The sequence below is a fragment of the Phaethon aethereus genome (genome assembly GCF_964289735.1).
Source record: "Phaethon aethereus genome assembly, chromosome: 1".
Lineage (NCBI taxonomy): Eukaryota > Metazoa > Chordata > Aves > Phaethontiformes > Phaethontidae > Phaethon > Phaethon aethereus.
In genome coordinates, this window is record NC_138575.1 from 9,699,533 (window position 1) to 9,771,621 (window position 72,089).

A 72,089-nucleotide genomic window follows, 5' to 3' on the forward strand; every position below is an offset into this window, starting at 1 on the left:
AGATTCGGGAGCACATTTCACAGCCTTACAATGTTTTTTTGTCCTCCTCTCGGAGTCAGTTGTATTCAGTAACAGATGTTGCTGTGTTTCTTTTGTATCAGCCTTGGAAAGTACTCTTGCCTCCTTTGGGATGAAAAGCTCTTTATAAATGTAAGCTTACTGTTATTTCTTTATGAGTATCTTTGACAGTTCACTGCTGTTACCCATGGAACTTTGCCCTGGTAATAAAGCTGTTTGTTAATAATACACAATCAGTCACCCTTAAGAAAGTAATACAGTATTTATTGGGACAGCATCAATGTTTATCATTCTTGGTTCAGTGAGATCCATTACCTGTGTAGTATTTCTGAAGGAGAAGCAGCGCTGCTGGCGAAAAGATGCAACTGATTCTGTGGAGTGCTGGATACTTTGAGTTGGTGTTAGTGGAAATACAGAATTTTCTACATCTTAGATATGATACTCAGTGTGCTGTAGTTTACACCTTGTTGTGTATATATCATTTACAGACAAACTCTTAAGCCTGTGAAAATATGACACCATTCCTTCAGTAAATCGTACTGGGGCAAGGTGTCAAAAAGAGTCCATCTGAACATTTATCGCTACTTGTATGTTAGTGTTGAAGTTTACAGCCCTTAATCCCAAATCTGCGTGTTTTTGTGCAGACCATGGGCTTCCTCTGGAAATTATAGTCCTTTATTTTCAGTGATCTATTCTTAAAAATTGTAATAAAAATTTTACTCATGTTTTGCTGATCAAATAATGAGCGTGTCTGTTTACCCAGACTGCAGCATAGTATCAGAGAATAGGAAAGCAGTATGTAACAGAAACAATTATTGTCAAACTGCATTTTTCTGCCTGCTCAAATCATACAAAATCTTTTAAATGCTTCTATCAATTTTGTTTATGTGTTTTCCATTTTACCTTTATAGTGTTATCATGCCGAATATAACATAGATGGGATACCAGTGTTCTAGATGTTTTAAAACAGATACAAAAGCAGCCATACAAAAGGATGTTGCCTGGCCTAAAGAATGTACAGGCTGAAATAAAAACAGAACATGGGAGGAAAAAGTTTAAAAATGACATGTTTTAATAAGACTGGAAGTGAGAGTTTTAAGAGAGAATTTGAAAAGGGAAAAATTGCATAGCCTTGCCTATCTTTTTAAGTAACATAAGAAGCAGCACAGGGAGGAAGTAAGAAAGTGCTTGTCTGAAAATATAACACAAAGGCAGAAGAATAAAGCACCACAAGCCAGTCAAAGTCTGTTGCCAAATTCTGAATGAGATCATCTTCTGTCCACCTTTCAATTATTTCTCCATAAATCATACACACAAACTCTTGTGCTTTTCCTTCTAAATAGAAAATAATGCAGAAATATTTACATTTTTATCAATGTACAAGTTTTCTTTACCTCCTACACAATTTACTTATGCCACTAGGAAAGCTTTTCCCTACACTAACTACAGTGTAGTCCAGTTGATTTCAGGCTTTTATTCTTGGGCTTTTGGGGAATGGACACCTCAGGGATTCATGAAAAAAAAAGTAAGTATATATTTGCAATGTAAACTGGAAATGGAAAGTGGTATTACAAACTGGAAAATGTTGAAAATTATTGATAGGAATAAATCACAGTTTTCTTTCACATAAGTATAATTAAGAAGAAGCTCCAGCTGTGATGTCTGTAGGCTTTAAAGTTTTTCTGAATTAAAATTCAGTCTGCCATGTTAGTTCAATGAATATCATTGTATCAGAGTTACAGAAAAGCTGTAAACCAGACCAAATATCAAGAATCCTATTCTCCCATTCTTTGCTTTAATATTGTTCCACATAATCTCTGTTGCCAAATTCTTGCTATTATATCTTTTAATTCCTGCAGAAATATCTAACAATAAAAAAGACTCTGTCTGCCTGCGTATGAATCTTCATCATTATTCAGTCATTACTAATGTCAGGATAGAAGACTAAAAAAATGTACTGTGAGTGAAATTGTAAGGAGAAAGTTTAAACCAGTGTGCATTTGTTCTGTTGTCTCTTCTCCATCACATATAATTTACTAATAACTTTGTTATAAACCAATGGAAAGTACCAGTCTTTTTATTTTGTTTTATAAGCCAAGATGGTCTCTTTGGAAATAGGCTTCTTACAGACCTATTCTTTACATCATGTTGAATAAAGTCCATTACAACTGATGTCACTGCCTATAATGTATCCCTTTAAAATTCTTTTTACCTTCATAAACCAAGAGATTTAAAATGTCTTAAGATTGATGTCATGGAGAAAAGTTTAAACAGAAGTGTGTGAAACTCGCAGTTTCATTTCTATAAATCCAAGTCCACTTCAAGCAGTCTGGCTTTACAATTAAAGCAGTTTTAGAATATTAAAGTTTTCTGGTTAAGACAATGTTGACTGGAAAGATTGCCTTAATGGTTGAAAGATGTTTTTGCCAAGTCATTTTAGGCTTGAGAGATGGATTGTCACTCACCATGTAGCACTGTTTAAGAAAAGCCTATATAAAGTATTGCAGCAGGGAACCGTGTATTTGAAACTGCAAATTCAGTCCAAGAGAAACAGGAACAATTCTTTATTAAACTTCATCACTTATTTAGCAGCAGTTTTTTCATTTCTGAAATACAAGAGACTTAAAGAAAAGGAAAAAAGAAACATGTTAAGCTGAACTGAAAAAGATACATTTGTTGTGGATTTGCACTGATATTATCTCAATTCTTTTGCCAGAATGAAAAAAAAGGCTCTTTATTGTTTAATTCTACTAAGAGAACCATATGAAAAAGAACTCTTAATATCTCTTTCTGTCTTAACAATGAAGAGAAGACCACAAATTAATTGTGTTACAAAGAAATGGCAGCTGATACAGCTAAAAAAAAAAATCACCCTTAGCATTGAAAGATGATTCTGCTAAGAGACTTGCTTGTTCATTTGTTCTGAGATCAGGTACAATGAATATATGTAATACATCATGTCTCCCCAGTGCTCTAGAAATTAAAACAAAAGGTATTCTTCATGTCTTATTGGTATTCAGACCTAGACCAGTATGAAATTGTGTCAATTACATAGCAGACTTGAGCTAAAATATCTGCTAACAAATGTAGGTTGTAATGGAATTCATAGTACAGTAACTTTCCATCTCTTGGACAAATAGCTATAGTACAGGGAAGGAAAGAAATGCTAACAATCATGCTTCATACTGACTGCATTGTAATAGAAACAAGGCACATGGATGCCATGGAAGCATGGGTGCTTTCAGGGTATAACTAGCTATATAAGTATATAGTTTAATTTTCATTTTTTTTAACCTTCCTTCGGTTCTCCTATTTCTGTTTTCCTCTTCCATTACATCAGGGAAATTTGTTATTGTCACCTGCAACCCGGTAGACTACACAGCATGATAGTTATTGGTAGCTGAAAACGGATGGGTGAAGTTAAGTTGGAGGGGTGTAATCCATCAGCAAGTAAGGCAGCTAACATCATCGGTAAGAGACAAGGTTATTGATACTTCCTTATCCTGGGAAATAGTCCCCATTTGTACAGTGAGTTAATTAGTAGACCCTAGAGAAATGAAATTGCATAACAAAATCAAGTAATGAATATACATCTCACTAGAAGGTTTTCTTATTTAAGAAATCACTGTATCTTGGAGGTACTTTCAGAATAAATGTATATAGCTAGGATAGGAACGGTGGAAGAAGAGAAGGAAGAAAAATGGAAGAACATAAAAAAAATTGAGATAATCAATAGTAAAGCTAATTACAAATATAATTTTTATAACTGTGGGTATAGGAAGAAAAGAGTCAAATTACTTGGTGGGAAACCCTTTTAGAAAGACAGGTAATTAGCAGTATATCTTTTTCCCATTTAGCCATGTCATTCAAATGAGAAATACCTGCAGATGTAAACGTGTATTTTAGAAACAGATAAAATTTTCTTGTGAGCTGATTTTACAGATCAATTTCCAGCTGTTTTTGGCTTATTTCTGTTATGAGACTTATGTGTCTTGGTTCATGTCCATGAACAAAGTGTCACCTGCAGTATGACTAACATTTAACTAAATTTTGAGATGGTAACCTAATATCCTCATTTGTATGTGTCATAACAAGACGCACAAACACAGCACTGATCGTGGAAGTGAGAGCATAGCAGGATGTGCCTAGCTGGGAGTGCCACAGACAGGAGATTCGTATTGTCCTTAAAGTTCTGCCAGGGTATTGTTGATCTTGCCAGAGACACAGAGAATGGCAGCGGGGTCAAATTCTGCCCAACTGAGCAGTGATTTTGTTGTGGGAATGAAATGTGGCCTGTATTATTTCCAGCAATGAGACTCATTTTTATTGTATTGCAAGGTAAATAACATAGTCTTCCATTTCTAGGGATCGTAGTGGCCTGTGCTGTGCTGATATGCCCCATGCCCTACCTCATGGTAGCTGAGGAATATCAATGAGATCTTTTAATGACAAATTAATTATAATATTTAAAATGCTACTCTACAGTTCATGACCAGAAGTTAAATGCAAGACACAATCTTATGCAGCAGAAAATGTTTCCCAAGCAGGAATCTGGCAAAATCAATGGAAAGAAATAATCATGATACATCTCTGTTTGGGTTAAAGAATCACCATCACAAGGAACACAAACAAGACACAAATCAACAACCCCCTGACCGTAACTTCTGATGTTAAACAGTAATAAATTATTAAAAAGACAACATATTTTGGTGTACATTGTTGAAAGATTATCCTGGAGCCAGCCTGCTCATACTTACATCGCCTTTGAGGAAAAAGTGCAAGGCAATGCATTTTATTATATGTTGATTCTGTCAGATCTCTGTGTTGTTTAAAGACACCATGATTTCTGGATAAAGCAGAATTACATGAGAAATTGCATAGAAGCAAGAGACCTATCAGGACAAAACTGTAAATACAGTAGTGGCAATCAGAAGGATATTACATATTTTCATCATCAGATTTTATGAACAATATTTCAGTATCTGAGTATCTAACCTCCATATGTAATAAACAGAGAGATGTATGTTTCTAGCTAAGGTATTTACAATTAGTCGTTGAAACACCGATGGAGCCTGGGTATTAAACCAGGACCCCCTTCACTAAACTGTGCCCTTGAAGTTAGAAGGCACCAAATGTAGCAGTCATTTGAGAACATATACTTTAATTTAGTAGATAGTAAAAGTACAGCTTTATGAAAAAGTTTTCTAATTGCCTGGTTTGCAGGTTATAATAGGTTGGAGGATAGAATAAAATAAAAAATTAAGATATGCAAATACCCCACATAAAAAGGTTTACAGATTTTATCCTAGTACTTCTCTCCCTTTCCTTTGTCTGGATGCATTTGAATAGCATATGTTTGACAACAGCACATCACAAAAAATTCCTTCTGAGTCTCCAGTGCAATAGTCTGTTTATCTTTCTGTCTGTTCTGAGAAGTAGAATGAATTTGAAATAGCAAACTTGCCACCAGGTAAAAAAGCTGTATTAATGATTTAACTTTTCTCTTGTGTCTGCCTTTACAAACAGAAACACAGTAGAATAGGTGGATCAAGTGGAAGGATGCATAAACAGTCTAAGAACATCAAAATGAAAGGATGGACATACCTTCTCTGTAAGGGCAAATAAAATACATAAGTAAGTTGAACTTTAATGATTTTAGCAGTACTTTTAAAAAAAATAAGCCAAACTGTCAACAGGTCTGAATGTCTCAGTTCGTCCCTTACATTTTATAGCTTCTTAACCATATATTCCTTGGTCACATTTTTTGCTTCCTAGTGTAGTGAACATACCTTTACACCAACAATGTGAAGTATGTTTTCAGTTTATCAGTGGAAATATAAGCTATCAAAAAACTTGTTGGACTGAAATTCAAGAAATAGACTGATAATTTCTCCATCATGATGTTTTTCAAAATTCTTTAAAAGATAAGATCCTTGAAGAGATTTGATTTGTGATCAAGGAATTTTTTTTTCTACCTAGAATAAGTTGTTTTGGCAGAATCATCTATGAGTACTACTGAACTACTTAACAACTACTTTCTTTCCTTATGACAGGTTGGATGAGAGACTGAAACTGAAATCCATTTTTCTCATTAAAGACTGTATTAGTGTCTAAAAAGCAGTTAACCACAACATTTGATGTTTATTACCACTTGTCTCTATACAGCCTAGCAAAAGCAAATTCACTCCTCAAGCAGAAATCAAATTTTACATATCAGATTAAATCCCATGACATTTAGTGAGGTGTCCTGTGAACTTTAGAAGAAATTTCACTAAAATAATTTAAGCAAATTGCAAATGAGTTCCCACATCTGGCTTGAACTCATCTATCATTCATTGTAACATGAATAAATGAAGACATTCATCACAAAGCACGCAACAGAAATTGTGTTCTCCTATTGATATAATTAAATACTCATAGAGGGCTAAATGCATAATAGCTTCCAGACCTTTTATTTCATGCCAGAATTCAATGGCTCCATCCTCATATGTTCCTAGTCAGAATCATTGTGAACCCTCTCCAGTTTCTAAACATTTATTGCTAGTGTAGTAATAATAAACATCTTGCATTTATAAAATGTAATGTTGCCTAGAATTTTTCATTTTTCAAGAATGTAGATCACACTGTCTAATGGCTCTCATATGTCCAGCATGCCCATGAACAATTTGTCTTCTGAGTGGGGTGTTAATCTGACACCTCAAGGACAGAGCTGTTTTCAAGAAGACTCTGAGAAAAGCTGGAATATTTCACATGTTGCAATAACTACTGAAAGTCCAAGTATACTTATTTTGGGATGACTCAAAGCTCTGGATTATATTACTTTTGCTTTTTAGTGTTTTTTTTAAAATGGGAATTATTAAAGATTCCAGGGGATTAATTTTTTTTCTTTGGTTTTAGGTGTATGCCAAAAATAATTAAGATAATTTTGTACCTAATGACATTTACTGTACAATCCTGAACTGGATTTAGGGAAGGGTATGCAATAAGTTTACTACATTTCTAATATGCTTGGAGAGACAAAAAGTGATTCAAACCCATGAAGCAAGCTGTCTCCTGCGTAAAGCAGAAAATCAAGACATATTCTATCATCAGTCTTCCTTTTCTAAAAGAGTGAGGCCTGGTAAAAGATGACAGTGATGTTCTCATCTAGCTTCTCACTTCTCTTGTCCTTCATGAAAAGTATTCCACTCATTTCTGCAAGAATTATATCAACCTGATCAAAGACCTGTTTAGTTCTGTAAAGAGTTTTCTTCTGGCATTATTGACCTTTGAATCAAGTATTCCTGTTTTTTTAAGGCTACTATTTTATCCATAATGACACTAAGCTGAAAAATTAAAGGTGCTTTATTTTCTATATAGAAAATAACAGAAATTAAATTGAGATGTAATGAAAATTAAACTCAATTAAATAGAAAAAAATACTCTTCCTTCCAATGTGACAGAATTGCACTGAATGAAGAACGATTTCTCTAAATTTGTTTACATATGGTCCAATCATATATATGATTGCTTGCTTAGAATAGGGCCAAAAAGTTTAGCCAGCAAATAAGTTAGCTCATTGGTCAAGGAACTGAATCACTTGGTTTACAGTTTTCTGCCAACAATGGAGTATTTTGTATCAGAAGATTGGTGACCAAACCCTAAAAGTATTTGTATCACAGTTACATTGGCCACTGGCTATGATACTGTCTCATTCAGCCTTAGATGTCCACATAACTCATTTAAAGTGTGGATCATATAGCTTATTGTTGGATATCTTGTTTGGGATGAGAAGAATCATTGTCTCAAAACGCCTGTTTGTACGCATTGTCTGTGAAGTGAGCGTGAAACAACCAGCTAAGGTGTAGATATTTACATGGAGCTATATGACTCTTGCTTTGTTTTTCTCAGGGACAGTAGCAGTAAGTGCATGACAGACGTTGACTATATTGAGTGGTCCAACAGAGCTAAGCGTTATCCTTAGGGATATAGTAATACTATATGGCTGTTTTCTAGATTGAAGGAAAGGAGAAATCCAAACAGTGCTCCATTGGTAAGTCATGCAGAGCTTTCTTTTGCTTTGAATACAGAAAATTCATCTTTTGGCCTGGGGAAATTTCTATCCTGGTGGGGAAATCTGGATGTTAGCTATGATCATATAGCCTTTGAAGCTCCAGCCACTCCTCCCCAAGGCTGTAGCGTTGCATGGGGCTGTTGTGACCCAAGTGCAGGACCCGGCACTTGGCCTTATTAAACCTCATACAGTTGACCTCAGTCCATTGACCCAGTCTGTCCAGATCCCTCTGCAGAACCCTCCTACCCTCCAGCAGGTCAACACTCCCACCCAACTTGGTGTCGTCTGCAAACTTACTGAGGGAGCACGCGATCCCCTCATCCAGGTCGTCGATAAAGATATTGAACAAGACCGGCCCCAGAACCGAGCCCTGGGGAACACCGCTTGTGACCGGCCGCCAGCCGGATTTAACGTCGTTCACCACAACTCTCTGGGCTCGGCCATCCAGCCAGTTCCTCACCCAGCGAAGAGTAAACCTGTCTAAGCCACAAGCCGCCAGTTTCTCCAGGAGAATGCTGTGGGAGACACTGTCAAAGGTTTTGCTAAAGTCCAGGTAGACAACGTCCACAGCCTTTCCCTCATCCACTGAGTGGGTCACCAGGTCTTAGAAGGCGATCAGGTTAGTCAAGCAGGACCTGCCTTTCATGAACCCATGCTGGCTGCGCCTGATCCCTTGGCTGTCCTGCACATGCCCTGTGAGTGCCTTCAAGACGAACCACTCCATAATCTTCCCCTGATACCAAGGTCAAGGGCAGTTTGTTTTTATGAACTGTTCAGTTTGTTTTATGAGGAGGTCACAATTAACATTTTAAATGATGGTTTCTGGTTATGCAGAAGGCAAAGAAATTTTCTTCACCTTCTCTAGACCATGCATTACTTTATCAATGGAATTCCAGTGTCAGATTTCTAAAACCTATAGGTCAATGAGACACAGACGTTTAAAAGTTTCAGTCCCTGTTGAAAATGACAGTTGTACTATGAGAGTCAGGTCATTTAGTTGTTGTTTAAAGTGTTAATTAAAATCCGTTCTGCCTAACTGCTCTGTGAAAGAGCTAGAAATTAATTTAGTTCTCAGATCCTGGCTCCAGAACGTCAATGGCAAAACTGTGTTCTCCGATGACTGGCAAATGTGTATTCTTAAATTGTCTCAAAACTGTTTGCATGTTTTCTGTCTTGAATTTGTCATTTCATTTCATCGTCCTTTTCTTGCCAAGAAGTCCATTGTCTGTCTGAGAAAAAAAGTGTTTATTTGAAGCTCATATTTTGCTGTTATGAAAGAGTGAGTTCATTTTAAAATTCCATTTATGTACAGACTTTTCCCCAGACTCTATAGAACGCAGAAATCTGCACTCACTCGGACTTTGAGCTTTTAATTCATATAGCTCTAATTAAAGTAAATAGATTTTAATCTGACTGCTACAATGTAATAATTTCTTTCAATAAAATGACAAGTGTTGCAACTAAATAAATTGTCAAATCATTTTGCAGTGATGTTTTTAATCACATGTTCATTCTGCTTTTAATTTATCTAGTTACAGAAGTATTTATTTAGTCTTCTTTTTATTTTTCCTTTGAAAAACTTTTTTTTTTCTTTTATATCTTTGAATTTAGCAGGTTTTGGTAGGAAAACATACTTGAAAAAAATATAGAGCATGCACAGCTGAAATTGAAACTCTATTAAGGTGTTGCATAAATGTACCCACAGTAACTGCAGCACTTGGAAAGATTTCAAGTACCGCTTCTAAATCACACTCTGATACCATTTATATACCTATGTGATACTTGGAATATCTTCTACGTGCCACGATCCAACACAACTGGCAAGCAATATCTTGGGTGCTCTCAAATCTCAGGAGAGGATTGTATAAAGGATGATTAAGTGCCTAAGGAATAATTATATAATTTTTATATTTTTTTTTTTAAGTAGGGAGAGGCTGAATAATTCTCACTGGCTTAAAACGATTACATCTGAGGTTAGTTGTTCAAGTAGTTTAGGTCGGGGCTGTGGCTGAGGATTGTTCTGTAGTGATCTGTCCCCAGTAAGGACACCTGGTCACAGGGACTGTTTACATCAACCTGGGATCACTGGAGTGTAGATTACCTTGAATGCAAACTTTTTCCCCCCAATTTAACATTTGAGATGTAGCATTTGTGTGAAATCTTCAATAACTTTTGTACCACCAGCGAAAACTCTTTCTGTAAGCCATGACTATCTTCCTATGGCAGCTATAATATAATCGGGACGTTTTTGTTTGTTTTATACACCATTGATTTCTATGTGTTTCGAGAGAAGCCTTGACTAAATGCTGAACAGAAAAATTGGCAGTCAGTGATGTGTAATGTTGAATAGACATATTGCTCCTTATGTTCACTTACTTTCCTGATTTAACATAGAATTTGATAGTATTGCAAGTGATTTACACAGATGTCACTTCAGATTCTCTTTATTGAAGAGGAAAGAGAAGGATTTGCTTAACTTTCCTGTATTTATAGTAAAAAACCACCCCAACTTTCTAAAAATGAAATTTCCAAATCTAATAATCTCTCTGGTAATTCTCCTCTTTCTGATGCATTGCCTTACAGGCCAGGAGTATAAAGCTGTGAAATTTTTAAGTCAGTTGCAATATTATAATCTTTAGTAAAGGTGTGACATGACAGCTTTTAAAATGAAAGCCAGAAATTGCTTTTTGCTGGTGTACTAATTCTGGAGTCAAATAATTTACAAGAAGAGCAAATTTATAAAGTTAATATAAACCTTAAAGAAAAATGCACTAGGCCAACCTATGCTACGATAGTCATATCACTTCATTTCTTTTGAAAGTGCAATTTTAACCATGACCAAATGAATATTAAAATATGCAATTTTTCCTCACAACCTAAAAAAACCCCAGTTTTTTTAGCAGAGAATCAGGAAAAAATTCTTACTGAAAGTTTTTTTTTAATAAAAATCTTAAAATAAAATGAAGATCTTAGTATTTCAAAATTACTTTTACAAGTAATACAGGAGATTAAATTATGCATTTTAAAACTTTACATCTAGTAATACAGACTATCAGGTTTATGTACAATTATTAGATTCTTGAAATAATATCAATCCATCATTAAAAATGTGATAATTAATATAGCATGTAAATGTTCACTACAATTGTAATTTGTGTTTATTATAATTTTAGTCTAAGGACATTCTAATAATACAAATTAATATTTGAAGGGGTTTTTTCTTCTTTTTTTTTTAATTCTAGAAACCTGAGTGCTTTCTTTATGTATCTCTCAACATCAGGAGTTGCATTAATTTAATTTGCTTTTTAACACCTACACTGAAGACATTGACAGTGACATTAGTAACTGTAATTAGTAATTACTATTTATTAAGTCTCAATGACTCTGTAGTCAATGAACGCAAATGGGCATTTTGAGGGGGAAATTGGTGCAACTTACACTACATAGTTATTCTTCAGTGAAATTACTCAAGCCCTTAAAGGATGTATTTCTCTCTGTTGGCTGTATCTGCACAAGTTTACATGCACGTAGCTACACACTACAATCTATTCTAGTCAATGGAATGCTATCTGATTTTCCATTAATAACATTTTGTAGGTAAAGACCTTTCTTTTTTTCTGTAAGTCAACAATATTAGTTTTGCTTTAAAAAACTTTTTCTATTTTCAGTATTTTTTTATTATTAAATAAGAAAATAAAATGTAGTTTCAGTAAGGAAAAAAACTTACTGCCACAATTTCTCCTTTTCTTAAAAGTTTCTAAAAAACTGTCCTCAAGGATTAACAGAAATATTACTTCTTATGTGTTTATTCCATCAGTATTAGTGTACTTTTTTCTTATGAGAATTATTTTTCTATCTCTATATGTTTGACATTACCATTGTAAATATGTTTGAAATTCTACAGTCCAGGAAGTAATGATAGTAAACAAATTGGGAAGGTTAATAATAATAATAATAATGACATTTGAATTTTGTTTGAAGCATCTGCCTGATGAAGCTAAAATTTTTATTATTCAAACCATACACAAAAATAAATTCAGGAATTAATTAAATTGCACATGGCCATCCTGCATTATAGTATACAGAATACTGGCTTAAGATGTTTTGATATGAGACATATTGATAGTTTCTAAAACTGAACACTTATGAAACTTCCTGAGAAACATAGATCATTACCTAAACATTTGAAAAATGAACTGCACTTGCAATTCACATATATGGTTTCATTTAAAGAGCCGTTTGAAATCTTCTAATTTCTGAAACACTAACTCAGGCATTTGCTCTGCACTGAAGAACTTGCAAGCCCCAGGAGTTCCTGGCCCTCTTCACTCTTAAGGCTACTGTATTTCATTTGGCCTCATTATTTTCAATTTCATGGCATAAAAAGGATTTCCAGCATGACACATGGGCAGCAATGGACACAGATACTATAACTTGTGAGTGTATAAAGGGCATATAAGTGCTATTTGCCTGGATGTTACACTACAAAGACTGATGTTGGTGGGATTTCTTATATCTGAATGGTTGGTAAGCTTTAGAATTATCTTTTCCCATCTGTTTCTGTTTAAATTTGCAGATGTATTAGCACAATTCCAAAGTGTGTCTTGTTATTTTGACCCATTGCACTGTAATTTACATGAATGTGGAACAGAAAAGACCTTCAATCAATAACTGGAATCAAAACAGCCATGTGAATCTGGATCCAGATGCTCTCCACTCTATTGCTATAAAATAAACTCTTCCATGTACAATTATTCTCTAGTTTTAAATCTTTGTCTCTTTAGATCCATCTTTTACTCTCCTTCAGCTAAGTCAACCTGTAAAATATCAGGATTTACTCTGAAAATCCACATATAAAGGAGGAGTGCCCAAGGCCTGTATATGCCTCTTTTAATGACTTTGGTGGTAGATTGGACCCAACTTTCTACAGTTATGAGTTTGTAGTAAAAATAAGTTAAGCTTGTTAATAATTCACACCATGTGGACTGAGAGAAAATTCCTTAAAAAAATAAAGTACTCTTGTCTCAGTTTCATAATATGAACGGGGACATAAGCAGTAGCAAAATAAGCAAATATGTTTCTAATTGTGACCTTTAGCAATAAGTAAAAAGCGGATGAGGTAAACCACTAATGAAACCAGTATACTTTGGAACAATGAGTAGCTTTTATATTAGTTTTCCTTATGTGTTGATTCAATTAAGGGTTCATCAAGGTTTTCTTCTGAATTGTCACTTGGGTTTTTCTATGGTCAAGTAATCTCAGGTTGTTCTAGATTTACATCGATATCACAGGTAAAACTGGTTAATGCGTAAGTTTGGAATTAAATCAACCTGTCTGTCGGCTGTCTCTCTCTTTCTGTCTCTTTCTCTTCTATTTCCACAAAGTGTTCCAAAATATCTCACTTAGGAAGTTGGTAAACATTTAGATTTTATCTTCCAAAAGAAAATGCATCAGGCAACCATCTTCAACTTGCTCAGACAGGAGCACTGTGTTCAAGTATGACTATGAGGATTTCCAGATCCCAGCTACTGAGTCAAGATCACAGAATCACAGAATCACAGAATCACTAGGTTGGAAAGGACCTTCAAGATCATCAAGTCCAACCATTAATCCAGCGCCACCATGTCCCCTAAACTATGTCCTGAAGTGCCACATCCACACTTTTTTTGAACACTTCCAGAGACGGTGACTCCACCACTTCCCTGGGCAGCCAGTTCCAATACTTGACAACCCTCTCGGTGAAGAAATTTTTCCTAATATCCAATCTAAACCTCCCCTGGTGCAACTTGAGGCCATTTCCTCTTGTCCTATCTCTAGTTACTTGGGAGAAGAGACCAACACCCACATCGCCACAACCCCCTTTCAGGTAGTTGTAGAGAGCGATAAGGTCTCCCCTCAGCCTCCTCTTCTCCAGACTGAACAACCCCAGTTCCCTCAGCCACTCCTCAGAAGACTTGTGCTCCAGACCCCTCACCAGCTTCGTTGCCCTTCTCTGGACATGATTGAGCACCTCAACGTCTTTCTTGTAGTGAGGAGTACAAAACAGAACACAGGGTTCAAGTTGTGGCCTCACCAGTGCCGAGTACAGGGGCACAATCACTTCCCTACTCCTGCTGGCCACACTATTCCTGATACAGGCCAGGACGCTGTTGGCCTTCTTGGCCACCTGGGCACACTGCTGGCTCATGTTAAGCCGGCTGTCAGCCAGCACCCCCAGGTCCCTTTCCGCCGGGCTGCTCTCCAGCCACTCCTCCCCAAGCCTGTAGCATTGCATGGGGTTGTTGTGGCCAAAGTGCAGGACCCGGCACTTGGCCTTATTAAACCTCATACAGTTGACCTCTGCCCATCGATCCAGCCTGTCCAGATCCCTCTGCAGAGCCCTCCTACCCTCCAGCAGATCAACACTCCCACCCAACTTGGTGTCATCTGCAAACTTACTGAGGGAGCACTTGATCCCCTCATCCAGATCATCAATAAAGATATTGAACAAGACCGGCCCCAGAACCGAGCCCTGGGGAACACCGCTTGTGACCGGCCGCCAGCCAGATTTAACATCGTTCACCACAACTCTCTGGGCTCGGCCATCCAGCCAGTTCCTCACCCAGCGAAGAGTAAACCTAGATTCTGAATGTTTCTGGAAAAGCTAAAACTTATAGACTTCATAACATTTAAGCTACTGAGTATTTTACTACAGTAATACTTGAAAAAGAAAAAAAAACCAAAACACAACCAACCCCTTGTGCTAAGTGTGTGTGTATATATATGTGTAAGTATATGAAGTATATGTGTGTGTATATGTAAATGCACACATACGTACACATATAGATGTGTTTCTATAAATCCTGACACTCTCCAAACAGGAAAATGAACCATATTAGACTTTCTAACCTTGTGGCTTTCTTCTCTGTGGTAGTGGCACTTAGGAGCCCTGAAGCCTGGGCTTCTTCAGTACGTTTATTCATAACACTTTCTTTGCTCTCAAGCAGAAAAGCTACCTGAGCCTTGGTGGAAGAGGATTTGACATTGATCAATTCCTGCCAAACTCTTTTGTTTTAACAAGTTAGAATTTTCTAAAAAAATGTTTTCAGAAGATTTCTAGTTAGAAGGCCAAACTCTGTTACAGGTTATAGGCACAACTCCTACCAATTTGAGCAGCAGTCTGAAGTGTCCATCTATAGCTTAAGGAGAATGAAGAAATAAAAGTGCTGGAATTTTGTAATTTACTTTTGTTGCACATGTAGCCCTCCTGCCAGGTGTCAGTGGTAGTAACCAGGACTGGGTTCAATAACATGTCTAGGGGAGTCCTTCTAAAATAAATATGAATGGTGCCTTGGTCCCCTACCTAAACCTCCAACATTTAGGAATTTAATAATCTAACCTTTTACAGGTGTTCCTTCTCCCCTTGCAAGCATGCAGGAGTTCTGAGAATATGAAACCACAAATATATTTTATTTGGGGAAAATACAATAAGTATATACTTTCAAAAAGTAAGGAAAACCCACACAGTGTGTTGGGGATACGACCAGTTTCACAGTTCCATTTATTAGTCACACAGCTCTTTATGGTGTAGTACTCTTTCTAAAGGCAAAATACCCTAACGTCAGGTGGACCCTTGGGATGACTTTACAACTTTTTTTTATTCTGTAAGTTCTGCACTACTCTTGTCACACTACCACTTTTTTTATTTTTTTCATTGTGAGATGTCAGATATAGCATTTGGGCTATTGCTTTTTGGTCTCAGATGCCGCTGTTACTCTGCTCCTATAAATTCAGCTGCTATAATACTGGTCATTGAAGAACCTGTATACCACTGCCTGGCTTTCCTGATAAAAAAATCTTACATAAAGAAATGGGTAATTATCAACAGTTAAAGCAGAAGAAAACGAAATAGTGAATGATATAGAGATCAGTTATAAGTACTTGTTTCTGTGTAAGAATAGTGAACCTTTTAAACTATAAAATGGTGTCCTATTTTATGGACTACAGGTCAGTAGGACAGTCTTGCACATTCTCCTGGGTTTTTTTTATAATTTCTGTTGTTTTTTTCCAAAATCTTTACTAATATTCTGAAAAATGGGCAAGCACAGGGAAATGATGGGCCTTGAATATGATTACGCTACAGCACAGGGACTATTCAAAAGGATGTAGACAAACTGGAAAGGACTTCACAGATGTGAAGGAAAATATCTGGGGCTGATGTTGATTAATGAGGGTTATGCTTATGTTGGCTCACTTTAAAAATTAAATCCATACACATACAACATGAATGCATAAATACAAGGGACAAAGAATTATTGTTTGCAGAAATACAGGAAAGTACAGTTAAAAGTGCATTAGAAGGGAGTTAAAGATAAGATGAACAGCAGGGAATACCTCTCACAGTAAAATACCTGTGTGAGATGAGAGGAGCATTTTCACCTTGGGTATTTAGAATGTAGTTGCATGGAGGGAAGTCGTCTCACACCCCCATGGTTTCGTGGAGGTGAGAGTTTTGGAATTTTGGACCAAAATTCTACTCTGTGTAAGAATGGCATTATTGGTCATAAGCATTAAGGAACCTGGTATCGTTCTGAAGCAGGCTTGGAATATCTTTTCTACGAGTTGAAATTCTCCCACCCTAGTTTATATCTACTTGTGTGACGTTGAATTAACTGTCAGTGTGAAAAACAGCAGATCCATTAATTATTACAGATTTTTTATTTATACCCATTTTATCAGCTAATGTGAGTGACTGGCTTACCATGTGAACCCTGATGAACCCAGAATGCTGGTACAGAAGTCCACGCTGCTGTCTGTTATCAGTTGTTATCAATAGAGCTGCAGGCAAATGGCTGGGCTGCGGGGCTGGCGTGGTCTGAGGTGATGCTAACTGAACAGAGCATGGAAAACTGCTAGATATGACATGAGAAATTGCTGGACTTAACGATGTAAGAAATTCACAAAAGTAACAGACAGTGCTGTGAGGAATGGCTGAATTTCACAGGTGATTAAAGGGGTATTATGTGAGGAACAACCAAACTTCAGAGATAATTACATTATGTCTGAATTGGGTATTAAGGAGTTTTTGGGGAGTAGTCCTGCACATGATTGCTCCAACCTAATCACTAAAATAAACCAAATCTGTTCTTATGACCATACCACATGAGTTGAATATTTTCCATGGTCAGGAAGCATGGAGTATTAGGGGAGGACTTTCCCAAAGGATGGTGCCCACTTCAGTTCCAACAGTATCAACAAGCCAGAATGATACTTGTCTGCATATGTCATCCTACGCTCAATCCCTAAAATATTAGGAGGCATACTAGCCCTAGATGCCTCTGTACTAGTCCTATTCTTAACCCCTCTCCTTCACAAATCCGAACAATGCACAACAGCCTTCTGCCCACCCTCTCAACTCCTGTTCTGAACCCTAGCCACCCACCTCCTCATTTTAACATGAGTGGGCAGCCAACCAGTGGAACACCTGTTCATCTTTATTGGCCAACTAACCTCCCTTACCTACTTCACTATCCTCCTAATCCTATTCTCCATTACTGGAGCCCTGGAAAACAAAACTGCTAAAAATACTCTAATAGTTTATAAAAGATGTTGGTCTTGTAAACCAAAGAGTGAAGATTACACCTCTTCCTAGAGTTCCCAAAACACCTGAGAAAAAGTGGACTTAAAACTGTATCTCTAACTACCAAAGATGATATCTTACATTAAACTATTATCTGCCCTCCCCACTTAAACTGTTCTAATTACCCCCCAAGATGACTCCACGCATAAAAGCTCCAACACAACAAAGTCAATAATAACCCCCACTCCACCAAAAATATTCCCACCCCACACAAATAGAACATAGCCACACCACTAAAATCCAGCCGAACATAAAACATACCCCCACCATCAATAGTAATCACCCCCATTTCACAACACTCAAGAAAACACCCAACAATTACCCCAACAGCAAGCACCAAAACAAGACCTGCACCATACCCCACAACATGTCAATTGCCCCAGGTCTCTGGAAAAGGATTAGCCTCCAAAGACACAAGACAAACAAAACCCACCAATATTCCACCCAAATAAACCATAAACAGCACCAACGACACAAAAGAGACTCCCAAACTCAACAACCATCCACACCCTGCAACAGATGCCAACACCAAACCAACTACCCCATAATATGGCAAAGGATTAGATGCAACTGCTAGTCCCCCACAGAACAAAGCACAACCCTAAAAAAAGTACAAAATGTCACAGCAGTTCCCACTTGGCTTTTCTCCAAGGTCTACAGCCTGAATAACTATGGTGGACAAACCTCAACCACAGGAATCCCATAAAAATGTACTCTTCCTTCTCCCCTGCCCTCCACCATGTATAATAGTACATTCATTTATTTACCCCATTTCATTACATTAACTTAGGTAATACATTTAATGTATGTACTATGATCATTATATGTAGATGGACATGCCCCTCTCCCACCTGCTTCTACTTTCAGAGGATTCACAAGTGAATCGTCACAGGAACAGATTACGCTACTTGTACTAAAACCATCCCGATGATGTACTGTACGTAGCAATTTTTCCTTAGATACAAATGTGCTCAGATACATACCCTGAATGGTAATGGGTCAAACAGTTCTGTATTTCTAGTCATACCTGTAGTTGACATGTTAGGTTATCTATTAATTGTCCTTCTCATGTGAAATCAGCAACCTGTCGCCTATCAGACCCTACCGTGACTACCTTCAGGACCATTCATTCCTGCTAAACACCTAGCACAACTTCCTCTTTTGTGCCTCTGATTCTAACTGGTTGTGCCACTGCTTTCTAACACCTATCAGCATAGGAGACAACTCCATTAAATCTATGTCTTTTCTGCTAAGGTAAATATGCCCTAAACACGAGTTGGAAACCACAGTTTGCTAGACTGAATCCACCCTTAATTTCAAAACATCTTTAAGGATATAGAACTTGGTCTGATTTGCATCCAACATTTTTAGAAACATTTATAAGTGTATTGTCTACAAAAAAGTGCCAGGAATTGCAATAACAGTCACAAGAGCAAATAGCAATAGCAACAACAATAACAACAGCAATAATAATAACAGTAGGAAGACCAATAGCAATACTAATAAAGTATTAATATCGAAGCATTAACCACCTGTAACCACGTAAATTTAGAGAAGTATGTGCAAGATCACAGTAACCCAGAGGCAAGAATTAAAAATGTTACATCACTGGGACAACAGAGAGCCTCATTTGATCATACTTGTCTTTCATCAATGTCTATCAACAATTTAATCCATAAGGCTAAGCTCCATATACAATTTTGCACCTCACTTAACTATTATTCTACTCTGGGAAGTCTGTTTAAGCAGAGTAAGGCTGTCAAAGAAGTTTATATGACTGACTGACATTTATACCTAGCATGTCCCACGGGATTTATAAGGAATGCTGTTTTGTGCCAGTAACATTACATCTTGGTGGGTGAACATGATACAGCCATCGTGAAAAAGAGAAATAGATTAAACCACAACTTTGGAAACTAAATCCAATTTTTCTGGAAAGAATAATTTTGTCCTGGATTATCCTGGGGAGGATCAGTTGTCCTGGTTTTTATTTCTTTCTTTTTTTTCCCTCAAAAAAAATATGTGCTGAGTTCTTTAACTTCCATCTGAAACCACATCAGAGCTGAGCAGAAGCAACCTTGCTTTTATCAAGACTTGATCTTAAGCAATCAGGGGAGATATCTGGATTACTGATCAGAGCTACTCCATTGCTCAGCATAACACATTTCTCTGTCTTCCATTTTGTAGTTCTTGGCCCTCATCCAGCTTCAACGTAAACCATCATGAAGTGATTCTTTTTCTTTTTAAAACACAAACTGTATTAATTTACAGTAAGAATCGTGGCATTATTTCAGAATTACCTCCACATTCCTGGATCTGCATTCTGAAAGGGATGTCAATAATAAGTCTAATGCAAAACCCCTGGTATCTGTGAGGATCTTTCCACTGAGTACATTAAGCCCTAAATCAATCCCACCGAAGAAAGGTGCGTGCCTTTGCTTTACACATTTATGCCTAGTCATAGTTTCCTAAATGTTGCCTTTGCTTTTGAAAATCTGTCAGAGGGCTGGCTTGGGAGGTGAAGGTTTGTCTGGATGCCATTCTGTTACAGACAAAGCCAGGAAAATCCTGAATGAGCTCCAGGAAGAGAGAAATTTGCCAAGACACTAGCTGAAGCAGGAGGTTCCAATTTGTTTGGACACTATGTAATATGTACATGAGAGCTTCTGAGGGAGCAGAAAAAATGGAAAAAAAGCACGAGATACTCTGGGATGAGTAAATGTAATGTTTACTCTTACCTATTTGAACGATTTGGCTCCCCTAAACTATAAGACAGATCCTTTCAAACAGTATACTGACTGTTGGTGGTGATGCACAGTCATTGGGATGGTGTCACATTTTGGATGTTTTCACAACCTGCTTGCAAGAAAAGGCGGCAGATGCATTTGTACCCCAAAACAGGAAAGCAACCAATCTGGAGCTAACTGAGCTACGTAGCTATGTCTCGATAGTTCAGAGATGAGGAATAACAGCCTAATTTTCAAGATGAATTTTGCCCAAAGTAGGTTTAGAGACCATGGAAGTAACATGGATGCAGTGGTCTGAGTGAGTAGAGTAAGAACAGTGAAGAAAGGACAGGAATATGTTGACTTTTGAGGCTGGCCCGTCTAAAAAGACCTTCCTTCTAGGCCCATGTACAGAAAAAAAAAGGCATTAAGCATCTCAGAGGATTATTAATCCCCCTTAAAATAGGTCTTCTGAATGCATGAGGAGCATCACTTTATAGCCCATCACTTTTCTCTGTAGAGGAATTTTGACTTCTTGCCTAGATTTAGCAGATTAATTTAAAAACAACCAAAGCTACCCTTTGAGACAGGCCCTATTTGAGTGTGAAGAGGTATAATTAGCTAGCTGTTTTCTCCCTGGTATTTTCATATTTCCCTGGAATCATCCTTTGTGGTCTAATATCTGTAGCTATTAGAAATATTTCTATGAAAGATAAGTATAATACAGCTCCCAGAAAGTGCTACTTGATTTGTTCTGGACCCTCTGCAAACTAAGCTCCTTCTGTGAAGAGTTTTCAAAGAAAGAATTATGGTTAAACATGTCTGGTGAGTCCTGATTCTCATGGATGTACTTCTTTGGTGGGGTAATAGGAGAGGAAGGGATGAGGAGGGTGCTTTGACCATGTTGTCTGTACAAAAGGTTGTAGTTTACTGTATGACTGGACATTGATTTCAACTCTGTGTGATCAAATTCGATGTTTAGAAACGTGAAGTAATGAAAATGGAGATATAGCCCTTTCAGCTATACGTCTATTGCCACAAGGGGATCTAACTTAGCTATTATGTCACTCAGGAAAAAAGTGTGAAGGTGTTTAAATTTTGCTTAGAAGTAATTGAGAAGAAGACAGAATATAACAAACTATCAGCAATCAATAGAGAGAAATCTGAGGGGTTGCTAAGTCTGGATGTTCTTGCACCTGGAATACTGCATCTTCCGCTGCAAAGGTGGTGTCAGCTAAATTAAGAAAAGTACAAGAAAAAACAGCAAGCATGAACAAAGACAGTAAAAGGCAAATACAAGTTCTATTTGTGTAGAATAGACACATGCTATTCTGAAATGTTAAACTTGAATTTTGTCAGACTAACACTGGAATGAAGTACTATTCAGTGCAATGGCTTAAGATATAACCTGTGTGAAGAAGCTGTAGAGAGGAATATAAAAATCTGCAGAAAGATGCAATGATTTTAATTTTGTGTGAATTAACCTTATATCTCTCATAAATGTTCTGAATTTTGGCAACAGATTTTTTAATCAGGTTTATATTTATCTTTAATTTTTCATTAAAAAAGAAGAAAGGACAAAGAAAAAAGAAAAAAGAAAAAAGGAAAAGAAAAAAGAAAAGAAAAAAGGAAAAGAAAAAAGAAAAGAAAAAAGAAAAAGACAAAGAAAAAAGAAAAGAAAAAAGAAAAAGGAAAAGAAAAAAGAAAAGAAAAAAGAAAAAGGAAAAGAAAAAAGAAAAGAAAAAAGAAAAAAGGAAAATAAAAAAGAAAAAAGGAAAAGAAAAAAGAAAAGAAAAAAGAAAAAAGGAAAAGAAAAAAGAAAAAAGGAAAAGAAAAAAGAAAAGCACAAAAGAAAAGGGAAAAAAAGAAAAAGGTAAAAAAATGTTGAAGACTTTAAAAAAAATTAACTATCCCTAAATTTCTCACAAAAAAAATTGAACTAAATTAATTGCAACAATTCATTAGCCTGAGAAAAATAAATAAACATAGAAAAAATGTTGAGTGCAGAAAAAAAAATATTATTTTTACAATTACTTCCCTCATTTAGTCATGGTAGTGGCCTCAGAAAAATCTGAGAACTACCATCGTACATTACCTACCCCTTTGATTGAACTTCTACTCTTCAAAATGTGAATTGAAGAATAAATTGTGTAGCATCTACGCAACAGATGCGTAGCTGTGCTGAGCATCAGGGAGTCTGTCATTCCTCAGGCAGGGTGTACTGTGGAGCAGACTGGCTATGACGATCAGATTTTTTTGAATATTGGGGGAAAAAAGGATGGACAGGGAAGGCTGTTAAAAAGAAACTAAACAAAACAAAAAATACATCTAAAAAAACCTAATCATCCTAGCACTGATTTTCAAACCTAGCCTCATTATTTTAATTCTTCCACATGGCATGCTGAAAGCTTCAACTTTGCACGGACCAATAATTAGACACTGGATACCAAAAATTCTTTTTTTTTTTCCATTTTAGGTAATTTGTGTCTGACTCCTTATGTATTTATTGAAAGTAATTCATATTAGGCATTTCAGCTCTTGCCCTGTCTGTGTATATGTTTTTCTTCAAATGGCCACTTAACTTGAATTTAGCCTTGACCTCTCTGTGTGATTTTAGTATTTCATTTATCTAGCTGCAATGAATCTTGCACTAAAAGGGACAGGGCCTGCAGAAATATAAGGTTTTATGAACTCCAGATAGAATAAACACACTCTAGCTTGCAAGAAATTGTCGTTTTCATGACGGTTAGGAGCAGAGCTTGAAGTTAAGAATTTCACGACCTTTGGCAATATCCTTCAGTAATTTTTCTCAATGGAAGTGATATATTGGAGATATTTTGTGTATTGTGTGTTCATTTTTGAAGCTTTTAAGACCACTTGTATGAATATACATATGGAAAGCTATAGCTGCAGAGCAGTAAAATGCTTTTATCTCAAGGTAATCTGGAAAAATTATTTTTACATGACTTTTACTGAACCTTCAAAACTACCTATCAATAGTCTTGACAACTACTGATGTTGAAGTCTTTGGGAAAGGGTTATTTCCAGTGTCTGGTACAATGAAGCCCTGATTCTGCCCAGTGTGTCTCTATGTTACTGTAATAATGTGTTTAACTGTCTCTAAATGTTGTGTATCTATCAGTTTATATAACAATAGATTAAAAGAGCCCTTCAGGATGCTCACTCTTCATCTTAGCAGAAAAAGTGTCATGCACTCTAAGAAGTCACACAACACCTTGTGGCATAACTGAGATATTCCAAAAGATGTAGATTTAAGTAAGAAGTTATGTGATCGTCATTCTAGCCGGGGCCAAGCGCAAAGCCAAAACGCTGACAAATGCCTTGTCTGCACCATGTTGCTTTGCACAGAAGAATCTTGTTTCTTCTTGCTCCTCCTGGTCCACCCATCCAACCATGTTGTTTCTCACCCAGTATATTTTTTTTCTGTGTGAGAGGAGGCCATGGTCTGTCCACTCAAATCAAGCCAGCTAATTGCTTGTCATCAAAAGGAGTTCCTTTAGCTCCAAAAATAGAGGTTTGTAGATTCAGAGAAAATGGTGTGTGGGAAAATAATCCAGAAGCCAGAGGAAGAGAGAGCAAGATATCAGTGAATAAGAGATTAAGACTTAAAAATTTAGTAGGAACAAGGAAAAATGGGAGCATAAAATAGAAACAAAATTATGCCTGGAACTTAAGGAAGGGGAGAAGGGGTAAGTGAATAAATGACTAGGAAATGGAACTTGTATAAAAACCTGAATGATGTCATGTAGTGATAACAATGTAAAATGTCTTAAAAATGAGCATAGTCCAGACATTACTCATTTAGACAAGTAAGCAAAAGGCCAGTGCAGGGATCCAGGTCAGAAAGCTGTCATGAGATCTGAGCAGAGATGAGATGAATCTGAGCCTATTGTCAAACCAGCAATACCTCTTGGAAACTGAGTTGCATTTGGAATAAGGTGCAAACCTCAAGTTTTTCATTTTGGTTCCAAAATAAGATTTGGCAACTCTAAACAGGAAAACATTTATTTTCTTCACTACCTCAACCAGGGAAAAGTCAAAATGTGGAGGCCAGAGTGGGGGGATGTTGAAAGAGAGTTTGTCAGTAAAAAACCAGAATAATTTGGTAGAAACTGCAAGTAGAAAGGGTGAAAATGAGAAACCTCTATGGGAATCCAGGCAGTAACAGGCCACTAAATTATGAATGGAGAGAGAGAGGCAAATGTTATGTTAAAGAAACTGAACTTCCTGTGCTTTTAAGTTGTGGTCATAGCAAAATCTGGACTTACTAAATAGGTTGCATTCGCCTTGTAGGGTTCCACGACATAAATAAAATGACACATGTAACATGCCACTCTGAAATGTGAAATTATTGTAAAATGAGAATTTGAAAAATGAGAAACAGCTTCCACTTCCACTTAAAATTTCCTGTGTTAAAAAGGTCTCAAAATTTGCTTTAGTTTTGTCTTCTTTAACATTTACATGTAAATAGACCAAAGAGTCATAAAGTTTCTTGTTTCATAAGCTTCAGCATTTACATTCACATACGTAAAATTTGTAAAGTAGGGAGAATGAAGAATTATCAAGATTTTTATTTACAGAAATATCAATATCATCACTTAAAGAACCAAAAGCATTTTCCCCTGATGACATCAAAGAAGCACATCTTCAAAGAGAAAGAGAATTCCTATATGTAGTAAAACTAAGGAAATCCCAATTCTTAGCTCGCAGAGCCTGGTACAGTGTAGCAGAGCTACGCTAATTTAAAATAGTGAGAAAATGGCCATTTGCAGCTTTCTGTCCTGTAAGAATTACAGAAAAGTACTTTAGTGTTGAAAAATACATAAACCCCTACTAAAGTATGCATTTTATGACATTTAACTAAGCTTGTGGAAGTCCCACCTTGTAATATAATAAAAACTACTGCTTGTTCTGCATTTGCCATTCATAAATCTTAAACTGCCTTTCTGGAGAGCAGTATCATTGCCTTTTGACAGATGGTGAGACTAAGGGGTAATAAAACAAAGCAAGTTACCTAAGATCACCCCAAAAAACCACCAGCTTCCACCGTTTCTCCAGTTTGGAAATAGTTTCAGAAAAAATGCAGGGGCAAGGCTGTGGGGGAACTCTGAAGTCTTTCTGTCTGCAGAATCATTGAGAGGATTTCGGCAACTTTGTGGTGGAGGTAGAGGGTGGTATGTGTAAGTTTGGACTGAAAGAAAAGGCTCTGCTGCTCTATACACTCTAGACCCATGCTCTTAGTCTGGATTTCAGCCACTTTCACAGAAAAGAAATATGTTTACTGTGGGCTACTGAAGGAGGAGGAAGGGGAGGATTAGATACATGAATCCTAAAACATACTAACCTGCTTTGTATACTTTTTCACTCTTAAATGTGAGCTTTGGGTTTCTTGATACAACTAGTTTGTGGCAAGAGCACAGCAATCCAAGTTTATCAGCACTGCTAAGAAGCACAGTAATAAGTCACTACAGAAATATTTATTACCTACCGGTAACCGCTAGTAATTGCTGAAAAAACAACCCGAAAGACATGTCTATGCTCTTGCTGGAACGACTCACCATGATGTAATTCCCTAAGCACCTCCACTAGGAGACAGTAGTAAAAACTTATGAACGTGTTCTCCCTGTTAACATTCTTTCCTTCCCTCTTTAATACAGCTGAAAAAAATAGCAGTGTGCACCCATAAATTCTCAATAAAAAAACACCCCAGTTGTTTCAATGCAGAAGGACATTTTAGAGAGTCCTGTAATCTGTAAGCATACTGCAGATTTTTCACATTCTGTTGTCAAAGCGTTTAATTCACAAATGCTTTCTTCATGTAGTATTTAAAGGCATTAACACAGAAATGGACCTAATTCTGCAACTGCTGTGGTTGTCAAGCTGATAGAAAAGCTTCTGATAGAATAATGTTAAGCCCCTGTTTTGGGTAATATTCATCCAATATTTGGGAAAGCTCTGAAAAAATTAATACATCTTTTGCAGCAGTAAGAAGTGACTAAAACTTAGTGGGGGATGCCGTGAGCCAATGTCACGGCGCATCACTGCCAAAAGGGAAGCCCCACTGCCTCCAGCACACAGCTCCTCCCTCCGGCCCCGATCAGCAGTGGGGGAGCAATGGCATCTCCTGGTTTCAGACATGAAACTATCAGATTGGTTGAGATTTGGGCAAAATCAAAGCCACAGAGCCTGGTCTGTTGCCTCTTATAGGCAAACTGTTGTCCTAACAGAGCAAAAAGGCTTTAATTACCAGCCCACCTACCCGCTCCTCTCCCCCCCTTACAGCACACTGAGCAATTCCCAACTCATCTGGCTAGTTTCAAACCCATAGTTACACCAACCGGTTAGTTTTGTTCTCTTAACTCACAGACCATTTAAACCATCTGCTTTTCCTCCAGCATGTGTTAGACCCCTGACCCCAGTCATCTCTATATTTGAAGTTTGTTCACGTCTGAAGTAACTGTATTTAGAGGTGACAATCCCAATTATCACTCGCTGGTGTGGGCATTGTCCCATCATGCAATGTAGTTACATGATGCCTGTGCATCTTCTCCCCGCCACCACCTCCTGCCACATTTGAGTCAGGGCTATACAATCCTTGCTATACATACTGCAGTGTTAGTGAATATTCACATTTTGTAATCCCCAAAAAACCCTTGAGTTCTAGAGCAACCTATTTCTCCTACACTATTTCTCTAACTACAAAAGTGTTATCTTTTTTCCGGGAACAGTCTCACAATATAGTGTGCCTGGGTTTGATGTCTAAGGATTCTAAAATTCATCTCAGGCCCTCACCCAGAAACCTTGGAAAATAAATTGTCTGGTCTGTGTATTCAAAATAGAAATACTTCCTCATTTAAAAGCCATAAGCTTGCATAAAGGGAATTAAATGAACAGTTTTATCTGTGGGAAGACCCTCTAAAACATTATCTTGGGAAACCTAAGTAATTAACAGAAGGTGAGACTGCCATCCCCAAGGCCCAGCCCTGGCGCTGAACTCTTCTTAGAGCAGCAAGGGGCAGTCAAGGTTGTGGGCACTGTCCTCCCCCCTCCAGTTACATCCGACTCACACAACTCATTATCCAGGCTCAGTAACCAATTTGAGGGTAGTTTAGACATCCTGGCCCAAGTCAGAGGCACTCTGTAGTAGTGTGGGGGCCGTATGGGATCCTTAATGACACGTTATTGCATCACAGGCAGCTTGGGAGCAAACAGGGAGTGGGACAAGTTGTTCTGGCAGTGTAGCAGTCTGCTCCCCAACATCTCAATTTTCCTCCCTTACAACTTTCTGCATCCTTCTCCCCACAAATGCATCAATTCTGAAAAAATACACAGATTTGCTGGACATAAATGCACTCATTCAGTGTGTAACCTGCAACTCTGGTACGGCTAGGCGGAGCTTGATCTAACGCACACACAGAGTAACTTGCACAGGGGTAGCAGAGAGATGTGTCATGTAGGCATCTCCACCAATGGTTTCAGGCAGTGACCATCAAGCCTAGAAGGCTGGCACCACCTGCTTAAGGGTTGTGTAGTCTCTGTGAGCCTTCCTACTCATCCCTGATAAAAAGACTAGTCTTCTCTTGCCAGCGATGAGGTCAGTGAAATCCCTAGGTTGACAACTGCTCCAGACGAGCTCTCATTCCACACCCAACTGACTGAGGTCCTTCCAGTTGCCACCTTGTCTCCTCTTGCCTTCCCATTATAGCCACGGTTCTGCCATCAGTCTGCTGACAGAGCTTCAGTCTCTGCTGTAGTACCAGTAGTCCAGCGGGGCGGTTCTTACAATTTCTTGACACTCTAAAAAGAGAGAAATCAGAGACATCCTATAGGAAGTATTGACTGAATATTAGTTTTTTGAACAAGACACTTGAATCATTTAGTTTGCTAAGATGCAGGCTGTAACTTGAATCATTTCATTAAAGGGAGGGTATGGACTCAGTTTCTGAAAAAGTTCTGTTGGCTTTTTGCTGTTTTGTTTTTTTTTTTTCTGCTTATATTTTCCTGAAGAAGGCATTTTTTACATCCTGTAACAGGTAAATCTCAGTATAATTATATGTGAAGGAAAAGCTTTTTTCTAGCCCAGGAGCTTTCTTTTGTTGAAAATCAAAGGTTTTTTTGCCAAAAAAGAAAAAAAGTGAGAATATTTCCATACAAGGTCACAGTTACCTAAATAAATCACAGACGCTTCACGCTCCAGACCCTATTTGTATTTTGAGCCAGGGAACATCTGTTTAATAGTGGGTGGTCATGTAACAGTTTCATAGACAGCAGAGCCATCCTAACACTTTTGGAGATTTCAGGAAGGGACTTATCCTGAAGCCAGTGAGTTGTAGAGGCGTAAAAGGAAGGTGAATCAGCCCCATCATTCTGGGAGTTTCTCTTGTTAGAAGCCAGGAACTACATGGCAAACACAGATTTCCCAGGAAAACTCTTATTTAAAATATAAAGGACAAGCCAGAACCCCGTGGCAGTTCCTCAGTAATAGCTGCAGTAATTTCTGTATGAATAGATGAGAAAGACTCAAGATACGTCAGCGTCTTCGCAAGGTAGCAGAGTGCTGCCTCCCAGTGACTCCCAATGGTTGGATGAGGAGTGCAGAGAAGGCACGGAGCCTGCTAGTTTTTACCTGTGCTTTACACAGGTCAGTCAACTTGGTAATGAATTAACACAGAAACTGAAAACTGTATAATTTTGGATGTGGATTTAACTGAGAGCACAGACATTATTAGAGATAAACAGTATTATTCCCCCCGGTCTCTTGTCCACAGGCTGCTGCGGCTTGCAGACCCATCTGACTTCAGCGACTACTGAGGGACCCTTTCATACCTCTCTTTGGCCTAAAGCCAGTCTTTTGTGCACATACCCTGACCCTTTCCACAGTGCCCAAGGAACTGGGATCATAATCCTCAGAATCCAGCATGCTGAGTGAGATGCCACAGGAAATGGGGGAAGAGGTTATTGTTGAACACCTCCTTTGGTGTATTTGAGGTGCCTCATTTATATGTCAGATTATGTATCTTCTTTCATTTGGATTATTCCTCTGAAAGTGTATGTCTCCTGATTTCATTTTAGAAGGTCACAGAAGGCAGGGGGATGACAGAAATGATGCCTGTAACAGAGATGCCTTTTGCTCTCAAATATTTCTCTTGAAAACTTCCTGGAATATAAATATCCTGATCCTTGATCTGGTCCTTTCTCTTCCTAGAAGGAATCAAATCCAGCTCTGCCTCCTCTCAAAGACTGTTTGTGTATTTTTCATTAAACTGTCTTTGAATAAACAGTCTGTGGTAAATAGAAAAAAGAGATATTTTCCATCTCTGTTGCTTCAGGTGAATGTCTCAGCTACCAGGCTAAACAATGTAGCTCTCCCATGCTAAATCTGAGCCAGGGAATCCTTTCCTATCTCATGAAGAGTGCAGGCATTGGAAACATCAAATTCCAGAAAGCCTGTTGCTTTTAGCTGGACAGGAGGATTGTGCTTTAGAATCCATTTGGTTGTCTTTGAAAACGGGAAGTCCATTTTGTGCAAGGCTATTCCATCAGTGATCTGACAAAATGTTTCTAGATTGAAGACGAACCCCTTGCTTTACAAGGATCCCATAAATTTATGCAAAAAAAAGACAAAAAACTGTTCAGTCTTGTGAGGTCTGAGACATTCTGCTACTGCCAGACTCAGAATTTAAGACTTTTGATGAACTATAAATTTAGATGTCTTCTAACCTTAGGTATAGACAACTCCTGTATATGAATTTTAAGGGTCATTAATCCCTAACTCTTCATTGGTTTTGTGTGGCTAAGAAACTTCATTAAGAGAGAAGAACATGGCAACAATCTAGCTTCTTAAACTGGGGGAGCAATGAAGATTGCTCTAATCCATTTCCAAAAGTGAAACTCCTGTTGTGCTAAAACAGTGCTGGGACATGGAAAATAAAGCAACTTTGCTATGAAAAGAAAAATATTTGCCCATTTTTTATGTTTCCTTTGCTGTTTCAGTTACCTGGATATGAATGGGACTTAGTGAAAAATTAATAACAAGAGCTTACATGGGAAATATCCGTAGGATTTTTGTATATAAACCATTCTTGTCTAAAAGGCCTGATAAAACAGCTGGTACATATTAAGGACCAACATTCCCTATACACAATAAATACGTACCATCATATCCTACAATGGTATCCTAGAATACTGTAGTAGTATTGTTTTGGGCTGCATGACCATAATCTCAGTTCTTATAAAACTTCATAACTGTACTGATCGATGCTAATTTAAACTGGTTGAGGATCAGTCATGCAGAGTGGGGGATTTACCTTAATTAACTCAAGTCTGAAATGCCATGATAGTCAATAGGAACAGAGAGTGATTCACTCAACCTCTTTTAGATACCTACACAGGCTCAGACTAACTGCCTTTGAGCAGTGCCTGTTTCTCACCATTGAACATAAAGGCATCCAGGGTGATCAGCTCGGACGCAGGCATCTGCGCTGTGGTGTCTTTCACTGTTAGTGGAAAAAACTGCAGTGGAGATTCACTGAGAATTGCATCAGACATAATTTCCGAGTTGAAGTCTGGCAAAAGGTGGGTAAGCATTATTTAAGATCTACCTAAACCTCAAAGTAGGCAGTGAGCGCGCACATGAGCTCACACACGGGAGCTCTGCACTTGAGATCATTTCCGTACTGTACAAGCAGCTCTTCTCTCCTGTCTGCGTCGGAGTTGAACGTGTACTGTTACAAACTATGGCGATAACGGGGGTTCTCCGACCACCTGCTGTAGCCAAATTTTAATAACCTGGGAGAGGCAGCATGACAAAATCACCCCTGACATACACTGGTGTGGTTACACCAGGGCTGATTTTGGCCCTGTGGATGTCAGACAGAAGTTTATCATAAGGATTCCTTGTTCACTTCTCTGATAATCTGCTTCAACCATTCTCAGAAATAACCGCTAACGGCAGATTCACTCCCACTACTCAGCTTCTCTTTTCCTTTTAAACTGAACCAGACCTGACAGACAATGTAAAACCCTCAAAGCAACTCTAATCCGTTTCCAAAGATGCCTCAGACCGTACGGTAGCCCAGGATTCTGTTTTGAATAAACCCATGCTCATACTCTTTGCAACTGAGTATTTCTAACGTAAGTGCCTGCAAGGAGGAGGAGGGGAGAGAGGCTCATTAATAAACATGATGGCTTCAGTATTGCATAACTCAGTCAGTTTGCTCTTCCACTGTGTTTTATCAGGTTTGTTTTATTACAGTTTGCTTGTGTCTGTACAGTTCCCGGTTTGGGGAGCTTTAGTTCCTGGGAGCTTTCATGCTATCCCCACTGCTAGCACTGTAAAGCGGCGGCCTGCTGTTTTAATCACGCCTCTCTTTTTCCAGTGTTGTTTGCGCCCTGGTACAACCCATCTGCCTTGAATCTAGTGCTCCACTGGGGCCGCACACATCTGCCAGCCAGACTACCTTCGTACACAATTACTCAATCCACCGTAAGGCTCTTTAATAGGAAACAAGTGTGACAACGGCAAGCCCTTTTTTCTCTCTCTCCCCCCCTCTTTCCCTCTCTCCCACTCTCTCTTTTTATTTTTTCTTTAAACCACATAGTCAAACCGCCCTAATAGAGATGAAGCTTGATAGATCCACCCAGGTGTAGGTGAAATGGTAGAGCCTCAAGCGTAATAGATGCCGTGCTCTCGTGCTGAAGTTCAGCACAGTGTCCTGAAGGGCTGTCTAGCAGCAGTGAGATGGGTTGCTCTTTGCACAGTTAAAAAGTCAATGAGCTTCCTCCGGCTTACATGTGTGACTCAGAAAGCAACCTGGATCTAGGTGAGCGCTGCAGAACTGTCTCTTCTCTTCAGCGCACGGACAAACCGCAGCACACAGTAAGTGGAAAATTTGCTTTTACTTATTTTGCTTGGGAATTAATTAACTGTGTTTACTTTTGAGGGAATCCTCTAAAGGCTGGTGCAGAAATGAAGCAGAATAATGTTTGCATGCAGATCCCCTGTGTATTTCTTCCTGTTTCATTTTACACCATGCCCTTGTCCTGCCACTTCAGCCTGATTGCTCTGACCATACAGCTGGTCTGAAGCAGCTTTCTTATCTAAAACTGAGCTATATAATTATATCAGTAACACATAGGTCCATTTCTCTATTAAGATATGTGTCTGTACCATACCTGCTTAATGAGCAGAAGTAAGGTTTAATAATTTCTGTTATAAAATGCATAAATAAAAATCCTTTTAATTATGAAAGTAAAATACTCTAAACCTCCCTTTTCTTTTTTGGGGGGAAGGAGTGGAGGGAAAAGAGGAAGCAAGAATTAGAAATGTTAGACATTAAAAAATAAAAGTGATTTAACCTGAGAAAGAAAGCTGCATTATTTTGTTTACCAAACCATTGATTCAAACATACTGAGAATGTTGACAAACTATAAGCTAACAAACTGTATCAACTACAGTGATAGTAAAGCTTGAAACAAAAAAAGAAGGTCGCTTGTCTAAAATGCAAGAGGCATATTAGAACCAGATGTATAGAATCTCAACTTTGACTCCTCAGTCTTTCATGCTTGGTTTAAAGCAGCCTTAAAATTGCCTTTACTTTGCATTTACAACTTCGGATTTGCTGTTAAACTGCTCTTGAACTTGAAGTCAAGATTTCATCTTAGCACACATATTCTTTGAGCCTCCTACCAGAGTTTTACTTTGCTATTGGGAGTCTGTTTACTACCATACGGTATGTCCTGAAGCACATTAACAAGCTTGCTGTGATGGACTTTCAGGTGGAATGTCAGCCAATGTAAAAGAATGTGTCCACTGCGTATACAAAATGTTCTGTCTGAGAAATAAACACATGCAATATAAAAAAAATCTGCCGGAATCTCAAGTAAATGACGACACAGTGTAAGAACGCATACCAGAGGAATGTCTGAATTTATTTTCTGGAGGATCCAATGAGATGACACTTCTCATTTTAGACCTAATTTATTCTGAACTATTACCAGGTTGGTGGCTGTTGTCAACACTGGAAGTGGAACAAATGAGTCTGCACAGTTATGCCTATAAAATGCTTTCAGTAGTCTTCCTTTCTGCAGAAGAGTTATTTTCTTTGCTCTTGGACAGACAAGTATATATGGTCCTTTTAATTAGCCATGGCTTTAGGCTGCTACAGTTATCCTTTGTGCGTGATAGCCATTAGCCTAACTCTGCTGCTGAAAAACACCCAGTCTGTTAACAGTAAACTTCTAAATATGTCAATTTAAAAGGGATGAACTTGGAAGTTGAGGAAGGTAAAACAACCGCCTCACAAGAAATATATAGACCTGTAGTTGCTGCCATCAGACAGCGGTCAACGTCTACCCCCTACAGGGAGAGAATCTAATTTCATTGTGCCTCCCTTAGTGCATGAACGCTGCAATAGTTCAGTTCATACACTCCAGTAGTGCAGTTATTCTCTGGCTCCAACAACTGCCCCTTTACAGCAAGGTCAGACCGTGATTAATAGAAAGTCATTTTCAAAGAACTGGATCACTAATAAATAGCATAACTAATAAATAGCAGTAGGCATTTTCTCTCTCTTAAATTTACCCCAGTGGAAAATGGCTTTTAGACTTTAAAAGCCATAATCAGCAGTGCTTTTCTTTCACAGTCGCAAATTGCAAGCATGAATTCACCAGAAATTCCTGATAGACAGTCAGCTGCGTAATGTATCTTGAATACAACGTTGCAACAAGCCATACATGACTATACCTTGTAAACAATGGTCCCAGATATTGCGTTATATCTACAGGCTTACGGTACAACCAAATACAAGTGAGGTGATTGGGCTATGGGGCACATCCTCCCTATCATACTCACATCAAGTACTCTGCCAGTATTTAGATCAAAACAAATTACTCTGTTTTTTCCAATCTAACAAATTTTGAGTGGTACTTTATCCTTTGCTTTCAATGCGACCCATTGCTCTGTAAAACATTTAGGGATAGGAACAAAAAAGGATGATGATGCTATCAACTGGTAAGTTTCTATTTACATAAACAAATCTGACAAAATTTATCCCAATTTGCTAGCCAGCTTAATTCAAGAAAACTAAAAAAGTGTCATGTGTTTTGATCATACACACTGTATAACTACTGGTTCTTAATGTATTTTTTTTAATTCAGACATTATGCATTTGCATGTAAGTTACAGTATCGTCTACTACTTTGTATTGCATTTTTGCAATAGAACAAATTTTAAATATTTTAAATAAGCATCATGTGATAACACTTAATCTACTTTCCTCTCTTTCACCACCTTTCTGATACATATGCACACATATACATACATATACTCCCAAGGCATGTTATGTCCTATGCTTCCTACTTTGAAATGGAGCTTAGGATCCTTCAAGACCTCTTCTGTTGGCTTCAGTGCCTAAAATAATCTGAACATGAAAAATATGGCATTTCCATATCATAAAACCTAGTCCTGACTTCAGCTACAACTCTGGTGACATCAAGAAAGCTTCATGAGCGTAACAAAGTTCTGTATTTAGGCATAAACTTGGTTGTCATTACCTTTGCCCAAAAAAGACTAAGTAGTAATAAGTTGAGCAACAATTTTTATTTTTTATATTAATTATTAATTAGTGCTGACAGTGTACTGTACAGCAATATGTCAGTTACTAAAATTATTATACTGTCCACTTTTACAACTAATTTTGCGTGTGAAAAAAAATGATAAAGGTCAGGATCTGAAAAAATATCTAGATCTGAAAGCACAAGTTATGCACCTAAATGTTCAGACTTAACTTTGTCTTCATTAGGCCTTTTGTTTAAATGCATGAATACAACCCTAGGAGGCTTAGTTTAGGCACAGACATTTGAGATTTTTAGCTATCTTAGTACCATGTTCAACCAAGAGCACAATGGCAAATTGTCAGTTATACTTCAGATTTATAATGGAAGCATAGTGTTTAACACTTCAGTAATCTATAGTAATAAAGAAGTTGCTAATTAATCGGTAGTAATTTTGAATTTTTTTTTAAATAGACATAATTTGACCGTATTGTTTACTAACAAAACTTCACTGAAGACAAAAATACTAAGCAAGTCTTTTTTCTTTCTAAAACTAACATTTCTACAGAAGACTTTAATTTTATTGCCATTTGCTAGTGTAGTGGAAGCTATAGGTATTGTATGACACAATGAGTCCTGTATTATCTTCTTTGATACTGTTACTCATGGCTGCTAAAGATTTAATGAGTCTTAAACTGAAAAAGATGTAGAAAAAGTGCTTATAGGCATAACAATGTGTTACTGATGATCATCAAAAGATTACCAGGACATTAGCTAGGGTTACAGGAAAACCTCAAATCATGTATATTCCACAAATCCAAAATATTTTCCATTAGCAATCACTGAAGGAAGTTACTCTTAACCTGTATTAGTATTCTTCATATAAAGCATCAATTCTAAGCTAGTTCAGATCTTTGTTCTAAGGTAAACGTACTGCAAGTCTAGTTAGCAAGCAATGCTAGTGCTATTTACATTAAAATCACGCCAATTATTCACACCAATACACTGCAGACTTGTGAATTTTATTTTCCTAAGTCTTGATTACTTCTGTGAGTTTAGGTAGAAGTGAACATAATTTGGTTTTCATTCTTCTCACCTTAAGTAAGTATCAATGCTGATTTGATGCATGAGCTGTTACTTAAGAGGGCATTTTAGGTACTGCCATGGAAACTTAGCCTTTGATCTAGAAAACTTATGTACATTGATAATTAGGTTTTGGTAGTGAATGTCTGACACATACTTTTTAAATAATGTTTAATACCAAGTAGGTCAGATTTAAAGATAAACCAACATTTTAGGAATCTGGGTATGATAAAAGACTTCTTGCTGCTGTCTATAATAACACTAAATCATCTCAAGTAAAAAACATTTTTTTCAGAATTTTTGGTGTATTCATGGTTACATTTTGTGTCTTACTGCTCTGTATCAAAATGAAAGTCTTAAAATACCATAAAACTATTCTTTTCATTTATTTAACTTAGTGATATCACAGTAAAGAGGTACTGATTTGTTGATATTAGATAATTTTGTTCTTAATATATGGACTTGTGGATGCTCACATAAAGTGCTTGTATGAAATAACTCTGTCATTCTGATTTATCATTCTGATATTCCAGTACCAGTTTGTCAAGTTTTTTTCTCATAATTACTGGTAGATCGGTCTTCAGCAGAGGTGAGCAGCTTGGATGCTGATGGAAGTACATACAAATATTTGGGAATAATGGAAGTAAAACTGCAGGAAGAAATTAAAAATCCTGCTTTTCTAGACCCAAGCTGCATATTGCCCTCTTCTTCTTATGGGACATTGGGGTGCAAATGTTATTAAAACAAAAGCAAAGGAGTGCATTTGCAGAACAAGATGCCTCTGTCCTTGTTCTAAAAATGTGAGTTCACTTGAAATGATTAATGGGAAAGGCTTTCTGTTTTTTTTTTTTTACTGCTATTCTTTAAAGGGTGATAAAGATATATGAACCCCATGATATGCACAAATCCCATGCATAGTGACTACAAGTTTGATTCAGTAGCTTATACTCTGGTATAAAACCTCAGAAAACAGTGGTAAGGAAACCATGAATCAGAATAATTTGTTTTTCTTTTTTTTTTTTCCTTTGAATTTAAGAGTGAGAAAAAGATTCAGCTAGACTAAACAATAGGATTGTTTTGTGTTTTTTTCCAAATCTTATTTTGGATTTACGATATTAAATTCAATTCAGGTGTTACCTCATTTACTTCCTTGGAATTAACAGCAGGGCTCGGTTTTTATTTTGAACTGTTTTAAAGTAACACCAGCTACAAGTTTTGTTACTCTGACAACTTTGAAATTAAAAACCTGTAAAATTGGGACAAATTGGCCAACAATACTGCACACAGGAAGGGTTGAGGTCAAAAATGTGTTTGTTAAATTTCCAGAAGGTTGTGCTGGACTTTAAAAGCTCCATGAATGTAAACCAGTCTTTGAAATATCAGCACAGCAAATTCACATGGTGCATATCACAGATGTCTGTCGTACCTGTGTAATAACATTAGTGTTACCCTCAAAATTTACATTGGAGAAAATGAAAGAAACATGCATGGTACAAAGTAATGTGATTTCTACAGGAAGTTTTTTTTACCTCAGCAGGTTTTCTCACAGTGCAGATAGACTCTTCCATCTCAAGAACTGTTAAGTGGTGCAGTTTTAGTAATGTTGGGTTTTAAATCATAGGCCTTGTGCATCCAAACAATCATAGATTTTCTTTTCAATGTCATGGCAATATAAGAAAAAAGCCTATTTTTCTAAACCAAGTTTTGTAAAATTCCTAAAGAATGAGTTTATTAGTAAGCCCCAAATATGTTTATGTTCCAAAGATAGTGCCTGACACATCTACTGTCCTAGCCAAGATTCTGAAGAGGGCAAAAGGGTCTTTATAGGGACATGAAAGTTACAGAGAACTATCATCACCAACAATACCACCTCTGTCCCATGCAGAAACTTCCAACATCACCCCAAAAAGTCTTCCTAGTCCTACCTGCCCGATGGTATAATGGGGCATTCACCTCATGATCCTGGGCATCATGCTTTAAAAATACCACTTAAGCAGCTGAAACATGACTTTTACAATATTTCTCATGTATCGAAGTGAAAACAAAACAAAATAATAGTCATATTTTAGGGCCATAGAGATGCCACACGAAGCCTTATGGCTCTCTCTAAGCCAAATAGTAGGCAGAATGGGTGTGAACAGGGCCTGAGGGCAGTGGTTTGTAGAGTTTTTCACTCTGCACGGCAAACCCTATTTCTGTTTGCTTCTGTCAGCAAGACAAGACGACTCATCCCCAACAGATTTTCCATTGGTTAATGCACAGCTGAAAAGTGATACAGTGCTATGGTGCTGATTTAGAACAAGGACAGGACAGGCGTTACAGGGTTTATTCTACCTGAAAGATAACCACACTTCCAACCTTACTAGTGGAAAAAACCCACCCTTAATTTAATAGAGATGGTATTAGTTTCCCTTTGATGAAGTAGAGATTTGAGAAGGCTGTGCAGATGGCCAGCACTGCAGAAAACAGCTCTGTCAGGGCCCCTTGCACATCCACAAGGATTCAGTATGCCAGCAAATCTTGATGGCCCATGGATCAGTGCTTCCATGTCTTCACAGGCCAAATTTCCACAAGCTGGTGAGTATATGTGTGAGGTGGCAGGGATATACCAAGCAAAACCCTGTTTGTTATTTCATGGAATTAGTTGTGGTTTCTCAATCTACCCATTTGTACTGTTACAAGAATCTCCATCCAAATGATCTTACTTGGCAGGCTTTTCAGCAGACTGATAAAAAAGATTTAATGATATGTCAAGTGAGCTGCTCCGTTATGACTGCAAGGTCTCCCTTCACACCAGGTTTAAGGCACATTAACAGGGTATTGTGGGAAAGCAGACACAGCTGATGCCCATGCTGTATTGGATGTGTGAAAAAACAGATAACTCTTCTCTCCAGAGAGAAAATTCTGCCAAAACTCACGCTGACTTCCATAGCACTTGGATTTAACATAGGGTTTTGATTTAGCACCTTTACAAAGACTTACATATATATATACTTACATTCATAAAAGAATACGTCAATCACACTTCACGTTATGAGATTTAGGATCTTGTAGGTTACAAATTTACTTATTGTTAGCATTTACCAGGATTTTCATGACCAATCACAAATTTGATGAGGGATGACAACACCCGTTTGCAACAATTAATAGAACTCACAGAAAGCAAGGTTTTATGAACCTGATAATCTCAAGTGTTTTGGATTTGTTTGGGTTTAAAAATGCCAGTGGCTACTTGTCAACTTCATTTGTAAATCAAAATTGTTTTTAAGTTCTACACCTGCAAAACAAGTGTCCAAAACTTGTAAACTGCTTTATGAATATATATTTTTGGCTTTCAGATATGGTGGAAAGAGTCCAGGACAATTTTTTATGGCTGAATTATAAACAGTTGAAAAATTGAGTTTGTAATGAAAATGCTGACACAGCTTTAATTATTGCAGCATGAATGATTTTATTATACACTATCCACGGTGTCTATACATACAAATACATGCTTTAGTGTTCCAATATTTCATTTAAGAAAAAAGTAATTACTTAGCAGATGTAGAGAGCTAAGCATAAATAGACTAAACCAATACCTTTATGTTGTTTGAAAACCTATATGGAATGTTATTACCACATAAAAGGGTTTATACTTTAGAAGACTCAAAGGTACAGAGAACCAGCTAAAGCAATAAACTGCTCTGGTGTACTTAATTAAAAAGCTTCAAGTTACTGAAGTCAACTGAAAAATAGAAGGTTTGATTCTTTAAGGTAATTTTGTCCTCTTCTGTTAAGTGCTTATCAAGTGTTAAAGAATTAAAATGCTGTCCCAGCAATTTAAATAGAGAATAATTTGCTTTTCTTCTATTGAAAGCAATTCTTTATGCTGTCAGCCTAGACACATGCAATAAAACAGGCAATATGGATGTAATTGGGTGACATGGTTGGGTTTAATTTACCTTTAATTAACCAGAATTGTAGAAGAAACTGGGAAATCAGTATTGAGACATTTCAGAAAATCATTTTTTAATGTCAACATAAAGCTGGAAATCTTTGCAAAGAAAAACGGAGAGCAGTGGTAAGATATATTCCCAGGCTTTCAGAATGGGTTTTGACTCGGTCACATGTAAGACCAACCTCCAGACTGGCTTTGTTAGTGAAACTAGAAAGATTACGAAAAAGAACGGATTTCTGTGAGTTGTATTTCTACACTGTTTCATTTTATTGCTGCTGTTCATGATCCATTTTAGAGAAGTAAGGTGGGGTTTTTTTTCCATTTCCTAAAATGATGCTACAGCTTCATGAAAATGCCTCTTTTTAGAAAGCCTAGGGTTTGCACTTGCCCAGTAGTTGAATGTGGAATCTATATAGCTGAACGGAGGCTCTTGTGGCTCCCTGTTTCTTGAGCCGGGTCTGCATTATCCTCGGTACAGTTTGTGCTGTGAGGTGATACCAGCCAAGAGCCGGCAGAGAACGGGGGTGCCCGGGGCCCCGCTCCCCGGACACGCTCTGGAGTCAAATGCTGCGAGGTGGGTGGTGCGGACCCACCAAGCCAGGCGTCGTGCTCGAGGAACATCCACTCGGAGAGAGCTGCTGACTCCCCGAACTCTATGTATAGCGTCCAGCACAGCACAAAGAGACTGAGCAGAAGCAAGAAATCTGCTACAACTATAAAAACATAGGATTTATTGCTATGTTTATATATATGCTGTCTGTGTTTGAAATTCTGCACTGTTTTACCATCAATGACATATATATATGGGATTTAGCATTCAGATAATACAGACAACAACAACGTAAGAACAGAATTTGTCCCCAGCTCAAAGCAATATGCATGTGGAGGTCCCACCTGGTTCCAGCGGGGTTATATGGTTGAAAATAAATGCAGAACAGGTAGATTTTTAATTACTTGGAGGGAAGGGGAAGAACTTGGTGACAGTCAATTATAAAGCTGTTTAACCAAACTTGAGAGATATAGGATTTCATTCACTCTGAGTTCATACTTATTTCAGGTCCAATAGTCACATTAGAAGTAGAACACTTGATTAAAAAAATCCAGGTTGCTACAACAGTTAATTACCATTTCTGAATTACTGATTTTAATTTTTCTGTCTCCAGTTCCATTCATTTTTGTAATGTTGTTCTCCACATTTTTTTTAGTCCTTCTTTCTTCTTTTTTGTCTAAAAAATGTGGGGTTTTTTACAGATACTTGTCCCAGACTAATTTCTAGTATATAGAGTCCTCTATGTACTCACTTGGGTGAGGTAAGAACCTCCACTGGATGATTCATTTTTAGCTTGAAACTCTTGCCCTGTGAACATAATTCTTTCTTTCCACTGAAAAAACAGTATTAACTATAGAAGGGCTCTGTAGCACTCCTCTAATCTTGAGATGCGTGTATTAGGTGCTTAACAATATACATGACAAATCTGGATCTAAATTCAAAAGTCTTATGTTATAAAGCATATTCACCCTCTCTTTACTCACTTTCTGAAATCCTCTGAAAGTGTGGGCACTAGAACTGGAAGCAACATCCAATGGTATCTACACTAAGGAAAAAAAACCCACAGAAGTAATTGAATTTCAGTAACCTATATTTCTTTGCTTGGTTTTGATTGCAACCTTTCTCTTCATTTCAAGACAATGAAAGCAGTAATCCTATCAGTTATACTCGTTTTAGAGGTGTAGCTTGATTGGTTTTCCTGGGACTCACATGCTACATCAACTCATGTAAATTAGAATCAGGCCCTGTATATGTAAAATTTTAGGTCTCAATGAGTTCATATTTCATTTGGTCCTGATCTTTTGCTTTAATTAACTGTATTTTGCCTGTACTACATAATGCAACATAATATTTCAATCAATCTCCAAGCTACTTTTGTGAGTGGATATTATGTTTCTTATGCATGATATATATTAGGTGAAATCAAATATAGTAAGATCCTATTTAGTTCACATTCAAAATGAATGTCTACCAAACAATTTAGCAATCTACTTTAACTTGTAACAAGGATGCTGAATAAATTTATAAATAATTTCTTCGTTATTGTCAGAATGCTGGAACACAAACCAGCAGTGGGGCAAATTTTCAAATACAGTATGGATTTTACACACCCTATAAAGTAGGGGAGGGGGGAAAAGCATGGTGAATTCAAGGGAGCAATATGATCTTAACATAGAAAAGAAATTTCCTGCTTTTCAGACAGGTACATTTAACAGTTGTTACTATTTCACTGTGGTCATGCATTTAAAAAAATTATGGGCACTGAAAAATAGGTGAAGCTGACTTCCGAATACTTAAAAATAAGTGAAAATTTAAATAGTGTAGCAGTCTAATATTTCATTTTCCAATGGTTACAGTGAATGCAGGAACAGATCAGTAGCAAACGATGAATGTACCCTTCTGTTCTTTGCTGCTCCTGTGCAAATCTAGAGATGTTTCTTTCCTGCAGAGGTTAACTCCAGAGAACAGCAATGCCATCAGATCCCTGGCACATGTACAAGCAAAAAGTGAATCAAACCTGAAAACAATGAAAACAGATAGAAAAAGGGCCAATTAGTCATATCATTGATAAAATTAAGTATGACACAAATAGAGCTAATTATGTCCTTGCTCTCAATTCAGATTTTATTCATTTAGGAGCCCTTGGAGGTAACCTAAATTATATGTATTATGTTTAGTTTGATGGGATTTTTTACCCTGTTTACTTTATGGCCTCATGGGCTAGATCCCCAGTTGGCACACATAAGAGTTGCTATTACCTTCAGTAGGACTGGGAGCATTTACACAGTGGAGTATGAGGCACCCCAGCTGGATTTGTTGGCTGACTAACCAGATCCTTGGACAGGTTTTTTGGGTGGTTTTTTTCTTCTTTTTTTTGTTTTTGTTGTTGTTGTTTTTAACATATGAAAGCATTTAGGTTTTAATCTCACAGAATTTCTCTGCAAGCTTTAGAAAAGTGAACGTTACCATGCAATTGCTATGATGGAAAAAGGAAAACTAACATCTTTCTCGGCCTCTGTAAAACGTATGAAAAATGGAGCAGGAAAACAAACTCTTTTATTCTGCAGCAGTGCAAATGTGTTCTGTAGTGTAGCCTTGATCTCCCAGTTTCCAGATCCTGGAACTAGTTAAAGTTCACCACAGTCCTTCATTTAGCATGTGCCTTTCCCATACGAATAGAAACATGTTGATGCAGAGGATGATATGTATCCAGATCTTGTAATAGCATGCAGTGGCTCTCTTTTATTGTGTCTGTAGCATAGCACATGCTACAAGGAATAATAGGTCTCAGCTGGCACTTTAGTAATACTAGTTATAATTACACCCCTGAAAGATGCATTAAAAGAACATTATTATTATGGTGGAGTTAATCACTTTGCTGTTGCAATATGCTGGAATCAGTATCACTTGCTCACATCCCCCTCATGGCTTGCATAGCATGTGTAGTGCCAACTTTGTGAAGCCATTTTTCAGTTTCCTCCTCATCATTTCAAGGGTGGCTGCTGATCATGTTGTAAATACAATAATCAAACTTGTTTTGATGACAGACTATTCCTGTGGGTCTTATGTCTCTGTTATGTCAGTTTTTCAGAAATATGAATTTATATGTAGAACTTTTGAAACTGAAGTGTTGCTAGATGCCATTTTGGAGGGATCCTTTATCAGCTCTTCCAACTGATTTACATGGTACAAAAATGTACATCTACATGATACTTTCAAAAGGCAATGAATCTTACAGATTTGTTGTGTCATCAAATAATGTATAACTTTAATGAGACATTTACTAGATTTACAAATTATAATTTCAGAGGGATTCTAGGGAAATCTAAATGCAAAATTATAAAGAATAACTGAATGCAGAGAGTAATCATTAACGGTGAATTATTAAATGGAGATCAGTGTGTAAAGTGAGGGTCATGTAACAGCACTCCGTTCCCACACCCATGCATGTGATAAAGGGTATAGTTCGTCGCATAAGAGACCAGCTGAGAAGCAACGACACATTATAGAAAATCAGATAAGGTGTAATATTCTCCACTGATTCATAGCCACTGAATTAACTATGGTTGTTGAAGGCATATCTTAGGGCAAGAGAATAAACTGAAGAGATAAAAGGATAAGAATGATAAAATCAGATTCATTAAGATAAATACAAGGTTGCTTTAATAGAAAAGAATAAACAACGGTGCAGTTACTTGGTCAAATTCCTTCATGCAGGAGCACAAAAGGAGAAGCAGGACATCCACAGGAAACTTTCTTGTGCTTTCTGCTGTTGGAAAAAAAACTTCCATTTTTTTTCTTCTAGACTTGGTGGAAATCTCCCTGATATTCAACAGAACAAGTTCTTCCATGGGATTCAGTGGGTTTTGGATCAGGGTCTTTGAACATAAGTTCTGGATCAGGTAGAATGACATCAGACACCTTCTTCCAGGATGTGTTTATAGACAAGGAGGGATATTCTAAGCTTCAGTTACAAAAATGTAAATTGCTAGCTCATTTACAAAAGTAGAAAGGCATAGGAAAAAACCTTCAACAAGTATATATAAAAAAGTGATATATATAGACACAGAAAGTTTGAGCACCCACCATCAATCCTTTCCCTTCTTTGAACTATTTAATTTTTGATTCATTACATATTTTTGCAATGGGGCAATTACATTTTATTGGCTTTAAAGAGGCAAGGTTAGGTGCTGCAATGGTAATATGCCATTTTTAACACCTGTTGAGAGTTTTTCCTAGCTGATCACAAAGAAAGCATTTTCCACAGATGTTGTTTTCCTGAAAAATCACTAACATAATCCTTCCATAATACCAGCAGCTGTAATAATACCATTAATAACCACTTGACTCTTTAATCAACATTGGATGGTTAGCACTGGCTTTCCCCAATATTTTTAAGATGATTTTGCACAAGGGTTGGCAGGAGTTTTTTGACAGAGTATTTTTCTGTGTGTGTGAAGAAAATGTCAGCTTTCCACAGGTGCTTTTGAGAGGAATGTGTCACTGCTGATGACAATCTAACCAGACCCCATCCCTGAAGCAAAGGATAGGACGGGTGGTTGTGTATGGGCCAAGTGTGGAGACAGTGTCTCCCCAGCCGGCAACTAAGCACCACACAGATGCTCTCACTTCCCCACGGTGGGATGGGGGAGAGAATTGGAAGAGTAAAGGTGAGAAAACTCATGGGCTGAGTTAAAGACAGTTTAATAAGTAAAGCAAAAGCCGCGCACACAAGCAAAGCAACACAAGGAATCCATTCCCCACTCCCCGTGGGCAGGCAGGGGTTCAGCCATCTCCAGGGAAGCAGGGCTCCATCACGCGTAATGGTTTCTTGGTAAGACAGACACCATCACTCCGAACGTCCCTCCACCCCTTCCTCTTTCTTCATCCCAGCTTTATATACTGAGCATGACGTTGTATGGTATGGAATGTCTCTTTGGCCAGCCTGGGTCAGCTGTCCTGGCTGTGTCCCCTCCCAGCTCCCCGGGCACCCCCAGCCTTCTTGCTGGCAGCCCAGCACGAGAAGCTGGACTGTCCTTGACTGCTCAGCAACAACTCAAAACATCAGCACGCTATCAACATTATTTTCATCCAAAATTCAAAACACAGCCTCACACCAGCTTCTGTGAAGAAAATAACTCTACCCTGGCTGAAACCAGGACACAGAGAAACTCATCTGAGTAATTTGAGCACTCAGCTCATCTGCTTAGGCTGTTTTTGCCTGGTGAAATCTCTGCTTTTCAGGCCAGAGGATGAGAGATCATTTTCTCCCCATCAACTGAAGGTTTCTGGAACATAGTCTGTTTTGGTTGAAGGTGTCCATCCTGACACGCCCTCAGCTCAGGCTGGCTAGGGGAGAAAACAACATAGCTTAGTCTACATGTACCATGGACCATCACTGAACCAGAAACAGAGCTATTTCATAGCATAGGTGCAACTTTTAACTCTCTTCTTTATTTTTATTATTTCGGGGTACTTGACTCTCTTCTTGGTTTTCAATATTTTGGTGTGAATTTTTTTTTCTTTCTTTTTTAAAGCGTCCTGCTGCAGAAAGGGGGGAAATAGATCTTAAAAAATATATATTTTCTCTCTTTCTGTAACAGAATTTAAGATAAAAAAAGGACAGTGATATGGGTAAAGAAATCTTCAATCTAAACCAGAGAGGATGGCTGTACACAGGGGCTGATTGGTTCTGGATGTTTGGTTTTAGAAATTTAAGTCCTTTGGCCTGAAACATAGTGAAATGTAATCACTGAAAAAAGAACCAGACAACTGTGACTTTCTCCTGAGACTGTTACTATCTGAAATTTTTTTCCCGGGTGTTTAAGCTAGATTTTGGATCCTCTCACTCTATCTCTCTCCCTTGTGATTTTCTTTCAGCTGGTACTATTCGTTATAGTGACCCTTACCAAATACAGTACTGACCCAGACAGCAGAAGTGTTAATTTTCTAAGCTTCCCATCTTTACCTGTTAAAGAAAAAACAGTCAGTTTGTGTCTGTCAAGAGTCTTATGGTGAAAAAGGACAAAACCTTTATGAAGATAAGCAAATATGATGTGATTTACCCTCTTTTGTGACACTGGAACATCAGAACAGGACCTTGAATTATTGCAAATGTTTAACAGGAAACAATCAGCTAACTGTAGGATAAGGTCTATTTGGCAATTATAATGTATAATAATGAATACTTGTACTAATATGAAGATTATGAAAAACTCCGATCATTGGAAGGAAGGTGATTTTATTTTTTTCTGTGCATGATGAGCATAATCAACATCAGTAATTCTCAAATAGCAGAATACTCCCATTGATCAGTGGAAATATCTGTACCACTGTTGCGGGTACAGTCCAGTAGGCTGCCAAGCCCCATGCAGCCTCTCACACCCTCCCAGCAGCGGGCAGAAGGGCAAAAGTGAGAAACTCATGGGTTGAGATAAAGACAGTTTAGTAGGTAAAGGAGCAAAAGAAAAAAAAAAAGGAGGAGGGAAAGAAACCCAAAGAAAAAAAAGTGATGCAAAAGTAATCTCTCCCCATCATCCCCATCCACCAGGTTACTGGTGCCCACCTGGAAAACTCCCCCCTAGCTTTTATTGCTGAACATGACATCATATGGCACGGAATATCCCCTTGGGCAGTTGGGGTCAGGTGTCCCAGCTGCATCCTCTCCCAGCTTCTCATGCACCTTCAGCCAGTGCGGCGTGAGAAACAAAGAAGGCCTTGATGCTGTGTAGGTGCTATCCAACAATAGCTGAATCAGTGTGCTATCAACATCGCTTTGGTCACAAGTCCAGAGCACAAGACCATAGGAGCTACTATGAAGAAAATTAATTCTACTCCAGCCAAAACCAATACAATCACTTAACAGCTGCTATTAGATTAGAGGAGGTTTTATTCAGAAGGAAATGTTTAAGAGGTTGCTCTTCAGGCAGGTATGTGTGTGACTTCCTGCGTTCCTGAAAATTCAGTGAAAATGCTTGTAGAAATTCTTATGATAATTCTTTCACTTCACTTCAGATACTTTTAATTATGCAGGGATAGACTGGTAAGATGAATTGCTTTAATTCCAAAATCTATACGGTAAAACCAAACCCAATATTTTTTCAAGTCAGATTTCATTGAAACTGAGTGAATATTAGACTACGTTCATACACCTGTTAACATGTCTAGTTTGGAACAATATGGCATGTGAAGATTTTTGTGAATGTCTGGTAAAACTCCCAGGATTTGGAGGGATTTATAGTTTAAAGTGTCATTGAGAAAAAATTGTAATTTTTTTTTAGCTGGTTCGCATGCAAACCAGACATGGTTTGGCTATATTTCGCTTTCTTTCACTCAGTACAAAATAACCTAAAATGTCAATTAAGACTAAATATTATAAGTATATATAAACCAAAGCTGGGGGGGGGCAATGTTTTATATAAAATTTTTGAAATTTAAGCCTGAAATTTCTGAAAAGTATTGATATATGCTTGAGTTTTCACAATTCTTAATTTCATTGATCTTTCCTTGATCTCACGGAAAGTTTCTTGCATCTTAGTAGCATAAGCAGTCATTCAGCAGTTATTAAAGCCTAATTAAAACCGCAATCATGAAGAAGTTCCCTAAAGTAATCCTTTAGGGATGCCGGTGTATCTTTTCAAGGCTTGTGTCTCTTTCTGCTATTTCTAAGACGAAGATAGCTGAGTCATAGTAAATGCTAATTTCCGTAACAAGATTGCTTCATGCAGTGGCATTTCCCCTGGAGTGAAGAACTGACAGTGTTGCAAATGCATCAGCTCACTTAGAAGGACCTGAACTAGTATTAACCTGTCACGTCCTCCAGGGAAAGCCAGGTAACAGACAAAGCAAGAGAAAAGTCACCTCAACAGATAAGTTTTTCTCCATGAAAACAGGGCTGCTTTATGCTTGTCATTACAACAGTTTGGGTCAGAAGTGACCTAGGAAAACACAACAGGGATTTTTTTTTGTCTTTTTATTTTCTCCCATTGCATTTCACACACTCCACGGTCTTCCTGCACTCTGTCTCATGCACCTTCTTAATCTCTTTCTCTCCCACTTTTCTGGACTCTGCATTCCTGTTCTGCTGTTCTGACTCATATTTTGCATCTGTTCACACCCTCCTCTTCCTCTATTCTGCCTCATGCACCTTCTTAATCTCCTTCTGTTTCTCTTTTATTTTGGCTTTACTGGACGATACTTCCATGTTTTCCTGTTGTCGTGCCCTGTAGCTTGTATAAGATCTTGCTATCATGGTTCTTGCTTTTTTATGTCATTCATCGGTTCTTCCCCTGCTTCTGAGATACCTCTGAAAATGTCTTTGTCTTTCCAACCTCTACTACTTAAAGTCTTCACGATAATATCTTTTTGATTCTTTTTATACTGTAAAATGCCTTGTGATGAAGTTTTTGCAGTAGATGCTGAATAAGATGTTTAAGTCTTTCTTTAGGATCAAGAATGTTGGTCATACTGAAAAAGTGTATTGCTGGAAGGAGTGGCAAGTGCAGAAGAGGCAGGTGGAAGAATTGGATTCCTTCCTGAGCCTGACATTAATTCTCTGGACTAATTTCTCCTTTAAACTCTTTGTCTTTCTTGTTTGTTTGAAAATGTTCAATGTTTGTACAATATTTACCATGGTAGCAGTAATAGTAAGGAACATATGATGAAGGTTGAAGTGCCTTCTTTTAGATACACTAAGAAGTGAGCTTCAGAAAAGGTTATCACTACAGGACCGCAGCATATTACTTCAGCCTCAGGTGTTGATTTTGCCTCACTACATTCCTGACAATATCCGTATTGTTCCTTCCCTGTCTTAAATTCTTGCCTATTGGTTGTATACACTGACAAGCAGTTGCTACATTTCACCTCAGGGATGGCTGTACTTCAGTGCTTCATGAAGTGATCCTTTTGTCTAGTTTGCACTTAAAATCTCTTGACATAAAAGGCAACACATGAAGGTACATAGAATTGCACCCATTTTATTCCAATCTAGTTGTAAAAACTGAAAGAAATGAAAATACAAGCAGTACGTTACAGATAATAGAATTCTGTGAGCAACAGAAATTAGAAAAAATACTGAATTGTTTAACTCCAAGGTAACATCCATCCACCCCTTATTTTTCATCCATCCACCCCTTGATTTTTAAGCAAACTTTTCATTGGGTGACTCATTCATCAAGTGTTGAGGTCAGCAAATAATGTTAACATACAGTAAAAATTCCTAATGACCAACAGTTGCATGTGAAGTATCAACGTTTTGCTTATTGTATACGACACAGAAGGAGGAAGTAACACAACCTGCATTTTATTACTTGAATCAGATGCAAAGGGTTTTCAAAACTTCAAATTCAACTGAAAGCAGCTGTTGGGAAAATATCATTACATTATACCTTAAGCTACAAAAGCCAATTTAATGGTGACATTTTATTTTATTCAGATGGTCCCTTCTTTTATTCTGTCTAACCCAGTAAAGCTTGTGGAAATTGTATCTGGATGAAATCACCAGAAGGTGAAGGGCCCATGACTAAAAACATTCTTTAAAGATTATTCAGGGTTACAGTCAAATGGAATAGCAGCACTAACGAGAGCAAAGGTCTCCATAGCTACAGGAAGTAATATTACATCGTTTAGCAGTACCTATAAGAAAATACAGTCTTGTTACTAGATTTGGTTAAATATCAATTAAAGTGCTGTACAAAATCATTAAATACTATAGTAAACATAGGTAATTAAAAAGGGGGTATGTCTTTCGTCCAGATCAGTACACAACGGTATTTGCAGGTGGAATTACCTCACACTCTATTGACTTCAAGTTATAGTTGTTGCACTAGTTTAATTACTTGTTCCCATCATTTGAGTGAATTATTTTTCACCTGTCTTTCATCTTAGGTGTTAGTACACTCATCCTATGTGGGGTCTGAACAGAACCATTGTACTTTTATCTTTAACTTCAATAGATATGATAAAAAAATGAGTGCAGTCATTCAAGTCAGAGCAGGCTCGAGCCTGTGCCGGTGTCCAGCCCATGACTGTGGTCAGCAGAAGACACTTGGAGAAGAGAAAGCATAAAATGCTTGCCCTTTGGCACCTCCCCTGGCTTCTGGACTGGAAGCCCTCAAAAACCTTAGCTTCCATGAAACTGTGGTTATCACCTTCTTTAACCCATTTAGATTTTCATTTTCATAATGCTCCATGACAATGAGTTTCACGATTTTCCTTACACGAAAAAAAAGTACTACTCTCTTTTGTTTTCAACCTGCTGCCAGATACTTTTACTTGGTATCCTGCTGAACTTGTTATGAGAAGTTTTGAATGCTGCCTAGTCAGCTATTAAGATCAGACGAGATCAAAATATAAAACTAAACTATTCTTCCTTTCATGCCAAGGAAGCAAATCCTGATTAATTTCAAGAACTAAACCCAAAGCAATATAAATGTACATGGAAACTAGGTATACAGTTCCTTTACCAAAAAAAAAAAAAAAAAAATTAAAGGAACAAACCCCAGGGAGGCTGCTGGATAGATTAATTTATGTATCTGCATCTTCACTAGTATACTAGGCCCAGTAATGCTACTAGTCTGAAAAGTTACCTTAATAATGAGATGATTCTCTAACATGTATATTCTGTTTATTTGGTCTATTTGCCAAAACTTTTCACAATATAATTGTCAACAATTTTATTTATTAGAAAAATGAAGATGGGTGACTCCAGAGCTTGTCAGGAAATCATCATGGCTGCGTCTAACTATGATCAGAACAAAATATACATATGTATACATATACATATATCTATCCTTATATGTGTGTATTTATAAAAATCTAACTTGTGTTTCAGTGTACCAATTTCACTTTACTAACAGTTTATGTTAAATAAAACATAAATATAAAACCATGATTAATTCACAAAGCAAAAAAATTATTTGATTTTCCTCCAAATTTAATCACCTGAAAGTTATTATTAAATCTTGGGATACTAGTTCCTTTCAGGTTCTTTCAAATTCCCCCAAAACAGCAAAGAAAATCTCATTAAACTCTCTGTTATTCTTTGTAATGTTTATAAAGTTTCCATGTACCTTGGAGCTACTAATTCACTTAACGAATAATCTCAGATGAATCTAACCAATATGTTTTCTCAGGGAGTTTAAATAGCCAGCTACGAGAGATTTAAGAAGTAACTCTCTGTATTTTCAGAGGTGTCCTGACAAATAGTTATCCGGTGAGTGGCCATTACTTTCATCTGTAGTTTACAATAAACTTGAATGTAACTGTTCTCTTGTTATGTGTCTGCTTAATCAAACCTTAAAACAGGTTCTTTTCCTGCTCATGAATGAATCAGAAAAAGAACGTTTTTACCCGTTGTCACAAAGACCTTTCCAACAAAAAAGCATATCAGAAGCTTAAATATACAGACACAAAGAATTCTGAGAAAGTTCAGGCTAGTCAGTGTTGTCAAAGAAATTTCTTGCAAAGAGCACAGCCTTGACTACTCTGAATAACAATAATGCTGAGGTAGGAGAATTCTTCAAAATCCCCCACTGATCCAACTTTTGTCTTTGCAGTTAAAAGTTCCTTGGAGTGGAGTTTGAACTGATGGAGAGATTAGAAGTATGGAATAATTGCTGAAATTCTGCAACTCTTATGAAGCATAAACATTAGGAAATTAATTGATTTTTCCCAACTGAATTGTATATGGTGTGCAATATTTGAGTTGGCAAGACTTAAATAGGTTGGTCATTTTGAAGTAGATCATAACCCAATTTCTTTTTTTCCTTTTCCTATAAGGCGTTTACATTATTTACATACCAATGTGGTTTTCCCTATTGTTTTAGACTAGTCTTTGCTTGTTCACAAAATACAAAATCATAATTCTTCATGCATAAGTGGTTGATTTATGCATCTGTTCCAACGGCTGTTTTAATGCTAAAAGGATGAAGTGAAATAAAAATGAAACTGGGTATTTGTCTTCTTTTATACTTCAAAATACATGCTTATGTTGAAAAAATTATGGCAATATTCACTGTGTTAAACTAATTTGTTTATACAAATACTCATCTGCATACTTACTACAAATGATGCATACATGTCTCCTATGAGGACAGGCTGAGAGAGTTAAGCTCGTTCAGCCTGGAGCAGAGAAGGCTCCAGGGAGACTTGATTGCAGCCTTCCAGTGCTTAAAGCTTATGAGAAAGATGGGGACAGCCTTTTTAGCAGGGCCTGTTGCAGCAGGACAAGGGGTCATGGTTTTAAACTAAAAGAGGGCAGATTTAGACTAGATCTAAGGAAGAAATTTTTGACAATGAGGGTGGTGAAACCCTGGCCCAGGTTGCCCAGAGAGGTGGTAGATGCCCCATCCCTGGCAACAACCCAGGTCAGGCTGGACGGGGCTCTGAGCAACCTGCTCTAGTTGCAGATGTCCCTGCTCATGGCAGGGGGGTTGGACTAGATGGCCTTTAAAGGTCCCTTCCAACCTGAAGTATTCTATGATTCTATGATTTGTAAAATTGTAAAAGTTTGATATGTGAGGAAAGCCCATCTGACCAAAAACTCTTCCTAGTTCCATTTTTAAGAACTGATGAAGCAATTCTAATGCAAGAATATCTCTCACTGGAGGCAACATGCGTGTACCAGCTTTAGGTCTTAATGTAACAAGACATTTAAGCATGGTGTTTGGGAAAGGAGAAAAATGTTAAGAAAAATGCTAAAAGAGAATTTTCAGACTGTCCACCTAGGTTGTTGTGGGGACTCTGATTCAGCATTTCTACATGCAGTAAGGAGTTTTTGACATTTTCATGGGGTTTTTTTCAGGCTGTCAGGCACATTACACAGCATGTATAATTTGCATTCCACATAATTTACATTTGATGACTTTTATGGTATGCTGTAAACTCCACCTTTCTTTGAAGTATTTACAATTATTGGAGAGTCCAAAGGATTGTGAATTGTTAGAAGAGCAAAAAAAAAGTTTTAATTTGTCTAATTTCCTTGTTGTTTGTTGTGACGAATACTGTTGTACATGAAGCATGTCAAGCAGCTTCGATGTTCATATCTGCTGGCAAAGGTGTCTAGCTGTTTTGCTAGAAAGGTTATATTATTAGAGCTACCTAGAAGAACATTTTAAAACATTTTTTCTAATTAGCTTCAGTATGGAAAGAATTCCGCCTGCTGTGACCATATTTTAATGGAAGTCACTCACAAAGTATAATGAAGAGGTTAAACAGCATGTCTGTTTAGAAAAGTCATGGCAAATCTTGTTGTGATACCTATATTTTTATATGTTTGTGATGACTTTTCAATCATTTAATCCAAGAAAAAACTACATTGCTCATCTGAATGAGATAAACCGTGTAAGTCAGAGATCCTATTACCAACAAGAATCAGAAGCAAGACTTCCATGCTGCGGAAGGTGTTCTGGACTGTAGGCAGAAGTCTGTACTTTTTCAGAATCTGAGCAAGGCAGGTTTAGTCCGTGTCATACACAGTAGCAGAGGTATAAACAGTTATATCTGATATACACCCCAAGTTATCTATAGCTGTAGATCTTGAAAAAATGTTTCTAATAAACTCAAACAAGCAGGCTAACACATGCCAAGGGCTTAGAGAATGTTGCTGTGCAATTCTCCCCTGCACCACATGAAAAGGCTGGAGTGGAAGATGGAAGCTGAACGTAACTCATAATATTAGACTAGATATTAGGAAAAATTTCTTCACTGAGAGAGTGGTCAAACATTGGAACAGGCTGCCCAGAGAGGTGGTGGAGTCACCATCTCTGGAAGTGTTCAAAAAATGTGTAGACACGCTTCTGGATATGGTTTAGTGGGCACGGTGATGTTGGGTTGATGGTTGGACTTGATGATCTTAAAGGTCTTTTCCAACCTTAATGATTCTGTGATTCTGTGATTCTGATTCTGTGATTTTTGCCACCTCCTTTTTCTCTCCTTCAGCCATATTGGGGTGACCAAAAGGAGCTTAAAATTCTTTGCAGCCCTTCCTGCAAATTGCTGCCACCTAAGAAATGGTGATAGCTAGAAGTACTGTGCTACTCTGGAACAAGGACAAGCTAATAGAGGTTGCAATTACTGCTCTAGCTTCTGCTGTTAAAGGGCAGATACACTGCATATCTGATGTAGGAAGGATATTGAGTTTGCTTTCTTCCATGTAAGGAAATCCTTTCCCTGACATTTAATGGAACAAATACAGCTCCAAAGACTTATTCCCCTGCTGATGTGGCATATCATCTGGCTTATATTTGTTAATTCCTCTGGAAATCACAGATCAGGGAAGCATCCAGATTTTTAGAGGTTGCTGGGTTTTTCACACAAGTAGAGTTGGGAGTGCTTCCTTTGAACACTTTTAATGTTTTTTGGTGTAAAAACAATTTTACTGGGGTCAGAATCAGACAGCTGGCAAAAGCACCATTTCTCCTTGCACATTTATCTTATTCAGCTTAGGGGGCCTGGGATTAATTAGAAGAACAAAAATTCTGATAAACAAGGTTTTGTAAAGTAGATCTGCATTCTTCCTGGATTTAAAACTCAGTGGTTCTACTCTCTGGATAAGTATAAAAGAACTATTCACCTCTTGGTATATTCATTTCATCTCACCATTAGCGTTCAGGCAACTCGAACACGGCAACAAGTCAACCTTTGGTGATGAAACGCTAATGAATCTTTAAAAGGTCTGTTGATGTAATACTATGCTGATGGGATGGTGAGCTATTTATTTTTGTTTTCTACTTATAAACACACTGATTGATAGACTGCTTCTTTAGACTCCTTAGGAACCTGAGGTTTTTTACTTCCTGAATTTGAATTTTGAAGTTTATTGTTCATTTTAATTAGCAAAATATTTCCCAGGGAAAATCGGGGAAATGGAAAAGGTTTGGTACAAAAAATAAGATGAAAATGTATTAGTTTTGATAAAAGTGGACAAATTAAGCAAGCAAACAAAAATCACCATGAGTCACTCCCCCTCTATCAAAGTTGTCCCCGTTTACTGCAGTAAATGTGCAATTTAAGACATAAAGGCAAGATTTTAAGTACAATTTCCCACTGAAAATTAATGATTTAGCTGTTGAGTTTCTGAAAACACTGATTCTCTGTCCTGTTCTGTGCCGGTGGGTCTTTCACACCTTTTGTTCGAAGAAGCATGACATTTTTGTCTATCAAGAGAAGTTCAAGGGGTTCTTTTGATAATAATTTCATCTTTTCTTCAGTAGTAAATTGGATGTATAAAGTTGTTGCATCCTGTCAGTTCCTGCTTTGTTTCTCCATACTACTTTATGGAAGTTCTACTGATGTCTTCCTTGATATCTTATTGAAAGATTTTTTATATACTTCAATTCAGAAAATGTTCAAAATGCCTCTCCAGTTTGGAAAGATTAAGATTGTGAAAGTAGATGTCATAAATCCTTAGAGGATAAAAAGATGCTGTAATAGAGGTTAACATATGTAGAAAGTCTGCCATTTTCAGCATGCAGCTTCTCTAACATCAGTGTGAACTGCACAAGTATAACAACAGAGGATATAACAACATTCAAGGACAAAGCTATACACCTTCAAAAGTATTTAGGCAATTAAATACCATGGACAGATTAATTTTTCAATGGCAGCCAACTGTCTAGCTTTGGACACTTGGAAGAATCAGGATTGTTTTAAAAAATCAGCACCTAGATTGCTTCCAAAAATGTATGACTAGTTATGAAATAACATCTATGGAAATAAAATATAAATTAAAGACAAGGTATTTGTTCAACAAATGCTTATCCAAACAGGCTTAATATTTTCAAAGATTTTGTGTGTGAAAAATCATGTAATTAGGAAAGATTTATGTAAAAAAAAAAAAGATAAAGAAAAAACAAGGAAAATGTTTCTGAATTGCATACCAACTTCCAGTCATTTTTTCAAGATTATTAGAATCAATATGAAGACAGAGTAAAATGATCGGGCACATAATTGAAAGTCTTTTGTAGTTCAAAATTTGAGAATTCACTTGAGAGGACACACAACTGGACACCATAAAACAATATACTGCATCCTTTCATATTTATAAATCTATTGCTGTCTTTGTCCTGCAAGCAATCTCTTCTCATGCGTAATCATCTTTCCAAGTATTAGTCAGAAAATGTTTATCTTTTTTTAGCAACGTGTTTGCTTTTCCTTTGTTTTTAAATTTCTATTATTCTGTCTTTAAAAAAAATATTGAATGTTTTAATTGGATTCAAAAGTCTGGATGTGTAGATTGATTTAATATGGTACATATCACTCCATGGAAAACATGATTTCCAGGGAGAAAAGGTCTTCAAACTTTTTTCATTTTTCTTAAATCAAAACAAGGCATCTTAAATTACAGATGAAATAAGGTGGCTCTGAAAATTACATGGAGTCTGCATGTCTTTAGGAGTCTGTGTTTAAAATTAATTCTAAAGTATGAGGCTGTAGGTTTGGGGATTTTTAACAAAGCTCATCGAAACTTTAAACGAATTCCAGCGTTATGATTTCTTAGTGTTACATGTGGTATATAAAAAACAGAGTCTTTTGATGACATACTCTAAAAGCTGAGAAAACTATCAGATTGTTCTCTAAACTTTTATATAGGCCCAATCTAGAACCATCCCAGAAAATAATATTTTCTAACCTCTAAGAGTTTTTACTCAGCAACAGTAACAGCAGGAAAAACAAATTCTTTATTTAAAGATGGTGCTTAATAAAAGTTTGAAATAAGGTATAGGGCTTATATATAGCTTCTGCAGTAACAGAGAATTGCTTTTGTCAATGCCTGAAGTTTTGTCCATTACCACATGCCTCTTTTCCTAATAAATCTATTAGCATCTATTTTCAAATAATTGTTTCTCTTCCATATAGTATAATGTATTTTAAGGAGAATTCATTTAATTTATGGTGTATCCCAGATTACATCATCCCACAGCACATATTTAAATATCCAAGAAGTTATATTGCCATATACAGCCACTGGGACAAATTCTCTTCTAGTACACAGAGCAAGAGAAGTCTTGCATGAGGAAGTCTACATGGAAGTCAATAAAGTGGCAATCATTTACAGCACTTAATTTTACCATTAAACTCTAAGTAGGGACCCGAATTTTCCAAATGTGCGTAGACACACTATGATCAGGAGGTCTCAGCTGGTTAGGAGTCCATTCTAGCAGTTACTGAAATACAAATTCATGACATTCATAGAATAGAGCAAGAAGGATTTTGCTCAGTGAGTTTCATCCACAGTTAGAAATGAACTTTATTATGACAATTATGAAATCACAATAAAATCAAATGCAGGAATACTTTCACCTCTCCCCCATACAAAACTATTACATTTATGTAACAGCAGTTGAAAACTAATTTGTGAATGGACAAACTATTTCATTCTTCTGTTCAAACTAGTCACCTGTTAATGTTCAACTCCCTCCTACATGCTATTTAAAACAAAACAAAAACAAAAAAAAACCCTTCAAATTGTCTGAATATTCTTTAGCTCTAATAACCCCTTATATAGTTCCAGCTTTGTGGCCATGTTAGCTTAACATGGCTAAAGTGTCTCTACATGTTCCTCTACTAACATCAACAGGGGAAGGGAAATTTGTGACAGTTGCTAAAGATTTACTTCCGAAATCATGCTTCTTGTTTGCTTGTACAAGTGGTCAGAGCGATGAGTGACCTCTTGCTCTGAGATCAAGTAAGTTACAAAAGGCAGAGAAAAATGGTACCGCTGGTCACTGACAGATGAACTCCCCATTTGTCAATACAGCTTCCCTGGAAAAGCAGGCAATAACCTTGCTAACATCACTGAGAAACTTCTACATCAGCTTTGGCCCACAGAAACTCTGCTTTGTTTAAAACTACTGCAGAAATGAGTAATACAAGATTTGCATGTTCTCAAGAGCTAATTTCATTAACAGTCAATGGATTGTCATAACCTACTGCAGAATTGTAGAATACAGTATTGACAAAGAAGGATTGAAATAGTGGAAGAACAGTAATGAAAGAATACAGTGAGGGCTAATTCTTTGTATCTGAATAGTACAAGTGAGTTAAGTCTCAAAGTATCAAATCTCTCTGAAACTTAGAAAAGGCAAATTAGGATGTAGAAATATGGCTGATTCAATAATAGCTTTCCTTAGGTCCAGTTTCTTACTCTAATTTAAAATCCAGGTTGTCAAATCAATTAGAAAAGTTATTACAAATTGATATATTCTGTATTTCACTCAGCTGGTTGAGAAAGACATTTCTCTGATTGCAAGGTGAGAGGAATCGGTTTGTTCCTACCATTGGTTCCCACTGCTCTCCTCTCCATACCTCCTCAGTTCTTTCATCATTGATTAATTCAGTCCATACCTCCCCAGTCCTTTCCACTTTTGTAAGTCCTACTCAGTATTAAACTAGAAAAGCTGTGAAGACATAGCGTAAGGGTGGAACTGATTCAACAGCAGTTGTCTCTAAGCCTGCTTGTAATCCACTAATGTCACCTGTCCAAGCCAGCTGTCCACCCTTTGCCAGTGAAATTTTCATAGTATACCGAAACCTGCAAACTTTCTTCTCCATTCCTCCCCTACCTAATATCTGAACCACTCATTACATCAGTCCTACATTCTTTCATCTGCAGTGTTATATGTCATGCCAAGGAGAGGCAGACAAAGAAGGACTGAGGTTCAATATTGTATATTGTAAAATTTTTTCAGACAATCACTTCAGTTCTGATCTAGAATGGCAACAGATCCATCCCATTAGCATGTTATTTGCTTCTGTGGAAACAATTTTGGTCTCTTTTGTACTTCCCAGGGGACATATGGCTATGTTCCAGATCAGTACCATAAGCAGAAGATTTGACTCACACTTTCACATGAGACTTTTTCAGTCCGCCACTGCCTGACACTTTTCTGCCTGCTTTATACGCCTTGAGTGGCATGTGAAGTTGGTCAGATGGTCTTGGTTCCTGAGGCTGCTGAGGCAGCTGGGAAGCCCCACTTCTTCCCAGCTTACACCTCACACTGCAACCACTCTTCCATCTGCTGACCTGACATTCAAGCATTTCTTTTAATGATGTATGCACTGACATACTCTGCTGCCTGCCATCATCTAACAAAAGGAGTCTTATTCCTTGGTCAGAAGAAAATGTGTCCATAACTGGAACTCTCATAACGTTGCTGTTTTCAATCTCTTTTCCATTGGATATATGTATAGCTTAAACCAACACATTTGTGACCATGCTTGCAGTGTACTGCTCCAGTGCATTGTATTTTAAAATAATCTTTATTTTCCATGCTTTGCAAAAATTTAGGAATTCTCACACCAAGTTGGGGGGAAGAAGGATATATAAAGGGTTTAACTTTTCATGGGAGTTAAACAAACAAGATTCGTGTGGGTTGCTAAAGATACAACCTAGGTAAAGCAACTTGTTATTTTGCAAAGCATCCTTGTTCTTAGATCAATTTTATGTTTCAGTCTTTTAACTTGACTTTGACACTTGCCACTCTTAAGGATTTTATATTTTTTTACTGAGTCTTATGGTTTTTCAGAAGCATCATGGGATCAAGATGGGAGGGAAGAAATAATTGTAAAAATTCAAACTGTATCCATGGGGGCTGCTGTGTTATAGGAAATTAAGGACTGTGGAGAACTTAAGTCCAGACCCTCCACCACAGGTTAGTTCCCAGGCCTCTACCATGGGTTGTGGGGTGGCAGAGCTCAATGTTGAAAGGGGGGATCCAAGAATGAGCAACAGAATGAAAAAAGTAGACCTATCATATATAGGAAAGGTAGGACATTTCCGTTTCCTTCAGTCCAGGCCCTAGAGGTACAATTGGCAGGATAAACTGGTGAGAGAGTTTGCTATAAGATCCCAAATTCACTGTATCCAAGTATTGATGAAAAGAGTCTGGAGAAGGCCTCAGCTGTCTGAAGAGGTCCTGACCCAGGGATAATGGGGAAAGACTAAAAAAAATCTCAGGACACTGTGAGCTGAGCACATCAACTTGTTATTCTAATATCAGATTTTTAAGAGAAGTTAGAAGAACACAGTTAGGATACAACATTAAGTTAGGAGAGCTTTATGTCTGACTGGTAGAGACGGATTCAGTAGCCCTTGCGTACATGCCTGTTGCCATAAAGGTGCACAAGATTGTCTTTCCTTGTCCTCAACCTGATGCTCCAGGAGGGCAAGATACTGCCCCTTCCTTATCGACATCTGCAGTACCCCAGGCATCTAAAATGGCACTGAACAGTGTTGAAGCAATCAGAACTTCATGTAGAGGGTGTACTGCTAACACAGAAGGATAGAGGGGACAGTGTCCAAATGAAATTTGCATTTTGGCTCCCCTGTTATCCTTTTCACCCACGGCAGTACTGAGGACATGCAAATTCCTAGCGTCTCAGGTCTCTTCAGCTCCCTGACCTTGTGCACTGCATATGGAAAGGTGAAGAGAAGTTGTGATGCTAGGCAAGTGTGTGTGCTTATCTTATCTTTGATAGTCCCACAACATGGGGCATGCCCTTGTCACTCGATGCAGTGGGCAGGGGAGGAAGGTTGTCAGGCAGCACTGGATTGTGGCTGCTCCTCAACCCGCCCCAAGCCTTGAAGTTACAAAGCAAGAACTGGTGACCCGGTAAAATATGTCATGCATTTACCACAGAAAACAATTGCAAGCAGTCGTGCATGAGAAGGCACAACATCTTACAGTTTTATCACAGAACAATTGCATATATTACTGTACACCTTTATTCTACCCCAAAACAGATGTATTTGTCTAGCCCTCAAATATAACCATCTTTGGTGTTTTAATAGTAATGTTAATAAAAAAAAAAATTAGTAGTAATTTTGTGTGATTTTACTTTTACTTTTACTTTTTATTCCAGTATGTAGTAAACCTATGAAGTGTTTATTCAATATATATACATATGGTTCATTATTTTATCAATGAAAAAATAGCAGATTACTTTTTATTTTCTTACTGTTTGTGCCATTTTGACATGTTTGATTTTTAATGATTTTAAAATGGCAAAAAAAAAGCAGACTGTCTACAAAGCAGCCTTTTTTTTATATATGGTAAACTTCAAGGCAATGGAAAAGTGGTCAGATTCTGTTGCAAAGATCTCTTTTTAATACATTTCATTCTTTTCACGCTACTCTGGGGTTAGCCCTGGAAGGATATGTCTTCATCTGATAGCCTTAATCTAAGTCTTCTTTGTAGTTAACATCTGATAGCCTTTTTGGCCTGTGTTTAGAACCTCCTACCAGGCCTGTCCACTCTTCTAAATATATCCTGATCCATGTCTCTATTTCTATATATGAAACAGCCCAGAAATTCAAGCTCTGTGCATTCAGTTCAGAGATGTAAAACTGGCATTACTTTGCTTATGTTATGTATACACATGTAGAAAGGAAGCTGCAAGGAAGCTAAGAAGAGAAAAACATAGAAAATAAGTAATTTGTATTTAAAAGCAAAGAATAGAAAACAGTTTCAAACACATTCACCTAAATAATTTTGAGAAATGTACTGAATTTTTTGCCTTTTTTGAGTTCTCTGTAGAAATGTTCCCTTCCCTCTCTGAGTCTGAAAGTGAAGTCTGATAAGAAGGGAACTTAATCTTTCTTTGAATCCTGTTGGATTTGCACCCAGTAATATCTGATTGAAATCTGGTGGTAAAGTCACCAAACCAGCTGTAAATTTTCCCTCTCCATAATGTTGGGAGTCTTGTTGTCCCTTCTCTGTGATTGAGAGTTATGTATATTCTTTTTCACCGTATGTTTTTCAGCTGGCCTTTATGAACATACCCCTGAATTCTCCCATAACTGATTTACTTGACCACAGCCCTCTGTGATGTTCTCTGGGTGGACACTGTGGACGTGTTCACATTGAACAACTATGCCTGGCCAAGGCGTATCTGAGATCACCAGACAAGGTGGTATGTGCACACGAAGCATTACAGTGCTTATGTACGTGGAGACCAAATCTCACTTCTGAAAACAGAATTGTGTCAGCCCCATGTCATCCTGAGTCAAGTGTCAGCCTGATGTTATTACCACATTTCAGAGCTGCCACATGCTCAAGTAGGCCATTCGTATATACACTCTACTAAGTTGTTTACATATAAATGCAGCCTCATGATCCAAGAAAGTCTGGGGCAAAGCAGGTGGCTCAGCTAGATCACAGAATCACTGAATCATTAAGGTTGGAAAATCTTTAAGATCATCAAGTCCAACCATTAACCCAACACCACCATGCCCACTAAACCATGTCCCAAAGTGTCACATCCACACGTGTTTTGAATATCTCCAGGGATGGTGACTCCACCACCTCCCTGCGCAGCCTGTTCCAATGCTTGACCACTCTCTCCATACAGAAGTTTTTCCTAATATCCAATCTAAACCTCCCCTGGCGCAACTTGAGGCCATTTCCTTTTGTCCTATCTCTAGTTACCTGGGAGAAGAGACCAAACACCCACCTTGCCACAACTCCCTTTCAGGTAGTTGTAGAGAGCGATAAGGTCTCCTCTCAAGCCTCCTCTTCTCCAGACTGAACAACCCCAGCTCCCTCAGCCGCTCCTCATAAGACTTGTGTTCCAGACCCCTCACCAGCTTCGTTGCCCTTTTCTGGACACGCTCCAACATCTCAATGTCCTTCTTGTAGTGAGGGGCCCAAAACTGAACACAAGATTCGAGGTGCGGCCTCACCAGTGCCGAGTACAGGGGCACGATCCCTGCCCTTCCTAGGTGTCCTGACTCACAGCCTTGTGCTCTGATTAGTGGGTCATTCTTCCTCTCTTCCATAGATTCGGCTGTTTCTAACTTTCCTCCAAGGATCTCAACCAAAACTCATTCAATTTGAATAAAGAATCCCACTGGCATCTGTGGGCTGTGGGTCAGTTCCAAAACGAATAAATTTGGCTTTGAGTATTCATGTTGCATTATTCCTTACTAAAAACACATTCCTATCTTTTTTTTTCTTCTCTCTTCCATACATCTATTTGTTGTGTTTTCTCTCTGTTGACACAATACTGGCTGGGGTTCATTAGTACTGTGCTTTCTCCAAATAGGTCACTACAAGAGCAGCAATGCAGAGCTCTGGGCACCTTTGAGATGGCCCTAGTCACATACGGGAAGATCGAGCAGTATTTGTTTCTTCAAAATGTTGTTTGTATCAAATAGTATACAGAGTAAGCAAACTGTGTTCTCACGCATGTGGAAATAACACTGTGTTGAGTGTTTTAAGGAGGATGATTCAATTTCTTCTTGTTTGGACTTTGGCAGTCCAAAAAAGCCAGTTGCAATCTTACCTTAAGTTTGAGAATTCTCATGCTTACTAAGAGCTTACTTCCAGCTGTATATAAGATTCATAGTGTTCATATTTCACGCTGCATTTGTTAGGTACGTGCCATACCATAAATCACCTGGAACAGAAACAATACCACGTGGAGAACTGAAGATCTTCAAAATGAACTGTTCATAAATGAACTGCAGACCATGGCTTATTTCCTGGGGAAAAAAATTGTGAATATTTTTGAATTAAGGAAGGCATGAAAATTTCATGGTAATTTCATGAAGAGATAGAAGGGGAAGGATGCTAGAGAAACCAGCTTTTGCAAATTTTTGTTATGCTCAAAGTTCTCAAATTTATGAACTGCTGTTGCATTTTATAAGTAAATAACGCTCTAAAAAAAGATTGTGTACAAATCAAAAAATAAGCTTGCTTCACTATTTTCATAAGGGTTTGATCATCCATCCTGTTTACAAATAGCTCTGTTAATCATTGCAATCTGAGAATTCAGTGATATTTCAGTATAAATAGTTTATGAGTTTAAGCTTTCCGTTAGACCTGGTTCTTATAAACAGTTCGCCTAATTACCTTTCAAGTGTTCCTGTATCTTCTGATTAATGAAAGATCTGTCTTGTGGCTTACACACTAGTTGATTCAAACCTAATGACAAATAAAGAAAGCATTCTAATGCCACAGAAATTCACATATTCTAGTCTAGAAAGAACTTAAGCACAGTTTACAGACATACCTACTTTTTTAATTTCAGTTGAAGTTAAGCAGGTGCTTAAGTGAATACGCAAGTGTTTTTCTGAGTAAGTGGTGTGGTTTTTTTTCTGAATCAGAGTACTGACAGTTGACCAAAACAGAAGTATCTCCATTGCGACATTGTTTAAATATAGAAGAGATCTATTACTGTGCCCAGACAGCTGACAAACCAGACTAGATGTAATCAGAGTGGTCACCACATAAGCAGGAAGAAAATCATAGCAGTTCATATGATTTTTGGTGGTATATTTAGGTAGACAGGAAAGTAGAAAGAAATTAGATTAAGTGATGCAGTTTGGAGGGCAAAATAAAACAAAGAGGATGAGAAATACGGGATGAAACTGGTAAGAAAGGGAGTTAAAGCAAATGACTAGGCAAAAACTGAAATACATTCATTCTCAATAAAGTAGACCTAATGAAGTGAGTAAAGTTACATGCAGTCTTGCGCTAAAAAGTTGATCAAAGCACAACATTTGTGTCTTCACTTAAGACAGAGGATATTTATTCCCAATAAAAAATAACATTTCCTCCTAAGCACAGTTATATCATTGCCACTGCGAAGAGAAAATAAAGCCTTATTCTGGCTTTCTGTGAGTGTTTTTGAAGTTACACTTAAAAAAATACAAGTTCTTCTTCTGAATATTGGCTACCTCTGTAGAATTTGGAAACCTGAGATTTCCAAGGTCAGCTGTGTGAGTTGTTGTCTCTCTTGATGCAAAATCTTACAAATCTGTAGATCTAAATTAATATTTGCTTGCTGAGATGCAAGATGGACTTTGATCTTGCATTATTTGGTTTATGCTACAGAGACAGTTCCTTTATAAAAAGTATATATTTTTCTGAAAACTGCTGTGAATTCAACTTGAAGTGTCTGTGTTGACTCAAGCACAGTTGTGCCAACATCTGTCTTGTCCAATCTGACCCCAGTGCAAAACTCTAATCTACATTTTCCCCAACATGTTTGTTTTCTTCCCTTCCACTTTGATAACTTTGAAGCTGCAAATAACCAAAGCTTCTCAGAAAGCATCAAGCTCCATATTAATAACTTTATCTCTCAGCATAAGGGAACACTTCCAGGATTTCATTTCTTTAAGCTCGTCAGAAATATCTGCCAATAGAGGAAAGAGACTCTAAGTCATCTAATCTGAATACGGCTTCAATTAAAAAGAGTCAGTTCAGTTTCTTCTTCAGCGGTGACTTTTGGTCTTGAAGCTCCTCTGTCTTTCAGTTCCTTTTCACTAGCAGCAAAAAGATATTATGTGTAAGTTTAGATAAAGATTTAATATTTTTCTTTATTGTAAACAAACACAGTGTTAGAATACTGCGTGGTATTGCATGTTAATTGAAAGCTGTTGAAACTAGGTTACTTATTGAAAAGTCCTGTTTCTTCATGATAATCCATCCCACACACATGATTCTTGCTTTACTGGAGGGAGGAAATGATGAAAAATGGAGGGATAAATGAGAGGAAGGAAATATGGTGTAAGAGAATAAAACCACTTATCAAACCATACCAAAGAAAACATTTTTTTTGTAGGTGAGTGGAATGTTACTTTGCAATTTGACAGTGAGATAAATCATTAATGATTAGGAATTTGCTTGGTGATGTATAAAACACTGGTGTATCTGCATGTGAACCATGAATGTAGCTACTCACTCCGTCACTCTGAATATGCCCTTTAGTGAAGGACACAGAACTTGACCTGCCTCAAACTGTAGTGCTGAGAATCCTGATTAACTCCTTTGATGCTGGAAGAGTTATTCTAGATGTACTTCATCATAACACAACAAAAACTTAGACTAGTATTTAAAAAAAAAATCAGTGAAAACAAACACATTCTTAGAGCATGATATAGGAAAAATTTATTTTATAAACCAAAATGTTGCCAGGTAAATGAAAAAGGAACACAGGTTGCATTACATCAGCTCTCACAGTTGTGAGTAAGATTCAGTGTAAATGGAATATGAAGAAATTGGTAGCAACATGCAGAGTTCAACAGAAATGCTTTTCATTTACTCTTCTGCAGAATGGCAAATTTGCTTATAAATCACTATATCTAACACTGCATTTACTCTATTCACTCTTCTGAAAAAAAAAAGCGTCAGTAATCGTCAAGGCCAAAGTCTTAATATGTTATAACGTGTTCTGCAGACTTCATTTTCTAAATGAAGGAGTAAAAAAAAAAATTTAAATAAGTTTTAAATAAGTTAATTTATGGTGTAATTGAAAACACATGCTATGACATGGCAATGAGTCTGGTTGGTTGCAGTTGAACCCACTTGGAGAAGCTAGAGTCGTGTCTGTTTAAGGCTAGGTACTACATTAGCATGAAATAGTGGAAATGGAAGTCCCGTATGTGCTTAGATTAATAAATAGTCTCCAAATAGTTTTATGTCTCGCATATTCAAGAGTATATGGGAAATGTAGTTACAGTATGTGAGATGTCCTCATTGATGTCTTAATAATAAAACAAACTGGGAAAAAATTGTCTACTAATGCAGTTACCATTTAAAGCACTGGTGGCAATATAGTGTAAGAGTCAAGTGTGACTAAATAGAGAAATTACATATTTCAGATCAACCATCAACAGGTTGGTGTCACAGACTTTTGCTTCCTCAAATAAAACCAATTCAGGATTAAGTGACACTACACATTAAATGTTACTAATTGTGTGTTTCCTGAATTGATTCCATTTATGTGTAAATGTTAATGTCTGAGTATGTCTTATTTACATAAGATCCTTTTTTTTCTTTTCCAATGGAAAAGAACATTACCATACCCAGCACAGAACTTCTCAAACGCTGAAAAGTACAGACTGATAAATGAATTTGAAATGATGACTGTTGGATATGACTGAGACCAGGAAATTAAAAAACAATCTCTTACCAAGGCCTTGTTATTTCAATTATGAGTATGTCAGCTTTGGTTCAAAGTATGGCTATGAACAAAAAAATGGCTATGCAGTGGGATTCAACCTGTCTTTTTTTGTTTGTTTTTTTTTATGTCGAGAGATAAAATTTTAATACCATATAAGCAGGATTCATCCATACTTTTCATTCCAGTACTGTTGCTGCCTTACTGAAAAATATGCTGCCGCCTTAATAACCATAACATAAACTAAAAAGTTTGATATTCAAGTTCCAAATGAAGGCTCTGTTCTTGAAAAATATATAGATTTGTCTATATATATTGGACTAACTTGATCTGGGATTAACTGTGAGAGAATAAATAGGATAACAAGGGTAATTTTCAAGATCTTTTCATAAATATGAATGTATTGCTGCTTTACACACAGAATTACCTTTTTGGTATCTGAGTTCAGCCTAGGGACTGGAGTGTTTACTTTAAAATTTCTGTATAACTGAATACATTTAAATGTGTAGATAATTTATTATGTAACACTAGAGGCACTGAATATAGCTTATATTTGATTTCTAGAAATAGAGTCTCTGTAGAATAATCTATACATATAGTGTTCTTTTATTTATTTATTTATTTTTAATAAGTGATTCCTTTATCTTCTTAATTACAATAGATATATTCTTGTATTTTTACCCATATGGGGTCAAATTTTGTTTTCTGATCACTACTATAATGTGTTCCACACATAATAGTCCAGTTACTGGTAACCTCAGATTTCTTGCACCTTGTCTGACTGACCACCAGAATTAAGCAGATTTCCTTGTGAATTGATACGTTCCCGCTGGATACACCATGAAGGACTCTGGATTGTATAACTGGTCATAGTCCAAATCAAATACACATTACTTATTTCAAGCACTCTCTTTTTATGTGGCAAACTGAATTCCAATTCAAGTCAATGGAAAAAATCCCACTGACTTTCAGGGAAAAAGATTAAACTCCATAACGTGTATTAAATGTTTCATTCTGGTAGTCAACTCAGAGCTGCAGGGTGGGCTCAGGAATAAGTCAAACAAAAAATTCATTTGTATCAAGAGTGAGAAAAAAGAAAAGTATATTCTACAGAAGATGCTGCAAAATCCTTTCTTCAGCTGGAGATATGTCTATCATTAAATCAATCAAACCTTCCTGCTTGTGAGCAAAGCAGCAGCTCAGTAACACATACAAACCTCTGCCTTTCTCTCCACCAAATTACTTATTATTTTTTGGACCCATGGGAAGCACAATGCTAAGAAAAACTTGAATCAGTGATTTAACCCCAGTATTGAACTTTCATTAGCTTGCTAAAATAATGGGGAATATTTTCAGAATGCCATTACACGTTGCTTTAATTGTTTTCTTCCTATTTTTATATAGTCAATATATGAGTTGGGTAGGAACTCTAAAATGTTGTTCCCAACTATATAACCTTAAATGCATGCATACAAGGAAGAAACAAAAAGTAGGCTTAAGACGACAATTACTACTTTACATATCAGAACAATTTCACTGAAAATTCCAGGGCCAAAATCATTGTGAAATTACAAGGTGTGTAAGCCCCGTTGTTTCAGCAGTATTGGTGTCATTCTTCTGCATAGCATTGATTTAGGCCTGGGGTAATGGGAGGCACCATAGTTTACTTTCACTGCTAATTCAGACAATATGAGATGAACATGAAAAAAATGAACTGCCTCTGGACAATACAGAAGAAAAGACAAATCTGCTTCTCCCAGAATTGTCGATTCTAGTCTTTCATCTCCCCAGTGTACCTCAGGTATGATTTTGTGTGTGTGTGTGTGTGTGTGTGTATAACTTCTAAAGAAACTTAGCTGGGTAGACTGCCCACTCCATTGACTCTAGTACTAAGCTATATGAGATAAACACCTGGTTTCTTTCAGCATACTTGCATCTTGTATCTTATAAAAAGGTACATTAACCAAGTTGGTAAATTCTGTTGTAAATTTAGAGTGATATTTATAATTTTGAAAGAGAGAAAACATTTGGAGAAAATAAATGTCTTCTCTGTTGTTTGTCCTCCTCTCCTTCTTTTCTCTTTTCATTTAAAGGTTGATTTTTTTGTCCTGTGAAATTTAACACGGAGCCAAAATTGCTGAAAACTTTTTCTTTTAAAATGCACTTTGAAATTCCATCACCTTTTAGAAGTTGTGTTTCTCTTCTGTTGAGCTTGTGTGTTTCAGTTCTTACCTGAAGTTTCCTTATTCACAGCTTTCAAATTGCCCACACAATCTTCAGTAAATTCAATGACCTTTAAAGACCATGTCAAGTAGCCTGGTTATGAGCAAGGCCAGTGTTATGTTGCCTAGATGGCAATACACTGTGTCTGGTCATAAAAACAAAAGTTATAAAATGGTAAATTCCTGAATGGTAACCAGAAGAACATGAAAAGAAAAAAAGGTCTCACTTAAAAATCAGGTCAATGATTATAGAGATAATATTTCTAAAAAAGAATTTGGCCAAACCTATGAGACAAATGTCTTTGTCTTATTTTTGTTGTGCTCTTTAAAGAGGGGTGAATTTTATTTCCTTAAATTCTTTGTAACAATTTAAAAAATAAGCTGACCACAGCATATTTTGACACCTTTTGTAAGACTGGAAGGCTCTTCTGGGAAATAATTGCATGGACAGAGTAACCTTTTGCTGGACAAAAATTTCCTTGACTTCAGAGGACTTTAGCAGGTCAGACATCACATGTTTGGAATATTATTTTCAGCAGACCTGTTCACCTTAATAAGGCATTTTACTGAGTAAATGTTGCAGATCAGAGGGAACATCTTAGTACACACTTAATAACAGTTTACACATACCTATCTAGATCTTAAACTTCTTTAAAACCCCAGGAGTATTTATGTTGACTTCAGAGTCTTTTCCCTCTGAGCTTGTTCTGGCGTATCTAGAAGTTCAAGAAGCATCAATAAGTTCAAATTTCCTTGTAATTTTTGAAGAGTTTGTGTCACAAAGCAAACTGCATTTTCACAGTGTTCTTGTTTGACTGTTTTGCCAATCTTTTATTTACCTTTCTTAAATGAAACAAAAATAAAAGTTGGGGTACATCTCTGATGCAGGACTGGCAATTCTACATTTCTCTGTGGCTTGTACAGCATGTTGCAAATAGGTAGTGTTTGGCACATAAGTGATATAAGAAAAACATATATGACTTCTCTTTTGTCCCTTGAAGTCTAATAGGGCACTTTTTAAAATTTATATAAACATTACTCAAGTTTGCATCAGGCTGATCCGGTTCTAGATGTGAAAGAATCTCTCAGACAGGATTTTTTTCACTTCAAGGGGTCTGTAACTGTGTTTTGAAGCTCTTAAAAGACAACTTCTAAGGAAAGGATGAGGATTCTCTGCTCTTCTGTAAATTACTTCAAGTGTGTGGATCACCTATTTTATTTGCCTCTCACTTTACTGCTGACTGAAAGCTGCTGTCGGATAGCCTACACAAAGGAAGCAGCATTAGGGGGATTTCCAAGTGACAAGCACCGTTACTAATATATTGTCTCAGAATGTAAAAATGTGACCCTCTCAGGTGGTTCAGCACAGTGTTTGCAAACTGTGACCCAGTATCGGGTTCCTGCCTTTGGGTAAGTGCTTGCCATGGAACAATACAGAGCTGCAACGTCTCGCTCCAGCTCTGGTTGTGTAGACTGTAATTAAGGATTTGGACGAGGATGAATGGCAAAGAATGCCACTGTGCAATTGGCTGTAACCAATGCGACCTGAACTGATCCTGTATCTGGGAAAAAAAAAAAAAAAAGGAAAAAAAAAAGAGAAGGAGGGAAAAAAAATGACCTCTTGTACCCTCTTCCATGATCCGTGTATGTAGTTAGCACGGACTCCCCTGCCAGGCTTTTCATCGCTGTGCTTTTAAAACCATTAGCTTGCTTTGTAGTCTTAGCAAGACATACATTTTTGAGCTATCATAAATGAAATCTTAGAAGATACCTTTCAACATATGCCAGGCACAGTTAAAAAAGAAAAAGGCCATTACAACTCTTTAAAGAAGGGGAAAAAATCCTCAGGGTGAAATGGTGCTGGCATTTTGTAGAATATGGAAAGTTTGAAAGAAGCTAACATAGAATAAAGGGACAGAAGAAAACATGGCTGCGTTACATAAAGTGGAGACAACCTGGATAGAATATAGTTTTAATAGGATTCTTTGCCCCTATAAATTAGTTTTCATCTTCTGTGGTAGGTCAGGTGATACAACTTTGTGTCCCACTAACATGCTCCTGATATTCTTTTCTTTAACAAATACATTACCAAAGGGTTGTCTGGTGTAATCCAGCTGTTATCTGCTGTCACAGGAGAAAACATATGACTGGAAAATATATATCTCAATTTATTTAGGAAAAATGGGTTTATGTTTTTTCCAGTGAAAGTTTTACGTGGCAGATGGATAGCACTGTGTGGAACAAATTCAGCTTCCCATCTCCCAGATTTCCTCAGTATATAGAGAGACATGCCAAGACTCTTTACTTGAATCTGGATCTCTGAATCTAAACTTAGACCAGACATAGAACTTTCACAATTCACTGACTATGGAAAGGGATTTTTATTGTACTAGATGTGTTCTG